At 43.6% G+C, this 72089-nt stretch overlaps 2 protein-coding genes across 5 annotated transcripts; both read right to left on the bottom strand.

Annotated features, from left to right (window-relative positions):
- Positions 1-14148: 14148 nt before the first annotated feature.
- LOC147865013 (protein SULFUR DEFICIENCY-INDUCED 1-like) lies at positions 14149-16696 on the bottom strand. The gene is made up of 5 exons (XM_087317700.1): positions 16437-16696; positions 15694-15906; positions 15376-15531; positions 15146-15207; positions 14149-15062 (listed from the first exon to the last, which is right to left on the bottom strand). The coding sequence occupies exons 1-5, from the start codon at positions 16557-16559 to the stop codon at positions 14381-14383; spliced, it is 1236 nt and encodes a 411-aa protein (XP_087173826.1). The 5' UTR covers positions 16560-16696; the 3' UTR covers positions 14149-14380.
- Positions 16697-19769: 3073 nt separating this feature from the next.
- Positions 19770-48883, bottom strand: LOC147865012 (katanin p80 WD40 repeat-containing subunit B1 homolog KTN80.4-like). 4 transcript variants are annotated; one of them, XM_087317701.1, is made up of 18 exons: positions 48727-48883; positions 48332-48465; positions 47593-47710; positions 47286-47512; positions 46819-46921; positions 35869-35939; positions 35591-35665; positions 35370-35513; positions 35121-35298; positions 33683-33745; positions 33472-33605; positions 33040-33168; positions 21576-21650; positions 21360-21472; positions 21158-21274; positions 20924-20992; positions 20545-20657; positions 19770-20444 (listed from the first exon to the last, which is right to left on the bottom strand). In XM_087317701.1, exons 1-17 carry the CDS (start codon positions 48746-48748, stop codon positions 20597-20599), a joined length of 1833 nt encoding a protein of 610 aa, XP_087173827.1. In that variant the 5' UTR covers positions 48749-48883; the 3' UTR covers positions 19770-20444; positions 20545-20596. The 4 variants fall into 4 exon arrangements, with proteins under 4 accessions (XP_087173827.1, XP_087173830.1, XP_087173828.1 ...); XM_087317704.1 differs by having other exon boundaries at positions 33472-33596; XM_087317702.1 differs by having other exon boundaries at positions 33683-33742.
- Positions 48884-72089: the final 23206 nt, after the last annotated feature.

Here is a 72089-nt window from a genome sequence, read left to right as displayed (position 1 = left end):
CGTATAGAAAGACTTTTACTAATAAGGAAAAAATAAATCTTGTTATGCGAGAAGTTTCCAAACATCATAGCCTTTTAGATGAAACCATTAGTGATCATGAGCCATGTAATTTTTTGCAATTTTTTTAGAGCCTTACTTGAGATCCTTACAATTTCTCGTAAACTCTCGTCAAGCTATCATCCTCAAATTGATGGTCAAATTGAATGCACAAATCAAACTTTAGAGCAGTATCTCCATTGCTTTATCAACTATCAACAAGATGATTGGATTGATTTTCTACATATGACAAGTTTGCTTACAATAATTCAATCCATTCTTACACGAGATACACTCCATCCTTTACAAAAATAGGATGCCTTCCTCTTTGGATAATGCACAAATATCCAAAAGTCTCAAACAATGTTGCCATTCAAGATCATCTAGAACAACTCAAATGCATTCAAACCAAGCTTTTCGATCATTTAGTTTATGGTCAAGCGAAGTACTAGAAGGCAACAAATAAACCTCACTTAGATTTTGCACCTAAGAAACCTAAGTTTAAAGTTGTTGATCGTGTATGACTATCACGACGTCCAAGTCCCTTTGTAATCTCTAATCAAGTCAACAATGTTACATTTCTTTTGGACCTGCCTTCATATATGCATCTTCATCCATTATTTCACGTTTGATTACCAGAGTCATGGACATGAAATTCTATCCACAAATTGGTTGTTCCACCAACACCTTTGTTTCAACTTGTTGGGCCAGAATATGAGGCAAACACTATTTTGGACTCCACAATCATCAACAACAAGCTACATTATGTTCTAGACTAGCTTGGATACACACTTAATGATCAATTGTCGTTAATGCCCCTAAACTTGTATAGGAGTTTCATCTTCGCTACCCCAATAAACCAAATTTTTTTCCATGCATTGACTCGTGAAATTTGTTGTCAAAGGAGATGATGTCACAAAATGTCAATATCAAGAATTGGACATATAATGTTCAAACAAAAGTCGTACACTGCAACCATCACAACATTATATATTTCATATTATTATTAATATGAATAAAGTTACTTGGCATGAACGCCAAATGGCATGCATGCATGCCAAGTGGCACACAACATGCTAAGTGATGATTATGCGTGATCCCATGTATGCTATGTAAGTGCAAGATTTGCTTAGTGTTGAACCATTCTAATCCAACGCAAGTCTTCAACACCCTTGTCGTCGCCGTCTCTAGAAAATAAAAATTATTGTCTTCTTGCTTGTATTATTGTCTTCTTGTTTTGTTATTACCTTCTTATCTTTGAAATTGATATTGTCTTCGACGCTTTCGTTATAACATAAATCTCCTCTTATTTCTCTCTTGTTTTGCTTTTCTCATTTTCTTCTTTAAATCACTTTTTCTCTTGGCTATGAACATGACACGGGGATTGACACCCCCCATGTTAAGAGCCTATTACTCATTGATAGACTAAATTAAAGTATAATCAAGACATAACCAACCTACCATGAACGTCCAATATTGAGGGATATTAGGATGACTAGAACTAGAACCTTGGAATAGGTAACACGATTGCCACAATGAAAGCTTAGCCTGCACCGTTAGTGTCTCAGGTCTTCAACCTTCTGACATAATGTGCGTTATGAAGGTGGCTCGGCCTCATATTTATACTTCTTCCTAGGCCCCTTGAATAGAATCTGTGCTTTTCTAAAAGACTCTCCATTCATTAGTTGTGAAGATCATGATGTACATGCACCTGCCATTCCTTCTATTCAATCACATTAGTTCCTTTCTAACATTAGTGAACATACCCTTCACTTATGTTTTGTAAATATTATAAAGGACTTGTTGAGAATCAAACTCAACTTCCCTAGTATGGGAACACACCTTAGTATACTCACGCGTGTGAACACCCCACCTCCTAGTATATAGTAACTAGTGTGTCATAGAACTTTAAGTTCTATGACACATATTTCCCACCTCTTTCCCAGGAGGCGGTTCTAGTGAGAGAACTTAGAGAGAAGGTGACTACATAAGCACCTTCTCCTTCTCTTTTTAATTGTGGGTTTTATTCTTGCTTCTTGTTAATACAATTTTCTTGTTTTCTGTATACGTTCTCTCTCTCTCTCTCTCTCTCTCTCTCTCTCCCTGACACACACACACACACACACACACACACACACACACACACACACACACACACACACACACACCTCTTCCGTTGCACAAAATCACTCCCGATTCTTTACATGGTATCAGAGAGATTGGTAGCTTGATCCAAGTCCATCCTCACGTGTTGTGTATACGCCGATGCTCATGAAGAACCGGCTGATCGTTGTAGCAGCAACCTGCATAGTTCGTATCAAAGTGAAGCAGAAGAAGAAAACTAGCTCCAAACAAGTCATTTCAACATGAACACTCAAATGGGAAGCACTCTTCCTACCAAGAGACTCGACAGAAACAACTTTGCATCTTGGGAGTACAAGATGCACCAATACCTTGTCAATCAAGGCTATTGGAGCTATGTCGAGGGAGCCCAAGAAAATCAACCCAACCCAGCACATGCCGACCATCCAACTTGGGAGCAAGGCTCGGCGAGTCGCGTGTTATATGACCTTGCATCATGAGTTCATGATCACATGCTCGGTTACATCTGAGAGGCCAGAACGCCAAAAGAGGTGTGGGGGAACCTCAAAAAGATATTCGCGGCCAACAAAACTGTGCAAAAGCTTCAACTCCGCCAAGAGTTGAATAACATACACCAGAGGGATATGTCAATAGACATCTACACCTTGAAGATCAAGGAGCTGTGTGACTCCCTTGGGTCGATCAATGTTAACATTGACGACGATGAAATGGAGGAGATATGCCTAGGAGGCCTAGCATCTCGGTTCGGCGCCATACGGTCGGTAGTCCATGTGAGGGAGAATCCTCCCTCCTTCGACCTCCAGTTAATGCTATTGGTCGAAGAAAACCATGTCTGAACAAGAGGCAATGGATTAGATGGAAAAATACTATACAAAAGCCATATTCCGGCATCTTCATCTTCCCTTTCTCCTTGCGCATAAACCGTCTCCTCGGTTTCTGGCGTGGGGATTGCACAACTGAGTCTCCACTACTCATCATCCGATTGGTCCTTTTGACTTAGTCTCTCATTTGGCCCACTTAGCCGAAATTAAATCGGACTCTCCTCTAGAGTTCTGATTGCTTCCTCTTCGAGGGGCAACTTGGCCTCACTGACCTCATCCTCTGAATTTGGAATGGGGTGGATGGGGGTTGGAGGTGAAGGCAAGTACTATGAAGGCGACTTACTCATACCTCTTTCGTTTGGGGGTTATAACATTTATTATAACCCTTTTGCTCATCTGAGTAACTGACCAAGATACACTTCTCGTCTTTCGCACTTAACTTCCTCTGCTTTTCCTTCGGCACATGCACATATGCAATGCTACCGAATACCCTCAAGTGTGCCAAGTTTGGCTTCCCGAAATATAGCTCATGTGGCGATACTACTCCATTTTCAGAAGTCTGATTCTGCAGGTATATAGCTGTTCTGACGGTTTTGGCCTAGTAGAACTTCGGCATATGCTTCTCCTCGAGCATTGCCATGGCCGCTTCCTCTATCGTCTAATTCTTCGGCTCGCCCACACCGTTCTACTGCGGCATGTATCTGTAGAAGAATTCACGCTGAATTCCTTTCTTTTGCAAATAACTAGAGAACTGGTTGGAAAAGTACTCCTTTCTACCATTAGTCCTAAGGCATTCGATCTTTCGGCTTGTCCCCCGTTCAGCAAGGCTCTTCACCTTTGAGAAGTAGGATAAGACTTCGCTTTTCTTCTTGATTAGGCATGCCCAGGTATGCTGAGTGAAGTCATCGATGAAGGTCACGAAATATCAGCTCCCTCCGATGCTCACATTCTATGCCAGTCCCCACACATCCGAGTGAATCAAATCGAGCTTGTTTTGGCTCCTATTTTGCTCATTGCAAAACGGAAGTCGGTGATGCTTCCCAAATTGGTAGGCTTCGTAGACTTGGCCCTTTCAGCCACTGAATTTCGGCAAGCCGAAAACGATGTTCTTCATTTGCATTTCCCGAAGCCGCGGGAAGTTAACGTGGCCGAACTGCTTGTGCCATAGGTCGATGTCCAACTCGACCTTCCGGCCTTTCGCGAACATAGCAGTCAGTGCCTACGTCATTCCTCTCGAGGATAAACATCCTCCCTTCTCGGCGCCCTTGCGCGATGATCTTGCCTTCCTCCTCTATGAGGCACCCAAGATGAGTGAATCGAACTTGCATGCCTTGGTTGACAAATTTTCCAACTGACACCAAGTTCTTGGTGATTGTCGGCGCATGTAAGACATTCCTCATGATTCCCTTTTGACCAACATGGCTCAGAGGGACATCTCCGATATGTTCGATGGGGTGAGGGGTGTCATCGCCAGTTTCGACAACCCTCGGTTGCTCCTGCTTTTCTAGAGTCAAGAACCACTCCTTCTGATTCATGATGTGGTTCAATGTGCTTGAATCCACATACCACACCTCGTTTGACCTTGAGGTGTTCACTGCCATTGAGTTGGCTTTGTGCTTCATTACGAAGGTTAGGCCCATTTCGACTTGCCCTGAGCCTTTGGCGTAGTGTGATCTTTGGCACCTCTCTGTGTCTCCTCCGAGATGGCATCAACATTCGGCTCATCGGAGATGAGTCTAAGGACGTTCGACGGTTCGAACTTCAATTTCTGGAAGGAACAAATGCAAGACTATCTCATAGTCAAGGGTCAGATAGACCCGATTGAAAATGAAAATCCTCCAAAAGCATACAAGGCAAACGAGTGGCTAAAGCTGGATAGAATCGTCCGTGCCATGATTCGGATGCACTTGTCGGAGTCAGTGTACTTCACAGTGCAATCATGCTCGACAACTTTTGAACTTTGGAAAAAACTATCAGAAACTTATGAAAAGAAGGTCGCTGCAACGAAGATGTATCTGATCCGGCGCCTCTACAACTTGCGGATGAAAGAATCTGATTCGGTTTAGGCACACCTCTACGAGTACAAAAGCCTAAGCTCCCAAATATCATCTCAGGGGACGACAATAGAGGATGAACTCAAAGCAATGATACTCATGAGTAGTCTCCCCTCTTCTTGGGAAACTTTCGTCACAACCATGTGCAACGCTTCAACAACTGCCATTAAGTACTCCGAAATCACGAGCACAATCTTGACTGAAGCAACTCGGAGAAAGTCTTTCTCTAAAGACTTGGCAGATGAAGCTTACGTAGTACAAGGTTCGATCGACTGATTGAACAACCGGGGAAGAAGTTCTTCCCGACTGCCGAACAATCAACGAAGCCGGAGCAAGTCCCGAGACAACCGAATCTGCAACTACTGTAAGAAACCAGGACACATCAAAGCCGACTGTCAGGCACTCAAAGCAAAAACCGATAAAGCTCAGAGAGTAGATCAGAAGAGTTGCCGACATGAGGAGGTAAACTATGCCGGCTCTTCAGCCGAAATTTTGACGACTGACCCGAACATACTATCCATAGAGAACCCAGTCGAATCAGAAGTTCTGCTTACGACTGAGGAATCGAGCACATGGCTCCTGGACTCGGGCGCATCGTATCATGTGACACCTCATCGATCTCAGTTTTGGCAATACTCGAACCGGCACTCTGACTCAGTTTGAGTCGGGAATTGGCAACACTGTGCCATAATCGGAATCGGCACCGTAGAGCTCAACCTTCCGGGTGGCTCTACACTCGTACTACACAACATCCGACACGTTCTTGAGCTTTCAAGACCCTTGATCTCAATCAGACAACTTGACGAAGCCGGCATCCGTGCCGGGTTCTCATTAGGAGGGTGGACACTCCACAAAGGGAACCTCCTACTTGCTCGAGGACCAAAGGTACACTCTTTGTACCCTTTATATGTCAAACTCAAAGAGGGTGACTTATTTTTGGTTGATATCCCCGTGTCATCGTTATGGCACGGACGATTTGGACACCTCAGCAAGGCCAACATAATGCACCTATCCAGAGCCGGTTACATCCCCAAGCTCTCCTTCTCAGATCACCAATTCTGCGAGCATTGCTAGTATGGCAAATAGGTAGCCGCATCACACCCGACATCACCACCAAGAGAATTGAGTCCCCTCAATTTGGTCCACTTGGACGTCTGTGGCCCGATGCCACATCAGTCTCTTGGCAATGCTTCGTACTTCATCAATTTTATTGACGACTCGACTTGGAAGGTGTGGGCTTACCCCATTAGAACCAAAGATCGGGTGTTCTTGATCTTCTCCGAATGGCATGCAATGGTCGAAAACTAAAATGTCTCCGAACCGATAATGGAGGAGAATTCAAGTCTGATGAATTCATCAAATTTTGCCGGGAACGCGGCATTCAACGTAAATATATGGCACCCTATAGTCCGAAGCCGAACGGAATCGTTGAACGCATGAATCAGACGATTCAAGAACGCATAGTATCCATGCTCCAACACTCCGAACTGTCGGATGGCTTCTGGGTAGAGGCTCTACTTACGGCAGTACACATAATAAATATGTCGCCAAGTAGACCTCTAGGACTTAAAATACCTCAGGAAACATGGACTGGCAGTAAGCCGAAATATGACAAGCTGAGGATCTTCGGCTGTGAGGCATATGCGCTCATACCGAAAGACGACTGCCGGAAACTCGAACCAAGATCAAGGAAATGCGTTTTCCTTGGATATGGATCCGACGGCGAGATCGGATACCAACTCTAGGACCCCGAGCACAGACAAATCGCCCGAAGTTCGGACGTTGTGTTCAACGAGTCGGCTATGCATAAAACGGCCGAAAGGCCTATTGAAGTCCGAAGGGTAATATTTTCCGAAGTGCCAACCCTTCATGAAGGCCTAGCCCACAACACAAGATCGGTTTCATGGGTAACCGACACCTCCTGTCCTGAATCCATAGATTCAGCATAGCCGAATGGCTCGGCTTTCGACCATCCGACACCTATACCCGGTGCGACCAATCCAGTCATACCTCGAAGATTCGAGCGACTGTCGCAACCTTCGGAAAGGTACTCTCCCAGAATTTTCTTTACCGATGCCGGTGAACTGACGTCTTACGAAGAAGCATCGGCATCTACTGACTCAGCCACCTGGCATCTGGCGATGGAGTCGGAAATGCACTCCATTCGCGCAAACAAGACTTGGGACTTGGTCGAATTACCGAAGAATCGACGTGCTCTTCCGTGTAAATGGGTCTATCGACTAAAAGAGACGTCCGACTCGACCAACCCAAAGTACAAGGACAGATTAGTTACGAAGGGATTTCGACAAGAATATGGCGTCAACTTCGACGAAATCTTTTCACCAGTGATGAAAATGACAACCCTTCGTTTCATGCTTGGTGTCGTGGCCGCCAAAAACTTGGAGCTGATTCAGCTAGATGTAAAAACGACATTCCTCCACGGTGACCTACAGGAGGAAATCTATATGGAGCAGCCGAAAGGATTTGTGGCATCCGGCCAGGAGCATCTAGTCTACCGACTTAGGAAGAGTTTATACGGCCTGAAACAGGCAACTCGACAGTGGTACAAGAAGTTCGACGACTTCATCCAGTCGACTGGCTTCTCCAAGAGCGATGAGGACCACTGTCTCTTCACCAAAACAACTCAAGATGGGTCTCCCGTCTTCCTCATCATTTACGTGGACAACATGCTACTCTCCGGCCGACATGCCAGAGAGCTCACCGAACTCATTCGGAAACAGTGGTTGAAGTTTGCCATAAAAGGACCTCAGTCCGGCAAGACACATACTTGGTATGAAGATTAGTCGGCATTGCAATAAATGACAACTTTTCTTGTCTCAAACCGACTACATCGGACGTGTCTTGGAACGCTTCAACATGCACTCGACCAAGTCTGCTTCAACCCCGCTCCCCATTAACCTTCGGCTATCTCAGTGAGACTGCCCGACATCCGGTCCGGAGGGGGAAGATATGAAGTCGGTACCATATGCATCGGCAGTCAGCTCCCTTATGTACGCGATGGTTGCGACACGGCTTGATATCTCTCACACCATAGGAGTCGTCAGCAGATTCATGCACTACCCAGGACGATCGCACTGGAACGCAGTCAAGCATGTGTTCAGATATCTAGCTGGCACAAAAGACCACGACATTGTATTTGGCCCGAACTCAACCTCAGCGTAGTTGGTTACACTGACTCGGACTTCGCCGACTGCGTGGACAGTCGGAAATCAACAACCGGATATTGTTTCAAATTCGGCAATGGAGCAATCTCGTGGAAGTCGAAACTTCAGGAGTGCACAACCACCTCAACAACCGAAGCGGAATATGTAGCTGTGTCCGACGTGGCAAAAGAAGCTTTATGGCTCGGTCGGCTGGCGCACACGTTTCGACAAGTCGACTTCAACTCAGCTCTAGTTGTCTACAACGACAGTTAGGGTGTTGTTGCTTTGATATCACTTTGTTCGGGACTGCGTCATTTCAGGGAAAATCGGTCTTGAGAAGATATCCACAACCGATAATGTCGTAGATGGAATGACCAAGTGTCTTTTGGCGGATCGCTTCCGGTCCCTTTGGCACCAGATGGGCGTAACGAAAAATCGGTCCGGTTAAAGTCAGACACACAGCACAGGATGGTTACGGACAACCGACATCGGTTCTTTAAGGATCGGCTTCAACTCTTTCGACTCGACCGGTTCGGTCTTGAACAAAATCGATCTGTCTGATAAACCTTGTATATACCTGTAATTTCAGATAACCCATGTATACACCCATTACGGGGGAGTGTCGAATACGAGTGTATAATGGCCGTATTCACACTGTCCCTTTGGACAACCCAAGTTTGGGCTATTTCTGTAAATAGCATAAAGGGCAGTTGCCCTAGGACAGTCACTATATAAAGTGACTTTGTAACCTTTAGTGGAGGTTGGTTGTCATTTGTAACTGTTGCTATTAAGAAATAAAACATTTCTTTGTGCCTGTGTGTGTGTGTGTGTGTGTATCTTGTTCATTCTCATACACAGGTCCTTCAACATCACAGATGTTGTTTGGTCTTCTACACTGACGACCTTGTCCCCAACACAGACTTTCGGAGTTGCTTCTTACATACAGAGAATTGTCAGATTTTGACATTCGAAAACCAATTTGATGAAGATATTGTGTTATCTTCGAGTGTCAAGCACGTGGTGCTTGCTTAAGGCCGTAGAGGGGCTTCTTGAGTCGGCATATGGCTTTCGGATGAATGTTGGATTCGAAGCCGAGTGGTTGTATCATGTACACCTCTTCTAATTTGCCTTGAAGAAAAGCGTTCTTGACATCCATCTGGTGGAGGTGCCACCCTTTCGTTGATGCAAGCACTATCACGGTTCACACGGTTGTCATCTTTGCCACCGGGGCAAAGGTCTCTTCATAGTTGATGCCTTGTGTTTGTGCGTAGCCCTTTGCTACCAGTCGAGCTTTGTAGTGGTTGACGGAACCGTCGGCATTATACTTCACTTTGTATATCCATCTACAACTAATTGCCTAGTTGTGCGGTGAGTGAGGGACGAGATCCCATGTCTCATTCTTGTTGAGAGCTTGCATCTCCTCGTTCATCACTTCAAACCATCGCGGATCTTTAGCAGCTTCGGCAAAGTTCTCCGGTTCTCGAACTACTGCCACCTTCATCATAAAGGCATAGTGGTATGCCATATAGTTGTTGTAGCTAAATTGGCTAACCGGATTCTTCTCTCGGGTGGAGTGATGGAGTTTCTCAACTCCGAGTAACCTCGTAAGAGACACATCAAAGGCATCGAACTCACTATCGAGTGGATGAGTCGATTCGTTGTCGTCAAAGTGATCATCTTCATATTCCGGCATTTTGGCCTTCCCTTTGTCTATCTTTGGACTTGGCCGAGATGTGCTTTGGTTGCTCGGAGGCTCTTGTGGTCCACTCAATCTGGTTAAGATCGAACTCTCTTCGAGCATTGACCTTTGTTGATCATCGTCCTCGCTGTTGTTGAGGTCTTCGTAGATGGTTTGGGAGGAGTCGGCTCGGGTGTCGATTCGTCAAAGACGACATCCTGACTTACACGAGTCTTCCGAGTAGAGGGGTTTAAGCACTTGTGCCCCTTTTGCTCTAGTGAGTACCCCACGAGGATACAATTCTCTGATTTTGGGTCAAGCTTCTATCGCTTCTCATCGGGAATGTGTACGTATGCAATGGAGCCGAATATCCTTACATGGGATAGATCTGGCTTCTTCCCATAGTAATTATCGTGCGGGGTGACCTCGTGCACTCCGGATGTTGTGCACCAGTTCATGAGGTAGACGGCGGTATTTGTAGCTTCTGCCCAATATGACTTGGGCCTATGCTTCTCATTTAGCATGGCCCTTGCTACTTCAAGGATGTGCCGATTCGTGCGTTCGGCTACACCGTTCTGTTGCGGTGTGTGTCGGCAAATGAATTCTCGCTGAATTCCTTCTTATCGAAGGTATGCCGTGAACGCATCGGAGAAGTATTCCTTTCCTCCATCTGACCGAAGACATCGTACATGGCGGCCATTTGTCTTTTCGACTTCGCTTTTGAATTTTTGGAAGTGTGTAAACACTTCGCCTTTCATCCTCATGGGAAAGATCCATGTGTATCTAGAGAAGTCGTCGATGAAGGTAACATAGTACCGACATCCTCCGAATTTGGCCATCTGTGCCGGTCCCCACACATCTGAGTGGACTACGTCCAATAGGCCTTTGCTCATGTTCCTCTCCTTTGGGAACGGGTGCCGATGTTGTTGCTTGCCGAATTGGCATGCTTCACATACTCCTTCAATCTCTTTCTCTTCGAAGGTCGGGAGCCCGATGACGACTCCTTTCGATTGCATCGCCTTGAGTTTGTTGTGATTGATATGGCCGATTCTTTTATGCCATAGCTCTATGTCGGTGTTGATTTGGAGGTCCTTTGCAAACATGGCTGATTTTACCTCGTTCGCTTTGAGGATAAACATTCGGCCTTCCCTTCGACCACGAGCAATTAGTCGGCCTTCCTTTTTGATGAAGCAACCTCCTTGGTTGAATTGAACTTGCATCCCTTGCTCCACAATTTGGCCGACCGAGACCAAATTCTTCATTATGGTGGGTACATGTAAGACATTTTTTATGCAAGTTTGTTCACCTTCTTTCCCGAATGGGACATTGTCGATGTGTCGAATCAAATGTGTAGTGTCGTCTCCAGTTTCGACATAGCTGGGTCGGTCCAGCTCTAAAAGTTCTCAAAACCATTCTTGATGAGACGTCATATGGTTTGCGGCACCGGAGTCGACGAACCATATGTCTTCCAGACTAGATGTGTTATTCGAAGTAGAAGCCGACATAGAATTTTCTCTATGTCTCATCACGAACATTCCGCCAAGGTCTTCATAATCGGAGTTAGTGACATAATTTGTGAGTTGTCAGCTTGTGGAAGTCGACTCACGCTTCTTCTTTCGGCACTCTTCTTCATGGTGGCCGATTTTTCCACAATAACTGCATTCGATCGAGATTTTTTGGCTCGGAACGGAATGGAAGCTCCCCCTTCTTCCGAAGGTTCCTCGATGGCTTCCGTTTTGTTCCCGAAATTGGGAGTTGTTGTCGTAAGTCGGACCTCGTCCGCCTCGTCCTTAGCCGAATCGCCCTCTTCCTTGGCCGCGTCCTCTTCCTCCATTCGAATGTGTGTAGAGCATGTGAACTTCCGAAGTGTTGCTCTTTGTTCGAACATGGTTTTCTTCAACCAACAACATGTATTGAAGATTGAAGAAAGAGGGAGGATTCTGCCTTGCTAGGGTGGCGGTTCTCATTGCACCGAACCTTGGTGCAAGGTCGTCGAGGCATATTTGCACCATCTCATCCTCATCCACATTGACGCTTATTGAGCCGAGCGAGTCACAAAGCTCCTTGATCCTCAAGGTGTAGCTTGTGATGAACATATCCCATTGTTGGATGTTGTTCAACTCTTGGCGTAGTTGGAGCTTCCTTGCTGTCGTGTTGGCAGCGAAAATCTTTCGTAGATTCTCCCATGCTTCCTTTGGCGTCGTGGCTTCTCGAATGTAGCCGAGCATGTCATCATGAACACATGTCGCCAAGCAATACATTTCTCGACTCACCGTTTGCTCCCATGTTGAGTAGTCGGCGTCTTCCAGGTCGAATCGATTTTCTTGTGCTCCCTTGATGTAACCCCAATAGCCTTGGCCGACAAGGTATTGGTGCATCTTGTACTCCCAAGATGCGAAATTGTTTCGATCCAACTTCTCGCTAGGGAGAGCGCTCCCCATTTGAGTATTCATGGTGTTCGATGTAGATTTTCTTCTTTTTCTTCTCTCTTGAATACGAGCTATGTAGCTGCACTACGATAGCGATGAGCCGGTTCTTCTTGAATGTCAGCGTGAAGCACAACACACGTGGATAGGCTAGATCGAGCTACCAAACCGCTCTGATACCATGTAAAGAATCGATGGTAATTCTTGTGCAGCGGAATAGACTAGAGATATGTGTTGTGAGTGTGTATGAGAGAGTGAGAGAGTGAGAGAGAAACACAAGATAGATTAGAGAGACAATAGAATACTCAAGAAGATGTATATTACAAAGGAGATTAATCGACTTAATTACAAAGTAGGAGGAGAGTGCTTTATACAGTCACTCTCACTCTTCATTAACTACCGAAACTCATGGGTCATGGGGAATGTGAAAACTCATTAGTTATGTGTCGTAGAATATGATTCTATGACACATAGTTAATGTGTAAATAGGAGTGGTGACTTTTGACCTTTGAGTGCACACGCTCAAGGGTGTGTTCACACACTAGATTAGGTTGAGCTTGATTCTCAACAGTCTTGGATGGGCAAGGAATGTGCCAATGCAAGGTCGTGGATAGTAAGATCATTGACAAGGCACACACAAAGCATTCACAATCCAGGGAAAATAAAACAAACTTTTAAAAGCTCACCAATCTAACAAAAAAGCCTAAACTCTAAACCCTAAATCATAAAGGTTGAGTTGTCAGAAGCAAACAATGTACCACTTGCTTGTCAAATTAATACATACTTGTGGAATTACCATGATTCTAGCCCTCTCCATCGCATACACTAACACGGTATGTTAAATCAAGCTCATTGAAATGAGTTTAGCCTCTTCATTCAAATGTTATCTTTCAATCAAGCTAATCTTAGTGTCGAGGCCATCCTCTTCAATCACACAATTTATGCCAACAATCAAACATTAAAGCACTTTTCTAGAGCAATGTCAAGTGTATTTTGCACATTGCCAAAATTCAATGTGAGTTACAACAAGGTACAATGGAAAAGGACTAACAAATTATCAAGAGCAACCAATAATTATATCACCACTTCTCACCTTTATCCTATGTGCTCAACACACTTGCAATCACTGCTCACAAAGCTTCGTTGTTAGAACTGTAAAGCACTCGCAACAATGCAAAATATTTGGATTCATGGTTGTCATTACAAGTGGCATGAGATTTCCCTTCACTTTTCTAACCAAACTTTCAAAGGCAGAAGATTCCATGTTTCCATACCTAAAGATCCACAAATGTTGCCACAATTTGTTTCTCATATAGATTACAACCACGCCCTCAGTAATCTTTTTGTGTTTTCCTTGTATGGTTCACCAAAGTTGAGTCAGCATAGAACATAATATTTGCATTCTTCTACTCGAAACAATCCTTTTCATATGTTTTGCAAACAAATGTGTATGTTATGAAAAAATACTTATATTTTTTTTTAACATTTTTAATTTTCCGTTCTCACTTTTTTACCTTAAAAAAATGTTTTACCTTATAGTAAATAATGAATCCAAAAGTATGGTATTTACCAAACTTCTCGAGGGTGTTTACCATTACTGGAATGATCGAAACATACTCCAATGAGAATGCACATATTGTACGTATGGTTCATTGTACATACCATTCACCAAACACTACACTCTACATGGCACACTGTTTAATGACACCAACTGTCTCTCACCCAAGCTTATGCTTATAGCAACAAGTTGACATGGCTCACAATTCTTAGGGAAGTAATGTGAATGTATTAGTACATGATTAGGTAAATATAATGCATAAGAGAGAGAGAGAGAGAGAGAGAGAGAGAGAGAGAGAGAGTCTCACCTGTACCTATCTGAATATACATTCAACTCATGCAAAAGACCTGAATATCCAAATTCCAATCACAGTAATAACAATGACTAGGTTTAGGTTTAGGTTTAGGTCTTAGGTCTTACACGATAGTGTAAGCAAAAGAGCATATGGACAAGGAAAGAGAGAGAGAGAGAGAGAGAGAGAGCGAAGGCCATTCCATTATTCATCTGGACATGGAAAGTGGGAGAAATATGACACGCCAACTACGCTGCACTTCCAGGAATAGTGAGGTCTTGAAAAACAGGAAGTCTTCTTAATACTAGACTGGGCTCCTGCAGTACTTGAGACTTGAAGTAAGAGATAGGGAATGAAGCATCACCACTCATACACTCTTCATAGCCGGTGTTGGATTCATGGTAACATTGATCTGATCTAATTTCTTCTTCTCCATTTGCGTACTGATCTGAACCATCATCAATAATATTATAATCCCTATATTCCTCATCATTAACTACTCTTTGGGAGCTATTACTGCAAGCAAACATCCAGGCCGCTGCAACCATACTGCTTATATTATGGTTATATTTTACTGCAGAAGCTTTCCCTTCTTCCACATTACTAGTGGCTTCTTTATGATTGCACGTCCCAGTAGAAACTTCCATTTCATCTGTTATAGTGGTTCGATTCATGAAATTGTTAGAATCATTGGAAGAATCAGAAAGGCTATGTTTGATTGGCTTCATTACGGAATTATTGTATGCCTCCATGATCAGCTCTTGAGCTCTTTGGTATGACTTCAAGTGGGATTCAGAGCTCCCCCTACGTTTGTTTGTGTAGGAAACACCTTTCAGAACGGCAATGGCCTCTTCAAACCGACCTTGTTTCATCAAACAAACTCCTAAATTGCAGATTTTGTTGTTGTCAACTTCCAAGGCCATGGCTTTTCTGAGGAAAAACAAAGAAGCTAAAGAAAAGCAATGGAGAAGGAAAATGATCATTGAAAGGAGACAAAAAAATTAATCGATTACCTGTAGACGAATTCAGCAGAAGTGTAATTGCCTTGCTGCATGTATGCCCAACCAAGGTTACCCTGCAGAAGACATTCCGGATAAGCGTAGAAAATGGATGAGCTACGCAGGATATAGTTATATATATATATATATATAAAGAAAGAGAAGGCAGACCAAAAAAAGAAGGAATCGAAAAGAATTTCAATGTAAGGAATAAAGAAAGTGAAACAAAAATGAGAAATTTTTACCAGAAGCCTCGAAGCTTCCTGTTCCACGGAAACCTGGAATTTCCTTCCTTGAGACCGTGCAGTTTTGGTGCGTTTTCCATTAAAAGCTTGTCCGTTCTGGAAGAGCTGGAGCTTTTGAATAAGGAGCGCGATCTGGTCTTCTAAACGACCACAACTCTGAAAGAAATAGGCAATGCAAAATACAGAGTTTTCGGATCATTCAAAGACTAAGAAAATATGATGAATCAAAATCAGTAGTAGAATAAATCATACAATCATATCGAATATTGCTCGGAGATTAGACCATGAATTATTAATGTGATGAACAAAAATGTATACCTTATACAGGTCGAGAAGCACGTTATCAAGAGAGCCTTGAGATTGCTGGGAGCAACGAGAGCGATAGCAAGAAATAGCAAGAATAGCTTCTTCACAGCGATTCTGCTGTTTCAAAACGATGGCCATGTCTTTGAGAGCGCTATCTACACGATCTCCAGCATCGATGGCAGCATAGAAGAGTGCAATTGCCTTCTCTGGATCTCTATCTACAATCTGTAACTCCAAGAAAAAAAATACAGAGATTGTGCAGATCAGTTACAATTAGATTAGCGCGAAAAACAAGATACACATGTTTTATCTCGCTCTTCCCTTTAATTAAATAAACCAATGGAGAAGAAGATTTCCACAAACACCAAAGAAATACAAGAAACACACACGCATCAATTCATAGAGAGAGAAGTACAGACACCATAAAATAGGAGAAGCGGAAAGAGATAGCCACAGAAAGAAGTAGATAAGAGCTTGTTATAACACGCCCATTTCTTCGCAATATGACCAGAACCGATTGTTGAAGACGCAGGAAAACATTATACAAAAGACAACAAGAAAATTTCACAAATATAAAAATGACGTTCAAGGAGTCAGCAATGGATAATCATGCTTCCGACATCCTCTCATGTTGATCGGAAAAAATTGGAAAAGAAGAGAAGGACACAGGAATTCATGGCTAACAGTAAAGAAAAGGAACACACAGATAAAGACATTCACTAAGGATTCAGTCACAGCAAATTCATAGTAAATACCTGTACATGCTTGGCCCGTACGTACAGACTATCTCCCGTAGGAACCTTGTGCAAGACATGGAATGGCATGGTATTGTTATTCATCTCTACTACTTTCCCCATGATTCGTTCAGGAGAAGCCATGGAATGAAGCTTGCTTTCTTGAGCTGACGACCTTCCTTTCTTTTCTTTTCTGTCTTCGTCCGCTTCCAGATGCTTCTCCGTCAGTTTCTTCTTCTTCTTCTTCTTCTTCTTCTTCCGTTCGGTCTGCTTCTTTCTTCTGCTTCTGCTTCTGCTTCTTCAATCTGATGAGAGGAGATGGTGATGGATGATGATAAATCGCTGAAGAAAAGGGGGGGGGGGAGGGGGGGGAGTATATGTATAATGGGAATGAATCTGGACGAGGAGCAGGTCCAGGTTCATCCTCTACGCTTCAGTAGGACCCTACTACTACTACGACGACGAGACAACCAGTCTGTTTTTTTCTCCTTTTTGGATTTACAAACCTATGAGAATGGCTCCACGTCTTCCTTTCTCGTCTTAGACCAAATAATAATAATAACAATAATAAGTAAATTGGTGAGAGAGATTGAGAGAGAAGAGTATCAATCAACCTCCACAAAACATGTTAAAGAAATCTCATGGAGATGGTCTCATTCGGATGCGCTCTCTCTCGTGTGAAGTAAATTTCGGCCCGGCATTAGCGCGAGCCTGGGCTCCGTCCGCCCGTGAGTTCGGCCACGAGATTCCGGGTTTCTTGGACATGGTCTTCCCATCTCGCTCGACTCAGATCTCAATCAAGAGATTCGGGATCCTATGGAACCATTCCATCCATCATTAGACCCTGCGTTCCGTCCGTGAGTTTGGTCACGAGATTCGGGTTTCATGGGCATGGCTGTCCCCCCGTCTCGGTCGACTCGGATCTCATTCGAGAGATTCGGGTTCCGTGGAAGATTCCATCCGTCATCAGAACTTGGGCTCCCTCCGTGAGTTCGGTCACAAGGTTCGGGTTCCCGTGTACTTATTATATGCCTCTATTTCGAGATTCATGTTTCTGTGTATATGTATATAGATTCGGGTTTCCATGAGATTTGGGATAGGCAACTTGAACATACTTGGATGTTCTTGTACTCCACGAGTTTTTAGCCTATCCATATATTGGTTTTTATGAACCCCGATTACGAGGTTAGAGCCAAATTATAATTGTTCGTGTTGGATGTCCTCTAAATTTTTAGAGCTTGCCAGGAGGTTATTTGCATTGAAGTTAACGAGGGTCATAGCTTTAATTATATCAATATACATATAGTGGAGCCGTTTCCCAAGCAAGAAAGTAGGCATTGTGTAAGTGTTCTTTCCATGCCAATGTAATCCTAATTTTGACTTTGTCATATTGTGCACTTTTTATCAAGGGAGGATCAACTTTATGACATTGGACTCCTTAAGACTTGAATTGCGGTTCCTTGAATATTGATAATAACATTAGAAAAACACTTAAAAGCCATGGAGATTTTCATGTTTATTCATTGTCCATTTTTTCCATGTCAAAACATGGATACATAACATGTCTCCACATGTAAGGAAGGGGTCATAGGAATCCGAAATCCTCATAATCAATAAATGGAGGATTCTTTGACATGTCTACTTGAACACATACGAACCACACCCACCCCATATAGAACATACTCAAGAGAACTCTCAATGCCCGCTCATATTTGTAGTTGTATGCTTTCTATATATGATCCTTTAACACGCCATACTATGCAATCCATAACATTTATCCTTATTTTCTGTTCTAAGACACCTTGCACATTTTGTCGATGTGCATGTTTTCACCTCTTACCTTTCTGATTGCTACATTTTTTTCAGCCAAGAGTTCTAGATTTCTAGGTGTTCAACCACATACCCATTTTCAATCATTTGTAGAATGTTTTGTTAAGTCATTTTCAATCCCATGGATTGTTTCTACCTAGTATGACGTTAAATCATCATATGTCAATTCTATTTGTGCTACAATTTTTGAGTTAGGCAAGAGTATGTCAAGTAGGGAGAATGTTTGCAAGGCATGTTTTATTTCATGGATCATGTCTCTTATCTTAAAAACATAATTGTCGTCATATCAACCATCTCTAAACGCAATTATTGTTCAATTAGGTGAGTGCATGTCTTGGTAAATAGTTTCGATTTGCAGTCAGGTGAATGGCAAGGAATCTTGAATTTATAGATGATGGTAGGCTAGTGCAAGCATCGCATCCAATCCCGTGGAGGAGTTTTGTGGGGAACCAAGATGAGAGATGCATATAGAAGCTACTTTAAGGATTGTTGCTCATTACATCATGCCACAATAGGGATATTTTTATACATTTGGAACACATGTTAAAGTTGTTAAATGAAGGTTATTGGACACTCCTTTGTATTGTTAATAGATGCAAGGTATATGCAAACACCTAGGTAGATTAAAGAGCCAATTCATCAAAGAGCCCATTCCTCATTTTATCAATATTTATTACTAGAGATCGAGAGTCATAGGCATTCATTGATACCTACAACCATTCCAAAGAGAAAGGGAATTATATGTCACTACTTTCTTTCAAAGGTCAATTATTGTTTGAAGTTTGCCACCAATATAATTTTCAACTAGTCTCATGCAAATGATCACATATCTTACAAAGCTCATGCATCGCATGTTCACAACACATCCATGCATATTTTTCATCTAACACGTATTAGAAATCATCCATATTCCTTATTCTAGGGGTGTTTCATCATTGTAATGCATTTTACCATATTTGAGCCACAAACGAGCTTAGCAAGCCAATATGACAATGCCTGCATAGGATCTTTTCCTTTCTGCAACGCATAATACAATAAGCTTACTAATGCAATCACCTTTCATATAAGATTACATATAGGATACCATATATGCATTTGTTCTTGTTTGTGCCAAACGAACTCAATGCACACAAACACTCCACAAACACATCAATTTGCAATTAGATTGTGGGAATGTTCAACCTCTATAAAGAAATAATCAAGGATGCCATGTGCCAATCATATTCATTTTCGCATGAGAATAAACCATACATAACAAAAATCCTCATTGCACTACTTGCCAAATACATACATGCAACTATTGTCATGTAAGCCAAAAACAACTCACACACAACAAATACAATCTACATTTTAATTGCAACGACCACATTTAAATTTTGCAAAGAACCTATCAAGGATGATAATCATAGCATCTACTAGTTTATTGTAACAATATATTGAAAATTTTCAAAAAGGCACTCCAAACATTCCTACTACAGAGTTTATTGTTACCAAACATCGAAAAGTTCAAAATGAGGCACCTCAAACATTTTCAAATATTGCAATGTCACATAATTCTCCTGAATAAGGTATCAAATAGTGAAGGCCCTAATGCTTTGCTTTACATTAGCATACCAAATGCTTCTTTAAGTCAACATATGTATGCAAATACTATAAAGATTTATACTAAAACCCTGGAAATCTCAAAAAAATGAGTCTCACATACACAATTATATAACGATTAATATACATATATGCATAAACGCATCAATGTGTCTATGTTGTTTGTATGTACACTTGTATCTTTCAATAGTGAACTATTGGGTGTAACATACAATACTGTTAATTACATTTGTATGTTGCCATGTATAGACTTGTATCTCTGAATCATCAAATATTGGTTGATCCATCACTACAAATATGATGCAGGAAATACCCTTGGTATATCCGAAAAGCATCCTTAAAGATGCAACGGAAATCAGAAGTATAATATTGGTACATGCATGGATATCAAGTATTTCCTCTGGATTCCACAAGCATCCTTACAGGTATCTTGTAAAACATCTCCATTTGGTTTGCTATAAAAGAATTGATAATACAGCAAAACATACAAAGAGTAGGTATTACTGATTCTTCTCCAAATGATGTGAGAACCATGTCAATAACCTGCTTGATTGATTGTAGCAGGTGAAAGCGCTTCTTGAAGGGTTGTCGTCCACTCTGAAACAGAACAGGTAGAAAAGATTACATGATGACTAAAATCATGTAAAACATCCTGAGCTTTGAATTATGCTGCAGTAGCTGAAGCTTGATATCTTACCATTGCTAACATGGTTGAGAGACAATGAATTGGTTGAAAAATGTCAGTAGAGTCACACATCTTGAAGGCGTACATTCAAATCTTGTGCAGCTTTTCCAATATCACCACCTTTTCTATAAAAACGGTTGTATGTGTATGCCATTCAAGGTTTAGAATGCTATTCTATCATTGGGATAAACGCTTAGGAAAACAACACATGTTCTAAGTATTTTGGAGGAAACAACAACTTATTATCAATCTCTGGAGTTTTTAGACAATCTGTTCTGTCTTGAAATAAGAGATACAAAGAACACACAAAGAGCAATCGCAGGTGACTGAACATATCATAGGGTGAAATTGGAAGTTCTAATGAAAACAGAGAGTATACATACACATTTACCTCATAAGGGGAATTAAATTTTTCATGATGATTTGAAGTTCGGCATAGCACGCATTGCAACGCTCAATCCTGAACCATATCCAAAGGCTTACAATAATTAGAATCGTTACCAGTGGAGAAAACTTCAAACAAATTTACTGTGTCATTGTAGAAAATGTTTTATAGTCAATGAGCATACAAGAAATCAATGGCATTCGGAATCCCCTTAATAATCAATTTGCAACAAGTTCCCACCTTTCTTCAGCTTGGAAATCAATACCAAAAGCTAGCGATGTTGTGCGAGTTGTATGAATAACTTGGCCAAAATTCTTTACAATCATTGATAATACAGATAACGCTGTACTTAGATATCTGCATAAAGTAATTATTTAACTGAAAACTTACTATCACCGTATTGAAATAGAATACCCTTTGTAATATTAATTTAAGCAATTACCTTTCCACAGCACTACTCAGTAAACCATTCAATAAGGGAAGAAGTAAACCAGACACTTCAAGTGTAAAGAGCTCACTCCGGTCCATCCAACAACTGAGTACATCGACAACTACCTGCAAAAGACAAATAATGAATTTGTATACAAATACAAATTATACAGCCATTCTTTACCTAAATTCAAGCATTTGATACATAGAAAGGCGTTAATCAACTTACAGATTGATCTGCAATTTTCCCCATGGCCTCCACAGCACCCTTCAAATCATTCCTTATCCAAAATCGCCTTATAGCCTGAAACCATACAAGCAATCACCTTTCTTTTATCATATGATGGCTATAAATTGGTGATTAGCCAAGTTTGTTAGCCCATGCAGGAAAGGTTCCAATCACATGGAGTAAATACAAATGTATTACAATCAATTCCAATTTACCCTGGATTATTCACACTTGAACATTATCATAGTATGAAAGAATAGGGTAACCTGAACTGATATCATAAAATTGGCTGATTTAAGAATATGGATCAGCCACACAATGCCTCATAGTAGGAAGATGAACTATAAGGCCCTCTTTTCATCTTGTCACAAGATGGATTCCCTCTTATATGGATACACATCTCTCGTGCCTCCATAGAATGATAGTGAAGCTCAAGACCTCTTAACATCAGTTAATAAGAGAGAGACACAGATATGCATGCAAATATATGGAAGAATGGATCTGCTAATGCTCATAATTTTGAATGTGCCAGTCAGAGGTACAAGTTTTGGTCCACTACACAACATAATAGAATTCTAAGAAGTATTCTCTTCTATAAGTCAACCAAGGGGTACAAAAGTAGGGACTTGACAAAACCATTCATAAGAGGTTCATCTAAACCATGAACCCATTATCATTAACATATACAAATCAAGACCATTATCAACCAAAACTAATGGTACTTCCTCTGCTTCAGAGAACTTTCCATCTTGGATCAGCTCATGTTAGAGATCTTTCAAAGGTAGAAGTTTCAGTTCATCTAGTAGGTGCAGAATGTCATGCTTAGCTAAGCACTAAACCGGTTCACAAATTTACTCATATTTATTTTGGCTGGGTCGTTTCAAAGATGAGGTGATATCGTAAGATGCAATTCCTCATTATATCTCATTTTAATTTTATGATAGTAAACAACCAAACAGAGAAAGAAAGAAAGATTCATTAACATTCTTAAGAGGTCAAAATGGCCTATGAGTCCAAGCAAGAGATTACATCTCAAGTGTTGTCTTGTCTTTGAGAACAAAAAATCAAAATAAATAAATGCTGCTAAGTAAAAAAAAAAAGGCACCTAAGTTAAAAATAGACTAAAGAATCTTATATCGGCAGATGTAAGACTCTCAAGTCAGATACGTTGTAATTTTGGTCTTCAAAAGGTCTTTAGCATAGGTTGATCCACAATGGAGACGTCTCCGAAGCAAGGGAAGCACATGCGACGGTGGGGGATAACGGCCTTCATTTATCGATGACAAGAGTAGTGAGATCGCAGTCCCATGGGCCAGGGCCTACATGCACAACAAAATGCTATTGCCCGATCTATTGTAATCCCTTTGTTATGTTCTGGTCGGGAGCCCATTTGTGTGGCCCTTAATTGACTTGTAGCATTAGCAGGCGTGATGGGGCTAAAGAAAGTTGTTATTGTTCTTTGTGGATAATCTTGTGTGCTTGTATTGTTGTCCTTTAACAAATTTTCCTTGTGTCTCTTGAGTTCTAGCAAAAAAAGTTTCCAGCACTATTGGTAATCATATTCCATTACCTTGCATAGTGTGTGAAGCCCTGTTCAAAGAGGCAATGGTGTCTCCTTATTTCATAAAAGGCACTACAATGACAAACATAGTGTCCTTGGGATTCCATTCCCTAATGATGCATATCTGCCTACCTCAATCTCTAATTGGTGTGATGAAGTTCATAGATGCGCTATCACACTACGCAGCGCATAGCATAGATGTATATCCATATAAGATGGCCTGACGATGAATCCATCATCCGATGTGTGTAAAAACTGAGTCTTATTGTGGGCCATCTTCCTACCAACTGATATTTGGGGGCTGATCCATATTATCTTGCTTTCCAAGTTAATAATATTAATTGGGATCACTCTATTATTTTCTAATTTAGTTAAGTTTCAATGGGGACGGTCCAAGCTATATTGGAATGGGGTTACTACTCATTTTTGCTTATGCCATGTGACTCAAACCATTGTTGCATTTTAGCATACCAACAATGAATGGCTCCATGTTCAGCAAGTTGCCTTCATTACATAAGTGCCAACCTTGAGTACCTTCCTTTAGGGAGCTCCCAAAGTCCTGGGATAGAGGTCATTGAGAAAAATAATGCCTCGATGATTATAGGCGCTACTCCCATCTCTGGCTGGATTATATCATGGGGCACCGATGCATTGCTCCTTATCATGTGGGCAATCATTGGCACTAAAGCTCTCTCTAAATCTTTTGATAGGCCAAAATGGCCTATAAGACCAAACAAGAGATTACATCTGAATTGTTGTCTCATCTTTGAGAGCAACAAGCCACTACCTATTATGCCAGCGAGAAACTTCTTGCATCTCTAGAGTTTGAGTGAGAAAAGCCATTGTCTAATATTCCATTACCTTGGGTAATGGGCCAACGCCTTGCTTACAGAGGTAATGGTGTTTCCCCTTTGCAATGTCATAGTTGGGAGCCTATTTTGTAGCCACTATTGACTTGTAGCATGAGTAGGAGTTGATCTATTGTGACGCCTTTGCAATATATAGCTCCCTAAGGTTCCCTCTTCTGATTCTTATCCACATATAGTGTGCATCTGCATCATTATGCACGACATGCATTCTATCATGCATCTCCTTTCTGTACAATACAGCCATTCCTCCGGAGCCTCTAGCATTTCCTAGCATCGGTGGTTGGGAACGATATACAAACACTTGGAAACACTAGATATATTAATGTCTGTTGATCGAGCAAGCTCAACCGGATCCGGATCAGCTGAATAAGCCTGAGCCGGATCGGCATCCGGAAGGATGAGCCGGATCGGTATCCGGATGGTATTCGGAAACAACCGGCCGGATCAAGGAGACGGATCGGAGAGCTGGATTCGAGCAGGAACCGGAAGCCTAGTAGTAGCCTAGACTACTAGGTAATCATTGTCTCGTAGTTAGTGTTAGTCACACGTAGGAATATTGAAGTACGTGTCAATACTTCTATCAGTCCTTTATGGACTTGTATAAATAGTGTTGTTTAGCACGTTGCATGTACAGAGTTTTAGTGATATTTTTGAATTGAGTTTATGTTCTGCTCTCTCCCTCTCTCTCTCTCTCTCTCTCTCCCATGTGTATTCTCTGTGTGTTAAGCTACTCCATTAAACCTTCATCTTATTCTCTGTTGCTATCCGACTAAGTTGGTTTTGTCTAACGCTTCTGCACGTTTACAGAGCATGAGGGTTGAGAACCTCTGCAGCCGACACTTGCTTCCATAGACGAACCCTAGAACCCAGTAACAACAGACAGAGAGAGGATGTGGACAGAGGAATGATGAGTTCACTTCCAACAAAGAAGCTCAACCGGAGCAACTACGCGTCCTGGTCATACAAGATGCACCAGTACCTGTTGGGGCATGGATATTGGAGCTTCGTGGAAGGAATGAACGAGGTAGCGCCGGAGCCGGCACACAATGACTTCCCGGTATGGGAGCAAGGAGCAAGCCGAGTATTGTACTACCTTGCATCCTATGTGCACGATCAGATGCTCGGCTACAACAAGGATGCAAAGCCGCTGAAGGAGGCCAGGGGAAAATTTGAGGAAGATTTTCACCGTGAGTACCACAACCCGTAAGTTGCAGCTCCGGCAAGAGCTGAACAACATCTGGCAAAGAAACATGTTGGTTACAGATTACACCACCATGATAAAGGAGATTTGCGACGCACTCGGGTCCATCAACGTGACGGTGGACGAGAATGAGATGGTACAAATCTGCCTTGGTGGTCTAGCGCAAAGGTACGGGCCAATCCGGACAGTGATCTGCACCTGGGAGAAACCATCGTCTTTCTTTGACTTGCAATCGATGCTGATGGTCGAAGAAAACCACACGAGTGGGTCAAGGACCACTCAATTGGACGGCCGTATGCTATACACGGAGACAGATCGGCCCCATGGTCAGGGTGGGTCGGCAAGAGCAGGACCGGAGGCACAAAGGTGGTGCCAACAGCAGTTCCGAACCCTCCACAAGCAGGGGGAGTCAAAGGGGCGCCGGGAACCGGCAAGGAAAGGCCGACACAGAATGCTGGTATTGTGGCAAAAAGGGCCACAGGGAAAGCGAGTGCTGGAAGAAGCACGCCAATTCGGACAAATCCGGATCCAGCAAAACCAGTTGAGAGAACCGGCAAAGCTCGCACTACACGGAAGGATCGGAAGGATCCGGAATCGGGAAAACCAATAAAGGGCCAGCCTTCGTTATGAAGCACAAGGCTAACTCGATGAAGAAGACTACTCCCAAATTGGAGGAAGTATGGTACGTCGATTCCGGAGCATCCAACCACATGACGAGCCATAAAGAGTGGTTCTCTTTTTTGGAGAAGCCGGAACAACCGGGGATTGTTGAAACCGGAGACGACACCCCTCACCCGATTGTGCATGTCGGAGAAGTCCCTTTAAGCCATGTCGGACAAAAGGGGAAGCTGATGAACGTACTACACGTTCCGACCATCACAAAGAACCTAGTGTCAGTTGGACAAATCGTCGACCAGGGGATGCAAGTGCGGTTTACGCACCTAGGGCGCTTCATTGAGGAAGAAGGCCGGATAATTGCGCAAGGGCGCAGAGAAGGGAGGATGTTCATCCTCAACACCAATGACGTTGGCACCGCCATGTTTGCCAAAGGGCAGAAGATCGAGTCGGACATCGACCTGTGGCACAAGCGGATCAGCCACGTCAACTACCGGAGGCTTCAGGACCTACAATCGAAACAACTTGTCTTCGGTTTGCCAAGATTTAGCGGTCGGAAGGCCGAAATTTGTGAAGCTTGCCAACTCGGGAAGCAACACCGGCTTCCATTCCCTACCGAATGAAACCGGAGCCGTAACAAGCTAGATCTAATACATTCGGATGTATGGGAACCGGCACAGAACGTTAGTCTTGGCGGGAGTCGATACTTCGTCTCTTTCATTGACGACTACAGCCGGCACACGAGGATCTACCTCATCGAACGGAAGAGCAAAGTCTTCGAACGTTTCCAGAACTTGCAAAGCTTAGTTGAACGGGAAAGGGAGAGGAAGGTCAAGTGATTTCGGTTGGATGGTGGAAAAGGATACTTTTCCGGCCAATTCAACAGTTATCTGCAGCAGAACGGAATTCGGAGAGAATTCAGTTGCAAATACACGCCGGAGCAAAACGGTGTGGCCGCAAGGAAGAACCGGTCGATTGTCGACGCAGCAAGGGCAATGCTGGAGGAGAAGAGCATGCCCCAATTCTACTGGGTTGAGGCAGTCTAGACGACCGTCTACATCCAAAACCGGATCGGGGATACAGTGTCAGCACATGAGCTGTATTTCGGGCGGAAGCCGAATTTGAGACACCTTCGGATATTAGATAGCATAGCATATGTTCATGTACCGGATGAGAAGCGGAAGAAGTTAGATCCGAAGTCAGAGAAATGCATCCTAGTCGGCTACTCGCATGAGCAGAAGGGGTATAAGTGCTATAACCCTCGGACTAAGCAAGTCCGAGTAAGCCGAGATGTCGAGTTTAATGAGACCGCATCATGGTACTCCTTACCAACTCCAACTCCCGACGAAGTCCCGATTCTGGAAGATGAGGCTAGTGAGCCCAAGGAGGTCCAGGTAGAAGACTTCGACACTCTAGAAGAGAGTCTGATCTCATTCCGGCTCAGTGGACCGAATGAGCAGCTAAGTCGAGATGACCAGTTGGATGAAGAACCGGCGAGTAGTGGAGACTCTGCCGTGCTCTCCTCGCACAAGGGACCGAGGAGACGGTTCACGCGCAAAGAGAAGGGGAAGAAGAAGATGCCGGAATACGAAATCAGCAACATTGAATCGGATCGGAGCAACTCCGACTCCGGAAAGGATGAAGGCGGATCTTTGGGAACGAAGTCCGAACCGGTCACGAAGGGCCCCAAACCGGGTGATGACAAGTTACGCCGGTCTTCCCGCCAGAAGAACCCCATTACGCGGTACGGGTACAATGAGCACATGGCGCATCACTATGCGTATATGACCAAAGTGGCGGAGGTGCGTGAGCCGGAGAGCTATGCAGAATTGGCAAAGGACGCAAATTGGCGTGCCACTATGGAAGAAGAAATGCGGGCACTCGATGCCAACGACACATGGGACCTCGTTCACCCTCCCCGACACTATAAATCGATTGGATGTAAGTGGGTGTACAAGGTAAAGTACAATGCCAACGGTTCGGTTAACCGGTACAAGGCCCGGTTAGTGGCGAAGGGATACGCTCAGACTCACGGAATCGACTACGACGAGACCTTCGCTCCGGTAGCGAAGATGATGACAGTTCATGTGCTACTGGCGGTTGCTACGGCAAGGGGGTGGCATATTCACCAGATGGATGTGAAGAATGCGTTTCTTCAAGGTGACCTTGAAGAACGGGTCTATATGATCCAACCTCCCGGTTTTCAGTCGGAGATGAACAAGTCAGTAGTGTGCCGGCTTAAGAAGTCCCTTTACGGTCTGAAACAAGCCCCCCAAGCTTGGAATGCGAAGATCACGCACCGGTTGCGTAAGATGGGGTTTGTGACCTCTAAATCCGACTCCTCGTTGTTCATCCGGCAAGGTCCGGACGGTCCGGTTTGCATCCTACTTTATGTTGATGATTTAGTCATCACCGGACCCGAACTCAATGAAATCGGTCGAGTAAAGTCCCAACTGTTGGGCGCATTTGAAATGAAGGACCTGGGGGACCTTCATTATTTTCTTGGGATCGAGGTGATCCGAACCCCCGACAGCATATTGCTCTCACAACGACACTATATGTTGAATATGCTGTACAAGTTCGGCATGACGGAATGCCAACCTGTCTCCACACCCCTGGACCGGAACCAGAAGCTCCATCCCAACTCCAGACCGGCTTACGATGAGAAACGGTTCCGACCAATTGTCGGAAGCCTCATACCTGACAATCACTCGACCCGACCTCAGTTACCCGGTCGGAGTGATCAGCAAAAAGCAACCAACAGTGGCTCTGTCGAGCACTAAGGCTGAGTATCGGGGCACTACCGTTGCCACATGTGAAGCCATCTGGCTTCTGCGACTGCTGCAAGACCTACGGATTGAGGTACCAACCCCAATCCTGATCTACTGTGACAACATGAGCAGCATTCAACTCGCCAAGAACCCCGTGTTCCATGCTCAAACGAAGCACATAGAAGTTCACTATCACTTTGTGCGTGAGCGGGTTTTGAGCGGTGAAGTTGAACTTTGGTAAGTCCAGACGGATCGGCAAGTTGCCAATATCTTCACTAAACCGCTCGGATCGGACAAGTTGCAGCACTTCACCGAAATGCTTGGTGTTCAGCATCTCAACGTGCCGCACTTGAGGGGGAGAGAAGGAAAGGGAACGGATGGCACCAGACAAGGAGCCGGAGATGAAGAAAGAACCAACAAAGGGGGCGACAAAGGGAAAAAGGAAGCCGAGTCGACGAAGGAAGTCAGCACATCCGAACAAGTCGGAACAAGCGGCAACGGCAGCAGAGTCAAGAAGGACAGAGCCGACCGGAAGGACAAGGCCAAGACCCGGACATGGTCTGATATGGTGAAAGGCCTAAAACCGGAAGACGAGTTGGAGAACACCGACTCGGACAAGAGCCGGAACAAATCGGGAGCGACTGATTCGGACAAGAGGTGGAACGAATCTGTTGAGAATCAAGCTGAACTTGGTCTAGTGTGTGAACTCACCTTGAGAGTGAATAGACACTCCAACGGTCAAGAGTCACCATTATGTCACCTCTTTGTATTCTAGCATTTAGTATGAGTCATAGAATCATATTCTATGACACATAACTTATGAGCTTTCACATTCCCCATGCTCCATGAGTCTTGTAGTTAATGAAGAGAGAGGGTGACTATATAAAGCACCCTCCTCCCACCTTGTATTTAGTTGTGTCTTTCTTCTTTGTTAATATACTTAACCTTGCGTATACTCTATGTCTCTCTCTCTCTCTCTATCTATCTCATACACACACACACACAGTTCACACCTATTCCGCTTCACAAGAATCCATCTCTTAATTCTTTACATGGTATCAAAGCGATTTGGTAGTTCGATCTAGCTCATTAGGTTGCACTTTGGCATATGCCATCGTAATTATGAGACTTGAGGTTAGGTAACGTACCAACATAGTTTGTGGTAAACGAGAGGGAAATAAGGACTATTGACACATATGTTTCTTTTAAAAAAACATATATGGGCAAATGCCTCGCATATCTCTTATGTGCATAAAACGTTAAACATTCAACAAGAGCAACCTATTTGGTTAGCTCAAGTGTTTAATGCATTTGTTCTCGAGGTCTCGAGTTCAAATATGACCAAGACCATACAACATTGCTGATACATATGACTATAATACATGTTTAGACTTTACGTCTAAGTGCACTTCGAGGTCCTCGTAATAGGACTTAAAGAGCTGAAACCACATACATCGGCACAGAAACATAGTTGATTGTTAACATTTTTTTCGTGTATAAACTATTCATGACGCAAACATACATGGTTGAGCCTCAGGGAGCCGCCATGAAAAAATCGATATAAAGATCATAGAAAGACATTTATTTGTCACCCCCATGGTTTTTAAAACACCTTTTTGTTACCATAGTAACCTGATCATCTCATACATCTAGAGGGGTATTGACGTGAGACCATGATATCGATTAATGTTGGCACATGATATGTTTACATCACGATATGATGTTATGACTATTTGTCTGACCTTATCCTATTTCTTTGCCAGAAATTATCATTCAATGGCTCATAATAACGACCCGATATCATCCGCTCAAGCGGAAGGAACTCAAGGAAATCCTCCAAGGCCAATCTCCATTGAGTCGTATTTCTTATAAATACAAAATTTCCTTAGTTCAACCACTCATTAGATGTCTGAACTTCGGCAATCTCAAAGTACTCTCGAGGCATGTGTCATTAGTTTACAACGTGACACTAATAGACCCGATGAGCGTCAAGGTGAACCATCATTTGTCGTAAACCCATTTACGGGAGAAAAAAAGGAAAGAAACGAAGAAGCAATCTGCATGTGGCTGGGCCGATGGGACGAAAATAGTACAAAGATTGCATATGTCAACCGAGAACTAGGGGGGCCTGGTGGCGTGGGCTCTGAACTTTGGGGAAATTGCCCGATACTTGGACAGATTTTGTCACAGTTTTCAAGGGCCAATTTCTGCAACCTCCCTCTCGAACCGAGGCAGCACAAGCTTTAATGAACCTCTCTAGCAGGAAGTTTTCCTCGCTAGAAGACTATGTCCACCATGCTAGAACCCAAATCCAAAAATTGGGTCTAGAAGGGGACAATTGGTTAATAGCTTGTTTTGTCAATGGCATCCCCAATTCGGACTTTCACTGGATAGTGCACGATAAGGATCCGAAATCCTTCGAAGAGGCCGTTAAAATAGTTCTTCGCTATCAACGCACTTTGAAGGACCACAACAAACCCAACGAAGCGCCCGGGACTAAGCAGTCGCAGTTCGCTGGGAAACGCAAGACACCCAACGAATTCATGGATCGCGATTGTAAGCGACAACATTTGCGTATTCTGCAAAAAGAAGGGTCATACAAAAGAGCAATGTCTAAAGAGCACGACAACAAAACAAAAGGTGCAGACCATAAAGGTTAGATTCCTAATGTCCTTCAGGTCTATACAAATCATTTAAGTAATTGTCAATGTTCTCTCCCTCACTATGTATTGGGACCCAATGATTTACTACGTGCAAACGGGTTTTAAGAATGAAGTGCATAGGTTACGTAGTGTTGGTTGGTTGGTGCAGTGGAACAAATATTGGTGAGTTCATGTCATCCATATTAAAACAAAAATAAAAGCTCTACGTTTGCTAAGTTCCATCATCATGATCTTAATACATGTTGTAAAATAATTTTGGAAAGGGTTTCAAGAAGAAGTGCATAACTTCATGTATGGTGAGTACTTGTGATTCTACAGCATATCTAAGGTTGGTTAGTTGGTGCACATGGAACAAGGCTATGATGAACTTCAACAAGAGCATCTCGGTTTCCTGAAACAGAACTAAAATGGAGAGCAATGATGTTATGACCCATGTGCCTTGTATCCTAATAGTCATGGTCCACATTATCATCAACATTCCTCTACTTGCTCTATCGCGAGAGACAGAGAGAGGGAACCCAACTTTGATCCTCATCATGGGCCGCCCTATCCTACAAATTGTGCATTGGTCTCCTCTGGATGTTAAAAAACAACTACTTGTCTCTCTACCCTAGTGATGAGCCCTATTTTTAAGGACCTTTATTTGGGATAAAATCTACCCATTTACCAGATGATTGCACGGGGATTGAACAAGTTGATAACTCACTTTAGGTCAAAGCTTGTCATTAATTCGTAGAGGTGGACACTTCATCAATTATAGATGTTAATATTGTTAGAAATATTGAGAATCAATTGGATAAGTATATAGAGTTACAACTACAGAGATGGGATATATGAAAACAAAACTTCGATTACATATGAGAGTAGCTCACAATGGTAGTTTTCCCATGCACTCACACCTTAGAGCTTAGATAGGATATGGACCAGCTCACTACAAAATTAGTGGGGACTGATAATCAAGCCGACCACTGTGAAAAGAAAGTGGATTGCTTTCTATGTTTGGTCTAAGTATAACATTAAATGTGCAAGTCAGTTAATAGTAGTGAAGATATTCCTTTTCTGTCAACTGACTTGTCATTTAATATGACCAACGCCCTAGGTACAGGCTAGTGCTAGATAGTACTTATCTTGAAGTCAATGACGCATACTTCAAGACTAAGTACATCATAACTTGCCCACAAAATATTCTATTTGACTTGATTAGCCAATCCTATTACCTATTTCTCTCTTTCCTAAATACATTGTGTCCTACGCATCTACGGTTTCCTAGATTAAACACCTTATCGACCCATATGATCGAGTTGCACACTAGCCGCTCCTCATTTGGGGCGCTATCACAAAATGTGCACTCTAAGAGCAAATATGGGGATAGATTTACAACTTGGGGCTGATCATTAATTATATCTAACAAATATAACCCTTAGTTATGGGTTATATAAGATTTTACAGGAGTCAGTTATGGGATATAAGATTTTACAGGAGTCAGTTATGGGCGCTATCACAAAATGTGCACTCTAAGAGCAAATATGGGGATAGATTTACAACTTGGGGCTGATCATTAATTATATCTAACAAATATAACCCTTAGTTATGGGTTATATAAGATTTTACAGGAGTCAGTTATGGGATATATGCAATTTATCTATTAGACAATCAGTTACGGGTTATATACAGCTAGACAATTGCAGTATTCCCCTCAGTTATGGGTTATATACAGTATGATCTTACTAGAGTGATGAGAAAACTAGAAACTCAATTCATGGATATGAATGCACTGTATTCACCTGCAAGTTTGTCAATCTTGACTGCATGGAACTCGTAAATGAGTTGTGATCCTCCATCAACTTGTCTATAATCTTGGCATCATCGATTGTTAATGATGAAGCCTTCTCCATTGATCCCTGATTCCTTCTCTGATTCAGGAAGCATAAGAAGTTCTGTATCTTAGCATGAACCACACAGCCAAATGGAATTATAAAGCAATAACAATTCTTAGGTACATGCTGAAACAACTTTCATTTAATCAGCCAAAGAACTGCCAGTTGCAGACTGTTAGTTAGTTTTATCTACACCTAAAAGTGTTCCTACTCGGTCTCAATTATAAACGGGAAGTTATAAGTAATATATCATTCCTTAAATGATTAAACAACTTCCTCACGGGAATCCTTAAGGCTAATGTTTCACTTGGTGTCAAAGATTAACTAGAGGTCACATACCAAAATAAAGGAATGTGCATCAACACCAGATGCTCTCAATCCATGCTCTCGCATGCTCACCATACCTCTTTCTGCGATGGAGTCCTTATTGTTTACATTTGCTACATAATGTCCCTGCCTGATCTCTACACCACCTGCATTTGAGATCCCCAAGAATGACTTATAGACCTAATGTGAACATGTTTAGAGACACAGGAAAGAGAACATTTACCGATGCATGAAGTTTCTATTGCTTTCACATATTGATCTTCATCCCTGACTGCAGCATTATCTGCTTTGTAATGAAAATAAAAGCACAAACTTGTCAATGGTTGAAAGCCACATCAAAGAAAACTGATCTTTTCTCTCTCAAAAATCACTGTTCATACTAGTAAAAGTTCCCAACATGAAGGCATCTAAGGATAGTCTTGCCTGCATAATTGTATGCAGTTCTGCACAAATTAACACCCAATCTTCTATGATTTCTCTTTGAACCAAGCTACATGATTGGTAGTAAACCAAATTCACGTAAAAATTGTCCAAAGGGTATTTGGTTCACTACCAAGTAGTATAAGCTTTCATAATGGCATATTGAAAGTTCTCCGAAACTAACATGATAATGGACTATACTAGCATATCTGAAGTAACAACTTTATAACAGACAGGAAGGACAATGGAACGGCAAAATTCCAATGCTTTATGTGCTATCTATCGAGTAAAATGATTCATGCAAAATTAATTTGACATACAACAAACACTTTGAAGCCCTGGAGCATCATCAAACATTAGTTTGAGACGCAAAATACAAGCTCCAAAAACTGGAGGCTGGGTAAAGAGGTTAAAGATTGGAAAATGTATACAGGAATAAATAACCTCCAAGTTTAGATAATTATATCTTACAGACACGTGAGGAGTTTGCAAAATGTCCGTCTTATAAGGTTCAATGGAATCATAAAAGCTCCAACAACATGGCTTAGAAATTCACTATCAACATTTGAGGAGTTGTGCCTCATTTTTAGATCAGGAATGTGAATTGGCATTACGAATAAAAACACGTCAGATTTCACAGTCACAGAAATAGTAAATTGAAGATGTTCATTATGAAGTGCCAGTACTACAAAAGAAAATGCTAGTAAACATGTCATAGGACTGTTGGACAAAGTAGAAGAACCAAATAGGAGCTTCTTCATCTAAGTTGAAAAGTTTGCATAACAAAGACGTGTATGTATAGGTCTAGATGTTCCAGTATCCAAAACATGTGAATGAGGAAAATACATTCTGATGCAAGATATTATTCCTCGGTTCAACATCAGGTGTAATTGTCAAGGCTTCTGGTTGATTAAATAATAGTGCTCAATGGAGCCTTTTCCACAATTACCAATGTGCCTTGCAGTCACAGACATCCAAATACACATGCATACGTATTTAATACAAACATCCATACATGTATACATACATACATACAAACGGAAATATGAATAGACTAATACATTCAAACATGCATGCATACATAAATACATACACGTACACATACATACATACATTATAGCTATAGGTGCATACATTAAAAAGCGACTGTTTCCTACTGAAAAAGAAATTAACACTTATAAGACATACATAGCAACTAATGCTATGCATAGTGTAGCAGGTGCCATAATTCTTAGACATACATTTCTTTGTAGTATTTAGCTTGATGTCTCCCACAGGTGACTCTACATCACAAGGTGAGATATTTCGTGCTAAATTGCTACTCTTTAATCTCCCATTCATCATTTGTTGAGAAGATTGTTCGATAATTGGTATGCCTTTGAAAGGACCATGGCTGCCAAAAGCATAGGGGTCTATGCGCTGTAATATAAAAAGGCCCATTTGAGTTACCAGTCCAAGTCTACAGAAATATTTACATGGCTAACACTTACTGATAAATCGACCACCCAGATGCCTACACTACTCTTATTATACGAGCAACCAAGTAGCTTCCCTTCCTGGATAGTAAGGTCTGCTATTTTCGACCAACCAACATCTACAACATCATGGCATCTCAAAGGCTCCCATGAGAAGACCTGATTGATTCTATCCAGTTTAGCAAAAGAATGCTGAAAAAAACAGTTAACCATCATAATATAGCTTAAAAACTCACCTTCATGTGTTCTTGTAAACCCGCCAACAATGTCCGTCCATCAGAGTTGAATACCAAAGAATGCACACCAGTCATCTGCTTAGAAATAGGTAAATCACACACTTATATGATTGTGAAACATGGCCTGGTTTTTCAGCAGCATCCCATTATTTGGGAAAATAATGAGGATGTAAGATACTTGGGGAAATAAAAACGGCAGTATTTCAGAGTTTTCCTGCATTTAAATGACACAATATGCAAAAACCTTGGCTACAGATCAATTTGAATTTTGAACACACCTCTGGTCCAGCAGATCCAATCAACTCAAAGGTCTCGAGATCCCAAAACTTCACGGTTTTATCAGCGGATCCTGCATATTCGATTTGTTTTTCTTTTGTGCATTAACATGTAAAATTTAAGCTTGCACACAGTTTCTAAACTTTCTCTATTTTAGCTTAATTGATCGATAGGAAACATAAACATTTTTCTAGACTAGAATCTTTGATAGTGTAAACTAATTCATAATATACTGCTCAAGGAATAACTTGAGAAAATTAAAATGCTTAGTAAACTAAGAAAGAGAGGTATATTAAAGGGAAAAGTACCAGGATACCCCTGGAAGTTTGTCTATTTACCAGAATGCCCCTGAAAGTTCTAAATTTACCAAACTACCCCTATGTCTAAAAAAATACACTCTATAAAGTAAATATACACTCAAATGTACAAGCCATATTTACCAAACTACCCTTCAAACAGAAAATTCTTTACTTAGTGATTATTTGGGTAGTTTTCTCTCCTTTCTTGTTCATCATCAATCGTCTTCATAAGGTCAGTACTCTCTCTCTCTCTCTCTCTCTCTCTCTCTCTCTCTCTCTCTCTCTCTCTCTCTCTGTGTTTGTGTTTATATGTAGTCATTTTTAGATCTTCTCAGGCGAGGTTCATAACCAATTGTCTGTGGTGAGAAGCTATGTATAGCTAGATCAACATAAGAATCTAAGTACTCTTAAATCTTATCCCTTGGATTAAATTATTTTTGGTCCATGACTACATATTTCTATTTACAAGCTATTTTTGTTTCCTAGAGTATTTTTGGGAGATTCTGCAGCCATATAGAATTGTGGATCATGATGAGAAGAATAGGAGGCTTTGCTAATGACATTCAAAATGTGAGTATCTCCTCCTACATATGGGAGCTTCCCATCCATTGGCCGAGACATGATCTTTCCACCGAAGCTACACATTAACTTGATTTGATCATTGGTCGAAGCCTTAATCCGAGTAAAATCAGGATCCACCCCACCGATAGAGTTTATCCGAGTGGAAGACAGGTCCGAATCAGAAAGGTAATCCAAAGTCGATACTTTGGATAGATCACCATGTTGCTTCCCCTTTACTGCGGCATGATGGTTCTGATGCGTAGGGTCTAAGGGATACCCCATTTGATGGCCGTATCTTCGTGCTCGTGGTGATGATCAAAGGAATTAGAGCTAGGGTTAAAGCTTCCCTCAGAAAGACGATGTGGTGGCCACGATGTTTTTTGGCTATCCTTACCACAATTTTCTTCTTCTCCGATGCAATAATATCCTGCACCGCCATGGATACGAAGCTTCGAAAAGGTCGATGGAGATGTCTAGGTTAGCAGAGAGCTGCTGTCGTGTGAAGAGATGGTAAATTGGGGGAGGAAATTCCTAATGATGATGGTGGTGGTGGTGGTGATGAGGCAGATGTCGAAGAGGAAGATGAGTATGGTGAAGATGATGATGAGGACGATGGATATGGTTCGAGGGGGATATGATGGGGATGTGGAGGGTTTGAGGGGGATATGATTTATGAGCCAAATTTACCAAACTAGCCCTATGGTAAAAAAGTCTAGGTTTAAGGGTAGTTTGGTAAATATGGCTTGTACATTTGAGTGTATATTTACTTTATAGAATGTATTTTTTTGGATATAGGGGTAGTTTGGTAAATTTAGAACTTTCAGGGGTATTCTGGTAAATAGACAAACTTCCAGGGGTATCCTGGTACTTTTCCCTATATTAAACCAACAAACCAAACAAATGTAACTTTTTTTCCAAAAACTAAAAATAACTAAATCAATAAAAATAAAATAAATGGCTAAACAAATGTAACTAATTGAAAGTTTAAATAAAAATAAAAATGGCTAAACAAATTTAACTAATTAAAACTTTCAATAATAAAAAAATGGCTAAAGATTTCTGTTATCTTTACGTTCAAGATTCTCAAATTAGATAGTTTCTAATTTTTGTCTTCAGATGAGTCCATCCAGAATGACGAGATCTTCGAAGTGAGGAAGCATCTGCGATGGAAAGAGATAATGGCCTTTTAACTATCGATGACAAGCGTGGTCAGATCATGGTTCATGAAGGCATGGGGTTTGCCACTTATGGTGGGATTCGGGTCTTGTTCTAGATCTATCTTAAGTGTATACTTTCGGAATCCCGATGTTATTTCGTGCCGCTTTTTTGGCCTTCCTGAAGCCTATCCGATTTTCTTTATCGTGAGCACGGGGGGCTTACATGCAAGACAAATTGCTATCGTCCAATCTCATGTAACCCCTTTGCAATGTCTGGGGCCCATTCTTAGTTAAGTATTTATTCAATAGTTTGCTTGCTTGCTTGCCTTAAGTAACTTCCTTTGCTTTATTATCATTAAGAGCATTGGAAGAAGAAGAAAGATATATTACTATATTTTAAGATATGATGTAGAAGTTCTCCAAAGAAAACTACTCACTTTATTGACAACCTCCAAGACATTTGACAATGGTCCTTGTCGAATACATGTGTATAATGGACGTATTCACACTATCCCGTTTTGGCCATTTATGTAATTAGCATAAAGGGTAGTTGCCCTAAGTCGGTCACTATATATAGTGACCTTGTAACCTTTTTGTAAGGTTGGTTGTTGTATTATTGCTTTGGGAAATAAGAAAGTCTTTCGTGCCTCTCTGTCTCTCTCTCTCTCTCTCTCTCTCTCTGTGCAACGACATAGAAACTGTCATACGCAGGTACTCAACAGCAATCGAATGCTTCTTGATCTTCCGCACAGACGACTTTCTCTACAACATCTGGTATCAGAGCCTGCACAGTAGTCGGTCCTTCAATCCGCTGTCGGCCGTCGTCTCAGCATTCGGTTTCCTGCGTCATTCGAAAAAGAGAGAAGAAGAACAAAAAAAAAAAAACGAGGTTTTGCACCTCATCGCGTTAGATCCTCTTGCTTGGAGTAAGCCATCAGGTTGTACTCTGTTCCTTGTGATCGTAACCGCTCGAGGTGAAATCCCCTTGTGTATCATTGACACGATCGTGCTCCATTCGGTTAAACGGCATCCGAAGTAGTCAACAAACGCTGCTCGCCGCTCGTTGTAACCACTCGGTGCAGATCGGTCTCAAGACAACAACCCCAATTCGTGCTTCATCCGGCTGATCGACATTCGAGAGGATCAGTTGGATCTGTCTCTCTCGTCGCTGCAGCCACCCGAAGCAGAATCGGTCCAGATAATCGGTTTCAATAATCGGTATTCGGCATATATATCCGAAGCGAACCGGGCTCACTTCGACTCGGAACCATTCGGGAAGACCAGTCGGTTCTGTCCCTCAAGTTACCGGAGTCAATTCGAGCAAGTTCAACAATACATATATTCGAAGCCGAACCGACTCAGGTTCAAATCCGACTAGAACGATATCGGGTGAGCCAACCGGCTGCACTCCAACAAGGTTCGTAGTCAACTCCGAACCGAGCTTCGTTAACCGACACCAAATTTGATGGCATCAACATCCGGCTCGTCAGAAATGAGTCTACGAAAGTTCGATGGATCGAACTTCAACTTCTGGAAGGAGCAAATGCAGGACTATCTCATAGTCAAGGGGCAAATCGATCCCATCGAAAATGAAGAACCTCCAGAAGGATACAAACCGATTGAGTGGCAGAAGCTGGACAGAATTGTCCGCGCCACGATTCGGATGCACCTATCGGAATCGGTATACTTTACGGTGCAATCGTGTACGACAGCATTCGAACTGTGGAAAACACTGTCGGACACTTACGAAAAGAAGGTCGCCGCAACGAAGATGTTTCTGATCCGGCGCCTCTACAACTTGCGGATGAAAGAATCCGATTCGGTTCAAGCACACCTCAATGAGTACGAAAGCATAAGCTCCCAAATCTCGTCACAGGGGACGGCAATTGAGGATGAACTCAGAGCAATGATACTCATGAGCAGCCTTCCCTCATCATGGGAAACTTTCGTCACAACCGTGTGCAACGCGTCAACCACGGCTGTTAAATACTCCGAAGTCACGAGCGCAATCCTGACCGAAGCAGCTCGGAGAAAGTCTTTCGCCAAAGACTCAACAGACGACGCTTACGTAGTACAAGGTTCGACAGACCGATCGAACATACGAGGAAGAGATTCCTCACGGCCGCCGAACAATCAGCGAAGACGGAGCCAGTCACGGGATAACCGAATCTGCAACTATTGCAAGAAACCCGGACACATCAAAGCCGACTGCCGCGCACTCAAGAACAAGAACTACAAGAAGAGTGGCCGGCATGAGGAGATCAATTACGTCAGCTCCTCAGCTGATGTGCTACCAGACGACCCGAATATACTATCAATCGAAAATCCAGTCGGATCAGAAGTTCTACTCACAACTGAAGAATCGAGCACATGGCTCTTAGATTCGGGCGCATCATTTCACGTGACTCCTCATCGATCCCAATTTCGGCAATATACGATCCGTCACTCCGACTCAGTTCGAGTCGGCAACTCACAACACTGTGACATCATCGGAATCGGCACAGTAGAGCTCAACCTTGCAGGTGGCTCTACACTTGTACTCCACAATGTCCGACATGTACCCGAGCTCTCAAGGCCATTGATCTCAGTCGGACAACTAGATGAAGACGGCATTCGTGCCGGTTTTTCTTCGGGAGGGTGGACACTCCACAGGGGGAACCTCCTGCTTGCTAGAGGACCCAAGATACACTCCCTGTATCCGTTACATGTTACGCTCAGAGAGGGTAACCTGTTTTTGGTGGATATTCCTGTGTCATCACTATGGCACCGAAGATTAGGACACCTAAGCAAGGCCGGCATCACGCACCTATCTAGAGCCGGATACATCCCCAAACTCTCCTTCTCCGACCATCAATTCTGCGAGCATTGCCAGTATGGCAAACAAGTAGCCGCATCACACCCGACATCAGCACCAAGAGAAACGAGACCTCTCGATCTGGTCCACTCGGACGTCTGTGGCCCAATGCCGCATCAGTCTCTCGGCGGTGCCTCTTACTTCGTCACTTTTATTGACGATTCGACTCGAAAGGTGTGGGCTTATCCAATTCGCACCAAAGATCGGGTCTTCTCGATCTTCACCGATTGGCTCGCTATGGTAGAAAATCAAACCGACCGAAAGCTGAAATGCTTTCGGACAGACAATGGGGGAGAGTTCAAATCCGAAGAATTCGTCAAATTCTGCCGACAACGCGGCATCCGACGTGAATTTACGGCACCACACAGTCCGGAGCAAAACGGGATTGCCGAACGCATGAATCGGACAATCCAAGAACGGATAGTTTCCATGCTCCAACACTCCGGACTGTCGGATGGCTTCTGGGCAGAGGCTCTACTCACGGCAGTACACATAATCAATATGTCGCCAAGTAGACCTCTAGGACTTCAAATTCCTCAGGAACTATGGATCGGCAGCAAGCCGAATTACGACAAGCTGAGGATCTTCGGATGCGAGGCGTACGCCCTTATTCCGAAAGATGATCGCCGAAAACTTGCACCGCGGTCCAGGAAATGCATTTTCCTTGGATATGGATCCGACGGCGAAATGGGATACCGACTCTGGGACCCCGAACGCAGGCAAATCGTTCGAAGTTCGGACGTTGTGTTCAACGAGTCGGCTATGAATCCATCAGTCGAAAAATCGATCGAAGTCCGAAGGGTAACGTTTTCCGATGTGCCGACCCTTCAAGAAGGCCCTGCTCTCAACACACGGTCAGCTTCACGGGTAGCTGAACCTTACACCACCGACTCGGACAACTCCGACTCGGCACAGCAGAACAATCCGCTTTCGGACCATCCGACCTTGATACCCGATGCGACCAGTCCAATCTTACCTCGACGATCCGAGAGACTGTCGCAACCTCCGGAGAGGTACTCTCCTGGAGTTTTCTTCACCGACGCCGGCGAACCGACGTCTTACGAAGAAGCATCGACATCTGTCGATTCAGCCACCTGGCATCTGGCGATGGAGTCGGAAATGCACTCCATTCGGGCAAACAAGACTTGGGATCTGGTCGAATTACCTAGGAACCGACGTGCTCTTCCTTGCAAGTGGGTTTATCGACTAAAAGAGACGTCTGATTCGACCACCCCAAAGTACAAGGCCAGATTAGTTGCGAAGGGCTTCCGACAAGAATATGGCGTCGACTTCGACGAGATTTTTTCACCAGTGGTGAAAATGACAACCCTTCGTTTTCTACTCGGCGTAGTGGCAGCCGACAACCTGGAGCTGATTCAGCTAGATGTCAAAACAGCATTCCTCCATGGTGATCTTGAAGAGGAAATTTATATGGAGCAGCCAAAAGGCTTCGTTGCTACTGGCCAAGAACATCTAGTCTGCCGACTCAGGAAGAGTCTATACGGCCTCAAACAGGCACCACGACAATGGTACAAGAAGTTCGACGACTTCATCCAATCGATCGGCTTCTCAAAAAGCGATGAGGACCATTGTCTCTTCACCAACACAGCTCAAGATGGATCACCCATCTTCCTCATCATTTACGTGGACGACATGCTAATTTCTGGACGCCACGCGGGCGAACTTGCCGATCTCATTCGGCAACTGCGGTTGAAGTTTGCCATGAAGGACCTCGGTCCGGCACGACACATACTCGGCATGAAGATTAGTCGGCATCGCGACAAACGACATCTTTTTTTGTCTCAGACCGACTATATCGGACGTGTCTTGGAACGCTTCAACATGCAATCAGCCAAATCTGCCTCAACCCCGCTCCCAATGAATCTTCGGCTCTCTCAGCGAGACTGCCCGACATCCGGCCCAGAGGGGGAAGATATGAAGTCGGTACCGTATGCACCGGCAGTCGGCTCCCTTATGTACCTGATGGTCGCGACACGGCCTGATATTTCTCACGCCGTAGGAGTCGTTAGCAGATTTATGCACAATCCTGGCCGATCGCATTGGAACGCAGTCAAGCATGTGTTCAGATATCTGGCTGGCACAAAAGACCATGGCATTCTTTTCGGTCCGAACCGAACCTCAGGCGTAGTCGGTTACACCGACTCGGACTTCGCCGGTTGTATAGACAGTCGGAAATCAACAACCGAATACTGCTTCAAATTCGGCAATGGAGCAATTTCGTGGAAGTCGAAACTTCAGGAGTGCACAGCGACCTCAACGACCGAAGCAGAATATGTAGCTGCGTCCGACGCAGCAAAAGAAGCTTTGTGGCTCAGTCGGCTGGCGCACACGTTTCGACAAGTCGACCATGACTCGGCTCCAGTTGTCTACAGCGACAGTCAAGGTGCTGTTGCCTTGTCGAAACGTGTGCGCCAGCCGACCGAGCCACAAAGCTTCTTTTGCTGCGTCGGACGCAGCTACATATTCTGCTTCGGTCGTTGAGGTCGCTGTGCACTCCTGAAGTTTCGACTTCCACGAAATTGCTCCATTGCCGAATTTGAAGCAGTATCTGGTTGTTGTATTATTGCTTTGGGAAATAAGAAAGTCTTTCGTGCCTCTCTGTCTCTGTCTCTCTCTCTCTCTCTCTGTGCAACGACATAGAAACTGTCATACGCAGGTACTCAACAACAATCGAATGCTTCTTGATCTTCCGCACAGAGAGGCACGAAAGACTTTCTTATTTCCCAAAGCAATAATACAACAGTCCTCACTCACCTTGCGAGAATTAGGGTAGCTACCACTATTAAGGATTCCTCTAATGCAAGTATGAAAGAAAGAAAGAAATATTATTGTGACTTTAAGAGGCCAAAATGCCCTATAAGACCAAACAAGAGATTACAACTTAACTGTAATTGGCTCAGTTTTGAGAACAACAAATCGAATAAATAAATGTCACCAAGTAACACAAAGTAAATAAGATAAAAAGAGATTTAAAGAATCTTGTTATCATCAAAGTAAGATTCTCAAGTAAGATATATTGTAATTTTTGTCTTCAAAATATCTCTAGCATAAGTCGACCCAAAATGGAGATGTCTCTGAAGCAAGGGAAGCACCTGCTATGGCAGGAGATAATTCCCTTTATTTTCTAATGACAAGGGTGGGGAGATCGTGATCCATGGGGCTAGGACTTACATGCATGACAAATTGCTATTACCCGATCTATATGTAACCCCTTTGTTATATCCTGGTCAAGTACCCATGCCTTGATTCACTTGTAGTATTAGTAGGAGCAATGGAGCTAAAGAAAATTGCAATTGTTTTTTGTGGATGATTTTCTATGGTTGTATTGTTGTCCTTGAACAACTTTTCTTTGTGTCTTTTGAGTTCTAGCAAGAAAGGTCCCAAGCATTGTTGGTTTTCATATTCCATTACCTTATGTAGTGGGCCTTTGTGGATGGTCTCGTGTGGCTATATTGTTGTTCTTCAACTTTTCCTATGTCTCTTAAGTTCTAGCAAGGAAAGTTTCAAGCACATTGGTCCTCATATTCCATTACCTTGCTTGGTGGGCCACACCTTGTTTAACGCCTCTTATTTCATAAAAAACATTACAATGAGATAGTGTTCCTCAAATTCCACTCCCTAATGGCACAATTGGTAAATTCTTTGTTCTCGAGGTAGCCATGCATATCTACCTACCTCAATCTCTAACCGATGTGATGGATTTTACAGTTGACCTATTACGCTATCCAATGCCTACAATAATGTATGTCAATATATTAAGATGGCTTGATGATAAATCCACCTTCTAAATTTGTAAAAAGAGTGTCTTATAGTGGGCCATCTTGAAAACAATAGGGATCGCTCTATTATTTTCCACTTTGGTATGTGTAGATGGGGATAGTCCAAGCTATACTGGAATGGCAGTAGTGCATTTATGTTATGCCATGTCACTCAAACCATTGTTGCATTTCAGCACCCCAACAATGAATATCTCCATGTTTAGCAAGTTTTATGACGTAAGTGCCAACCTTGACTACTTTCCTTTAGGGAGATCCCAAAGTCGTTGGATAGAGGTCACCGATCAAAATAATACCTTGATGATTATAGAGGCCGCTCCAACCTTTGCCCCAATTATATCATGGGGCACCAATGCTTTGCTCCTTATTATGCGGGCAATCGTTGACACTAAAGGTCTCTCTAAATCTTTCAAGTTATTTGCCTTGTTAAGATTCAATCCCCATGTTTCTACTCTCAAGAGAAGAGTTGGCGTTAGAAGTGTATGACATACCCACAATTTAGATCATGCCTCTTGGAGAGGCAAATGTGCGCATTGTCTTTTGCGAACCATTGGTTGCATATCCACAAGAAAGTCTAACACAAGTAGCCTCCCATAAGGAGAACCTAGACCCTATAAATGTTACTCCTAGGGATGTGTAGAAGTGTGTGTATGCCACCTTTTCCTCTCCCAAGAAGTAAATAGATAAAAAATGAAAGAGCAAACAGAAAGAAAAATATATTAACGTCTTTTACGAGGCCAAAATGGCCGATAAGACTAAACAAGAGACTACATCTTAAGTGTTGTCTCATCTTTGAGAACAACAAATCAAAATAAAATAAATATTACTCAATAAATATAAAAGTAAATAAGATAAAAAGAGACGAAAGAATTTGGTTTTTGGCACATGTGAGATTCTCAAGTTAGATATATTACAACTTTTGTCTTCGAAAGATCTTTAGCATAGGTTGAACAAAAATGGAGAGGCCTCCAAAGCAAGCGAAGCACCTACAATGGCAGGGATTAATGGCCTTTATCTATCGATGACACGGGTGTTAGGGTCATGGTTCGTGGGGCCAGGGCCTATGTGCACAACAATTTGAGAAAGAAGGATACAAATCCACCCAAGCAGCCCCAACGAAGGAATTGGGACAAGCCCAAGATCTAAATGGCATTCCATGCCACCTCATATGGGCTTTGAGTTGTACTCGGCACCATGTGTGCTTGACACAAGAGTCTATTCACCACACGATCACAAACTCGACGTAGACAAATCCCTCTAGCCATGACACACACAACTTACTTACACTCTTTCATATCTACACACATGCACATTTGTGTGCATGTGTTCATACACATACGAACATACTCACACTCACTCTTGTGCACATGTGCACATACTTTTACAACAAGACTTCATACAAAAACTCACACACTTATGCACCCATCCACATACAATCGTATGGCTAACATACGTCGGATGATGTCCTTTTTAAAGGTTTTTGGATCGTGGTATCCATCTCCATATATTGGTGGGAAAGACATTACCACCATCCTTCCATAAAAAAGTTTTGTTTTTACCCTTGGTCGCCCTGATTGTGTCATATGTCATGGCTAAATAACTACAACCATGATGATTTTGGTGCAAGATGCCTTAGACTGTTGTATGAGGTTATTTAGGTCTCATATTTAAAACAAGAACCAAGGCCCATGTCCAGTTCACACTAGGCCCTTGAAGGTTCTCCCAACCCTCAAGATTAAAAGTAATCCTCCTTTCTTTATATTCTCAATTTAACCCTCAAATTTGTCATCCACGCATGTACAAAACTACACTAAAAACAATCCTGCGATAAGTTATGGTCATGCCTATAACACCTACTCCAACCCTTAGCACGGAAGCAATGACAAGATAGTTGCCACTAATGACTAGATTGGGCACAAAATTCTAGAAAGTCATAGTAATCCACAAATTTTCATCACTTGTTTCCTAGTCAGCCATAGCCCATATTTGGATTCAAAAGCTCAAATATGGCATACATTAATATCCTTGGCTCTAACACTTAATCTTCATTGTGATCTAATTTCTTGAACGTGGTTATTTACGTTGCCTTTGGTTTGACAGCTTGTCGCTTTAGTTAGGATTAACAATCTCCAATGATATGCAAATACTTTTCTAGGATTCAATAACACATTCACAAAAGTCCATATTGAAAATGTATACTTTAATTACAATAACAATAAAATATTTTCAATATATGCTTGTTAAAAAGAATATATTATTACTCAAGATGAAATTATAAAATCACCTGTAGCCAATAGAAATTCATGTGGATGAAACTCTACACACAAAATTTGACCTTGATGACACGTGAAGTCATGCATTAGCTTGCCAGCTGTTAAATCCCATACCTATAAAACACTCCAAATCAAACAAAGAATTAAATCATACCACATAAGAAGATAGAACACTATCCTTGATGTTTATCCGAAAATGCCAATATGTAGCTTTTATTGAAAACCTATGAACCGAAGAAAGAAAGAAAGAAAGAAGTGACATCTTTAAAAGATCATTTGAGAAGATTTCTCAGCTTCCTGAGATTAAAAAGCAAAAAATCGGAGCACTAAGAGATATCAAGATCGCAATTATCACATGATTGCATAAAGGGTGAAAGATATTACCAAGGTGCAAGTACAAAGCAAAGAAATAATGTGCATCATAATATGTATTAGACATGGACATGCGGACACAAAAGGTGAGAGAGCGTGTGCACACTTTTGCCACATTGTCCTCTCCCCCTGAGACCACCCAACGACCATCAGGACTAAACTTGACTGCATTAATACCACGATCATGTCCTTTGTAAGTATGGATGCAGCGTTTGCGCCTAATATCCCATATCTTAAGATTGGTATCACGCGAACCAGATGCGAAAAATTCTCCGAATGGATGAAAGTCCATCGCAATACAATTCAAACGGTGTCCACTTAGGGTTCTGACAACTGCAATGATTGCCAAAATTAAAGTAAACTGTTACATTTTGGAAATGTCATTGGGCTATGTTTATAATTAGCTAGCTTACTTTTTGCTTCTTCCAAATCCCATAACTTGATTGCTCCACTTGCAGATCCAGCAGCAACCAGTGCTTCTTCATTATCAAAGGTAACCGAATTCACAGTACTTGAGTGTCCAGATAAGCTCTGAGAAGAACATTAACCAATATATATGGCTTACATATTGTACGAAAATTGATGCAAATTATAATAATTAGTGCTTTATGCAAACCCCAATTCTGCGCTTTGAAATCCTCCCTCAAATGTTTCAAAGGTTACCAAAAACTGAAAGATATACACAAACTGGCAAAACTATAAACAAAATGTTCATAACATGTACACAACTTATAGAGTAATTAGAAAAATATGAGGGGAGTCCATATTCAAATCAATAACTTCACGACTCATGAATACAATATGTCATCTAAAAACAGAGGAGCTAACCTTAGGTTTAAGGTTATTAAGGCATAGGTTCATATTTATTTGAATTTGAAATTGCATGATTCATGGAGGAAAATTTTGACATAAAAATATTACCTTGATCTTACGATTTTACGCATGGGGTTCATTAACGTTAATTCATATTTTAAACTCCGTGATTTGTGAGTGCAAATGTCCGTGAGAAGATAAAACTTTACCTTGGGTTTTCAGATTGAAAGCATGGAATGGATTACACAATAATATGTCAAGAAAAATCAGAAAATACTTGAATTTCATACAATTGTACACACATTACAGCGAAGATTTTCCAAAAATTGATAGAATTACCATGACACGATCAGGTCTAGCAACAGCCCACGTGTTTACTTTATGATCCTCCCCTCCTGTAACAATCATTCTCGATGTCTTCTTACCTATTTTCAAACAAGTCACATTCGAGCCACCATGGGCAACAAATTCCTCTAGCACAATATTTCGTTAAGGAAGGGGGAAAAAAATTTAAAAGATCTATACATGACTAATCAAATTCTCTTGTTCTTTTTTTTTTCTTTTGCACTCGCATCAAATTCTCTTTAGTGTACAGGACTTGTAAGCAATTTAGCAAAATGACAACAGAAGGAAGAATTTGATGCCAGAGATATGGCACGATCATATTCTACACATAAATAGAAACAAAATATGAGAAGAAAAAAACCCAAAACGGAAGAAATTAGGAAGGATACGGAGTTTGTAGGAACGATCCATCGTATCCGAGGATCTGTTGAACTGTTGAAAATATTGGTAGGGGGATGCTTTACGAATTAATTGTGGTTCATTTTCGGAGAAGAAGGAACCCTAACAGTGAGCATTGGAGAAGCCGATTGAGCGACTGGCGGAGAAGGAAATGATTTATTTCATGCCTCCGCAGTGAACATCAGAGAGAAATGGAATAAGAGAAACTGGAGACCAACCCTAACCCTAACCCTAACCCTAACCCTAGAAATGATGAGGGAAGAGATGGAAGGAGGGGTGGGGTGCAAAACTTTGCACCAAAGTTTTGCATGACACAAAGGCGACGAAGGTAATAATAAATAAATAAATAAAGCAAGAAAAGGGTAGTAATAAAGAAATAAATCCTTATTTTACTCGTCTCCCATTGGCTGCCATGCTCCACGTCATCCACCACCCTCCCGGCCTCTCTCTCTCTCTCCCACTCAACTTGGGCAATCTATTTAGACTCACACATACATACATCATTATCATTATTATTGTTTTTATTATTATTACTATTATTATTACTACTACTATGTTCAAAAGCCACCCTTCGACCTAATAATATTGTTTGTCTCTATGCCAAACATTAGATTGTGCCTATTGGTCTCATAAATCCTCATCGTTATTCGGTCACAATTTGTCGTTCTCCTCCCTACACTATTTACTATTCATTCTGCTTGATCCTTGGTTGGATCACCAATCTGTTGTTCTCGGTCCACTTGGTTGATCAGAATTGTTTTCTCAAGAGAAACCATTCCAACCAATCATTTTGCCGATCAACCCGATATCATTGTAGTAAGAATGGAGAGACAGAATTGATAGAAAAGGGATCAGCATTTGCATCAAAAGTGAAGATGGAGGAGAGTCAATTCAATTCCCTACCGTTAGTATCCCAACCACAAAATAAAAAGCACCTTCATGACCATCAAGTGCATAGGAATTAGAAGGCTTGGGGTTGTGATGGGCCAAAGAGCAATCAAAAGCCCAAGTTAGGAGTAGTAAAGGCGATGTGTGTGCAACATTACCTAGTTGCACTACTATAATAATTACTGATAACAATAAGGTAGTAATTAATTTACGGAGTATTGAAGATCAAAAGAGTGAACTTGCATACTTGTATGTTAGAGTGGGTGGGTGTGGTGAAGCAATTGCTACAAAATATGAAAACAAATTCAAATAGTATTACAAGTGTCATGAGGCTTACCTATAACATTATATACCAATCACAAAGTGAGGCCCATTAGGATAACATTCTTTATAAATTTAAGTTCAAGAAACGGTTTCTTCTTATTCCAAAAAAACAGGAAACGACTTTAGGCATACTAAATACACGATGACTTAATAAGCATAAAAAATGTGTTATATTGTCAATCATTTGTTGTGATGTATTGTTGTAGCATATCAAATCTATCGTGAAGGTTGTATGTTTGAGACCTAACTCAACAAAACATCTTTCCAATTTATTTTTTAACTCCTCAATCTCATCTTGGGAGAGAGGCTCAATGCTTGTCTATGCCCTATCTGTGCATGAGGGACACATGTTTTGCACCATTGTCACTAGCTTTTGATTAGGATTTTTGGTAATACCGTAGATGTGTCGATATTTTTTGTGTTCAATTGACCTCACCTTTCCATCACAATGTCGACCAATCCAAAGCAGAACCCACCTCATGGGCAAAGGTTTTTCAACAAGATCAAAGTCAATCAAGTTGGAGTTTGGCTAAGATAAAGTGTCATCTTCACGGTGGAATATTGTAACTTTGGTAAATAAAATCTTGTATTCCCAATTTAATAGAATATATTTAGATTCTTTAATCCTACACCATCTCCATCTCTTGTTTGACATGCTCATCTTTGTCCTTGTTTCTTACAAACTTTCCTCTTCATAACTTCAGTGGGTGTTTATTCACTTATGAGAAACTCCACAATATTCTTGAATCCTTGTTCAGTGGGTGTTTATTCGTCTCCATCGACCTCAAGGACATCTTCAATTCCATGAATTTCCAGAACATGTAAAAGTATAGGAGTAAAAAATGTAATTAAGAGAGAATGAAATAATAATTATTAGGATTATGTAAAATGAAATGTTTTGTAAAATGCATTTACCATCGGATTCGGTGGAGGATACGTGGTTGTCAAATTTTTATACCCTTTGTATGCGACTTTTTTATTCTCATCCATGATAGGTGAGTGCCATAAACTTTTATCTACAAAAAAAAACATTAAGTAGGTCTACTTAAAATTTTATGTTTTCACAAAAGAAAATCTTGAAACACAAATTTACACTTACGAAATGGGCCTTAAACCCTTGTATGTCGCCTCTTCCCAAGTGGGAAACATGGCCCATGTGTACATGAACTACAACAACTTTCTATTAGAGAACACAAAATCACAGACTCAACGATACAATATACTAGAATATAATATACAAGAAAGTATACTGACTAACATGATAAAAATCGAGGAGACATACCTTTTTTGTGGGGCTTGCATATTTAAACACACTTCTTTACAAAAAAGTGCCCAAGTGGTCTTGTTCATAAAGAGTGGCTTCGTGACACCATATTCCGATTCTGCAATCCTCTTGCTACACAAGTGAAAAATGATGTTTGATTGATTCTAATTAGTTTTTTTATCCTATACACAATATGAATTTAGATTCAAGTGCACGAAAATTGTCTCCACCTCCTTGTGATATACCACCCCTAATCATCTTCAGGCAAGATAACTTACTGACGATGGATGTGTCACGTTCAAATGTGCGAGAGATGCAAGATTACCTAAAGTAGATGATAATATGCTGATGTTCTTCAATGTCAAGATACAATCACCCAATCACAAATCCAAGTTTGTGGCCACGACCAGTGTTGGGCAAAGTCCCAGGAACAGTGTCAGCCTTCCGGTTGCATTGGGACTTTTGCCGGCCAAGGTGGGGGAATGCCGGAATTGATTCCGGCCAGGTTATCCTACCAACAGGAATCTAGCCGGTTGATATTTTTTCAACCGGCTAGTTATATAGTTTTTTAAAAATATAGGTATGTATATATAACAAATATATAGATTTAACTTTCCCCCTCTTTCCCCCTCTTTCCCCCTTTCTTCCCTCTCGACTCTGCAAATAGTCACGTTTCTTGATCCCTGTTCATTATTTGCTTTCGTCTTCGTCTTCTGCTCCTTCTTCTTCTTCTTCTGCTTCATCTACCCCTCCTGGAACAGACTACGTCACTCTCTTTCAACCTTCATATGGAAATGCTCTAACTGGACTTGGTGCTTACACTCCAGGTATTCTCCATCATTCCCTTACAGAACTTTCTGCGGGAAATTTCCTTTGTTTTCTCTTCATCAGGTCGATTTTTTTTACTTCTCTTCTCGAATTTCTGTGTATAATTTTGTTTGTGACGTAGAACTGTGGTGACTCAGATGTGCATATCCATGCATTACATATAAGGTATATACAAAACCATCATAAAAAAAAAAGCATGCAACATAGCTAAATATAGTTCAAACTATAACCCAAGGTCCTTTGCAAACTTCAATATAGAGAGGTAATTCAGTTGTTGAGATCTCGCTAGACTTAGTGATGACCAACTAATGGAATTGTATGATTGATTGGGTTTTGGAGGGCTTTAATTGATCTTTCAATGTTGGTTAATGACATTAAGGAAAGTAATTCCCCAAACTTTATGTATGATAGGTTCTGGCAAATGTTTCTCCCTTAGCCAGTGGAATGATGGCCAGATTCATTGACATGAAAAGACAATAAACCCTCGCATTACATAGTCTTGTACAGAGATTAGATACACTAAATGATGCAAGAATGAATCCAATGGACAATTTGGAGGCATATTTAGAATAGTGGTGGTGATTAGTGAGGATCATAAGCATATATATGTTGAGATACATTACCCAATGCCCATAGGCATATATGACATGTTACTCCCATTAATCATGGTTTCATTATATCTGAATTACCCAATGATAGATGGATCATCCAAACTTCCATCCACAGATTACCAAACTACCCATTAATCACTAACCATTACCCATTAGAGCTAGATAATGGAGTTCCTTTATACAAACCATTGGATACTAATCATTGATAGTAAAGGGGGAGGGAGGAGGGGAGAGGGACTTCTTTTCTCTTCATTTCTTGGGCTTACTGCTGAATGTCTTCTTGAACCACTTGAGGAGGCGAGTCGCGCCGTTGCGAGACGGCGGCTTGGGGCTAATAACATGGTGGTTATGCATCGGCACATTCGAAGATAAGATAGACACGCTTCCGACGCTCTTGCTCCTAGCAAAGTGTCCACCAAGGGGTGAAGGTGGGCATTGAACTTGAGTAGTAGTAGTAGTAACTGTAGTAGTACCTATGAGTAGATGGATGCCTTTGTGATCTTCTCCCACGGAATGATCATTAGCATCACCAATTCCATTGCCATTGATGTGGGCATTACCATAGCCATTGCCATTGCCAATACCATTGCCATTGTAATCCAATGCCCTCTATACAGTCCATTTCCCTTTTTTATCTTTTACTTCCTAATAGCCTAATCCTAATCTATACATTAGTCATTACCTAATCTCTTTCAAAGCATCAAGCGTGACCCAATGGATTACTATCATGATTTAGAATGCCGATCATTAGATAACCTCCCATGATTTGTCACATAAGATTTGTTATATGTCGGTTTATGCTCGTTGTCGTGAAGAGATGAAATGCAGGATGAAGTGCAAAAGGCCCCTTTGTGAGGCTTATGCAAGCATGTTGATGCCCCATAGGACAAAGTGATTGAAGTACACGCATGGATAAGGCTAATCATTTGTATGTTGTTGGTAACTTCAGGACATGACCCTATTGCAGTTCCATTTAGAGACTAATGAGGGGATCCCTTAACTTCACTAAATTGGATAGTAGATGACAAAGAGTACTACTACATGCGAAAAAATTATAGTTAGCTCCAATTAATCAAATTGCTTGTCCACTAAGAAGAGAATACCTAAAGTGATCATTAAGATGACATGGGTCACATATGTTCAATTAATCGAATTGCCTGCCCATTGAGAAGAGATATACCAAAACTCATCACCAAGATGACAAGGGTTTAGGGGATGCATGTCTCTATGTATGTATAATTTTAGAAACACATGTTGTCCTTGGGGAGTTCTTCTTTGAACAAAGTAAAAGGGGATGTTATCGAGACAATAAACATGTTGGATGTTTTTACCTATCTCATCAACTGACCTTGAACTTTCAAGTATAAGGGTAAGTTACCTTGTGTAAGTTATCTTTATGTGCATGAATTAACACTTCATACCATTGCAAATCAATTTCTGTCCATTCCTCCCATTTGTAAATCTCTATTGAAGGACCTGAACTATTGAAGGACCTGAACTAGAAGAACATGACTTCAATGCTAGCATTTTGTTGTGGCGAGAAAGCAAGGCATATCGTCATATTTTTACAGGAACATCTCAGGAGCATGATGATGAGATCGAGGACTTCATAGAAGATATAGATTAAAACTTTATAAATGTGATCGATTTTGTTTTGGAACTTTCTATATATTACATCTAATTTGATCTAATGTTGTTAATGCTACTTTATAAAGGTTTGAAAAGTGAATTATGTTTATAGAGTTAGAATATTTTTTGGTAAATATATATCTTTAGTTTTTGGGTTCCAAAATTTTGTGATTGATTTGATTTTGTATTGCATTAGATTTTTTTTTGGTTATGTGGCCAAAAAAAATTTCAACATGTTCCGGTTGACATTGTCGTTGGTAGGAACGTGGCCGGCCAAAATTTTAAAATTCCGGTTAGGTTCATGAGAAGCAGGAAAATTTCCGGTAGGGGCTACAAACTTTGCCCAACACTGGCCACGACTATCAAAGTAGAGTGGACCCAAATACACCACCACTTCCTCTCAAAATTAATGAGTTGATATTCCATGAATGCCAATATAGTCAATGTTATGTTAATTTCGGTCAATTGTCCAACATTTAAACATGTAGATACTAGGTGACCAGATTTCAAGGCTAAGCCAAGAAACATAAAACGAGGTCTACAAAATTAATGTTTTGTGGTAGGAGATGGTTTAATTATTTTGTTTAGAGAGTTCATAAGATTATATAAGAGAGAATGTTTTATATGGTAATTGAGATATTCGACTAATATTAGTATAATTAAGATATATTTTTTAGTTTAGAAAGATATCAAGATTGTGCAAACAATATTAGGTTAGGTAGACTCAATCTAAGTTGTATTGGTAGTGCAATGGTATTAAAAGAGAATTTTTTGAATTTATAAGATTGGTAAATAGCAACCAAATGAAAAAAAACCTTTCCTCAAATGCATCATAGTTCCCTTTAATATAGGTTTGTTTTGTGCTTTATTTTATTAAGCTTTATTAGCTTATCTCATGTTTTTTATATGTACAGTCAAGTGCACACTTTGATCTCAAGGAAAACGTGTGCACTTAGGGCTTTTTACATGAATTTTTTTCCTCTACACATTTTGAGAAAGCGTAGCCCCAACAACCACTCTGATAACTCAATATTATGATCAAACGCATCTTGTTGCTATAATCGCCCCTACGTTGTTGCTCAGCATGTTGTTGCATACATTATTCATAGATTCTTCCCCATGTATGATGACTTTGTGTACATGCCCAAAAATGGGTTTTGATTGCCAAACTATGAAAATGGAGGCATAGGCCTATTTCATAATCAAATGGGTTGTCCACTTGACATCTTAAGGAACTATGAAAGAATGGCCTCTAACATTGTACTCCTTTTTTTATTGCTTAAACCATGCATAAAGAAACAACTAGATCTTAAAGATTATACCAATGAGTTTTTTATGGCATAGTTATCTTCTACATGAATTGGAGTCCATATGTTGAATTCAGTTTATGTAATGTTTTAATTTTGTTTGATGTAATTTTGTCATATTGTGGTATTACCATGAACCTTAACCAAGGCCCCACCTAACCAGGGTCACATTGACCGTACCTAAATCAGGGCTCAATCAACTCCCCGTAATTAGGGCAACTCCCCATAACTTATGGGGCAAGAAAACCCCTGTCAGGCTACATGCCTATAAGATGTAACTCCAACTTAATGGAAAGGGGGAGGTTTATTCTATTATTCAGAGCACTTTAGATCCTGGTGGAGAAGACGGGCAGAGCAGCCCCAACAACACATGCCACAATGCAGCACGACAACAACAACGACAACACAAACTCCATGAGTCCAGAATTCTTGCAGCAACAAACTCAAGAACATCACCACTCATCGCCAATTGACCAACTGGTTTCGACAATGTCTAGTATTATTTTACAAGTTAACCATACTAACCAAGCCATGTTGTCATTCCTCTCAGCACGATCCAAGCCACAACAGAATCTCCTAGACCCCCGAGTTTGCCCAAAACCATTTTCCGGCCTACCATCAAAGGGCATCCTCTCTTGGCTAGATTATTTCGACATGGTGGCCAATTACCACCAGTGGCCACACCCACGGAAGGCAATGGAAATGAAGACACTTCTCGAGAATATCACAACAACATGGCTCATGCAACAACCCGAGGAGACATGCAACCAATGGAACCTGTTATGGGCAGCCATGATTCGGAATTTCGCACATCAAGATTCCCATCAGACAGCCCTACAACAACTTGAATCAATCGCCCAACAACCACGTGAACCCATCACCCAGTTCGCGGTTCGGTTTTTGTAGATCCTACGACGGGCTGACCCCAACATGTCAGAAGACATGAAGTTGTTTTTCTTCTGGCCACGCATCCAACAAGACCTCCGCCACCGGGTACGCGATCAAGGCCCGAAAACACTACACGAAGCCACCCTCACCGCCCAACGTACAGAAGCTGCAGATGCACACGACCTACACACACCAGGTAATCTCATTCACGATCATACAAACACTACGCCAACGGCCACTCCCATGGACATTGACGTCTAGAACATGCAATTACGCACAAAGCGTGCCTTGCCCGAACGAGACACCCAAGGACACCCCAAATGTTTCTACTACAACAACTACGACCACATCCTGCTCCACTACAGGAAGTGGCAAAACCAACAATAGAAGCAGAACGTCCAATTAGCCGATGATGCCTCTCTCTCTGAGTCGCCGAAAAACTAATCTACGGGGTGCCGCAGGGAGAGCCGCCCCTGCATGTTCATGCCACCACGTCATCAACTTCTCTCGTACCATGATCTCCCACCTCCAACACACAACCCAAGAAGTGCTCCTTGACTCTGGTACTAGCATCTCTTCCATTATCGCAGACATAGTAGCCCAACTGCAACTTCCCACGAACCATGCACCACCCATTAAAATCCTCTTCGGCGACCGGCAACAACTATACCACTCACATACACAAGTCACATGCACGCTCACCATTAGTTCCGCCAAGATCCAACACTGTTTCTATGTCCTCCCGCGACAACTGTTCCCAATCACTCTAGGCTGTGATTGGTTCCCCAGTAGTGGATCATGTCTCAATTTCTCCTCACGGCAGCTCGTCCTCCCAAATCACCTTCCAATCGTGCTCTTCACCAACCTGCGAGATACCACCCACACCAACCTGTGAGATACCACCCACCTCCAAGTCCTTCAAGAGGTCCTAACTCGTGTTCAGCGCAATCGATTGCAGCTGCAATTGAAGAAGTGTCGTTGGGGTAGTACACGCCTTTGCTTCCTCGGGTACGTCATCTCCTCTGATGGAATACAAATGGACCCAGAGAAGACGGAAGCAGTCCAAAAATTCCCATGCCCCACCATAGTCAAGCATCTTCAACGCTTCCTCGGCCTCCTCATGTTCTCTCTCCGCTTCATCCCACGGCTAGCTGACCTGTCAGCCCCACTGTGCACACTCTTAAAAAAAGACAAGCCTTTTCTATGGACCAACGCCTGCGAATCCAACTTGCTCCAGCTCAAATGAACGCTCCAAGCCTCTGACCTTTTGGCACACCCTAATTTCATGAAGCCTTTTAATCTGCAAACAGATGCCTCCAACGTCGGCCTCGGTGCCGTCCTGCTACAATCCGATGACAACAACCAACTATGCCCAATTGCCTACATACTCGGTCACTTACCAAAACCGAGGAGAATTACTCGACAACCAAAAAAGAGTTGCTTGCCATCGTCTGGGCATTCCACCGTTTCCACCCGTATCTGCATGGATCAACCACATCAGTTGAAACCGACCATCAATCATTACTCTCCCTCATTCGGAAGGCTCACCCACCCGGTTGCTTACTCCGATGGGTTTTGGCGTTGCAGGATTACACGTTCACTTTGCAGTATCGTCGCAATTCCTAGAACATCGTCGCCGATGGATTATCACGCATATCACTTTAGGCGAACCAGGTCACCTCCTGCACAACCGATTTCCTTGTATCCTCATCCCAAATGGCGAGCACGCAACAGCACGACAAGAAGATTCAAGACATCTGTCACCGCCTACGCGCCGAGCCCACATCATCCCTCACCAAGAAATTCATGATCCAAGATAATGTCGTACTTTTTTGCCAAGAAGGCAAGGAACCCTGAGTCTACGTGCCTGAGCAATTGTGCCTATCTTACCTTCATTTCTTCCATGACCACCCACTATCCCGCCACTTGGGCTTCCACAAGATGCTAGAAAAAATCCGTTGCAAATTCTACTGCCCGGGGCTACGCCACGAGGTCGCCTCCTACATCAAAGCATGCAACTCATGTCAGACCATCAAATCACCTCAAGTGGCTCAAGGCCTCTTACATCCGATACAGGTTCAGGCTCCATTTGAAATTGTCAGATGGGACATTTTGGGCCCCTTTCCCGAATCACAAGAAGGGAACAAGTTCATCCTCGTAATAACTGAGTATTTGACACGTTGGGCTGAGACAATCGCCATCCCAAATGCCAAGGCTACAACCATTGTCACCAAACTCCTGGAGAAAATTATCTTTCCCCACGGTTGCCCACTCCAAATCTTGCCCGATCAGGGACCCCAGTTCAATAGTGAGCTCCTAAGTCTCGTTTGTGCACAATTAGGAATCCAACAATTATTTACGTCACCCTACCATCCCTAGACAAATGGATTGATAGAGTGCCTCAATCAAACCTTAAAGCAACAAATCTCAGCCTACATTGATCCTTTGCACTCGACTTGGGACCGGATCTTGCCCTTCGTTACACATGCCTACAACACAGTTGTGTAGGCCTCCACCCGCATTAGCCCCTTCTGCACCCTCTACAACAGAGATCCGCGGTTACCCCCAGAAGCGGCAATCCCCCAACTGACCACACCACTCCACTCAAACGTAGCAGTGTCTTGGTGGTCCCACTTGCAACAACTCCAACCCCTCCTCCACAAAGCCATTGCGAGCAACCTGCACCAAGCCCAACTACGCCAAAAATGACAACACGACGCAAGCCACATTGACCATCAATACCACGCCGGTGACAAAGTCATCATCTATTTCCCAATCCGTCGTCGTGGCCTGAGCGAGTCACGCATGCATCGATGGATCGGCCCCTTCAAAGTTCAAAAATAGATACGCAACACTACCTACCTACTCCGCCGCACCTCCAACAACCGCTACACCTTAGCCCAGTAGTCCCGCATGAAGCCCTTCCATCCGCTACCACCACCCACACCCACGCCCATGTCGTCCTTCCGCTCGGAACCACCGTCCACACCCCAGCTCACTCCGACCGCATAGTAACTTCTTTTTACAAGGGGAACTGTGGTATTACCATGAACCTTAACCAAGGCCCCACCTAACCAGGGTCACATTGACCGTACCTAAATCAGGGCTCAATCAACTCCTCGTAATTAGGGTAACTCCCCATAACTGATGGGAGTGGGAAAACACCCGCCAGGCTACATGCCTATAAGATGTAACTCCAACTTAATGGAAAGGGGGGGATTATTCTATTATTCAAAGCACTTCACAATATGAAACAACGTAAAAAAAAGTTTATCTAGATTTTGACATCTATAAAAAAACACTTAATAGAATGACACACTTGTGGACACACACTTAACCAAATGGTTAATGTATGTGGAAAAAGCTATGTATGCATAAACTGGGTGAGATTTTTATTTGTTTGAAATAGCTACATGATGCAATGGAACAATCACTATGGACTAACTTTATGAATTGAGGGTTGCTCAACGAAATGACTCCTATTTTGGCTAGACTTAATTTGTTTAATACATCATCTACTTGGCTAAGAACTTCAAACGTATCGAGTGGTGCAAGGCTACTAGCTTTACTAGGATGTCTAGATGTAACTTGAGAATCAACACAACTTTAGCACTTACTTGATTACATTGTCCTTTAGGTCGATGAGAACATTTTATCACTATGTGTTCTAGGCCACCACAATATAAACAAACTATTTGCTCAACATCCTTTCTTTTCAACTTTGGTTAATGGCCCTCAATGACGTGGTACATCAATCTCCATTAGAGTGGGGTCACCTTTAATAATTGTGTTAGGTGCTTGAGTAAGGCTTAACAATGGGACAATGACCACAAATGCATAACTTTGCTCTATCCTTGAGCTCATAATATTTGTTTTCATTTAGAATGTCATTCAACTGGTTGATTATCACATTGTACTACCAAACTAATAGCATTCGTAAGTGCTATTGGATCTTTATCAAGAGTGTTGACTCAATCCTTCACATCATTGCATAGCCCATGATGGAAATGATCCATTAAGGCTTCTTTATCCCTGGAAATGAATATTAGATACAACAATGGGAAAATATATTGCATACGTTGAGGTAGGGTAATCTCCTTATCTCAATTGTCCAATCTTATTGAGTGTTGTTCTTACACTATCAATTTCCCCAAAAAATTGCTTGAAATTGCTTGATGAAACCATCAAAATCATCTAACAAGGGAGTGCCATTTTCTTAATAATGGTGCAAACTGTGTGATGTTTTGTACCTATTAATAGTATTCCTACCAATGCAACTTGAGTGGCATCCATCCAAGATATTATGGCATGCATTTGATAATAACGTACACTTCGTTTACAAATCCTCAAAATTGAGATTGAGTACCATCAAGCTTTCTTGGTAGGTGTTGAGAATCAAGCTCAACATAGTGCAACGTGTGAACACACCTTTTGAGAATATATGATTACTCAAAGGTCAAGAGTCACACCACTACTCTCTACACATTAACTATGTGTCATAGAATATGATTCTATGACACATAACTAATGAGTTACATATTGCCCATGACTATGACTCTTCACATTCCCCAAGAGAGAGTAGTTGTTGTAGTTAGTTGTTATTCGCTTAGCCGGACAAGGCCTAACACAAGGTGTCACGGAGACACTTCACCAAAGGGTGATTACGGCATAGGATTAAGATTCAATGATTACACCGACTTACGTAGGTTACACGATTAGATTGCTTGGTTAATTACACGCGTAAGATATAACAGTGATTACAGAACGGAAATCAAGACAGAAGTACAAACATCATAAGCTCTATTAATTATCCGCTCATTACAATAGGGTCCGGGCCTTTAAATAGGTTTCCGGCCCGTAGTACAAAACGGTGCCCCTCGCACCTATTCGGGATCCGTCCGGATCTAGAACGGCATACCGTTTCCAGTCCGTCCGTCCACACTATCCTCATTTACAACCATATATAATTAATTCCGTATTTTGGACTCCTTGCCGGCCGGTAACACATGGCACGCCCGTGGGACAGTACCTTGTACGTCGAACCCTTCTCGGCCCTTTCATTGTTCACCTAAATTGTCCAAATTACTTTGTTCAAGAATTTCCACTTGTTCTTCCGGTTGTGGTTGTTGCGGCTGTGCTTGCTGCTGCTGCTGTGGTTGCGGTTGGGACTGAAGCTGCTCCGGCTGCTCTGCTTGCTGCTGCTGCTCCATTTGTTTCGCTGCCTCCGGCTGCTCCGTTTGTCTCTCTGGCTCCGGCATCTCCGATTGACTGCTTCCGGTCCGGTCTTCTTCCAGTAACGGTTCCTCATCACTGAGGTTGACCGTAACTGGTTCTCGTTCTTTCTCTCCCCGGATCCGGGACCTCTCGTAACTTTCAAACTGGATCTGCGCCTCCAGCCTGTCGTCGTCCAGCTGAGCTACAAGTTGCCGGACTTGCTCTAGTTGGTCCTCTGCCAAGGCTTGAAAGTCTTCGGCAAGCTCATCTCTTATGCCGGTGAAGTCCTCGGAAGTCAGCATATAGCAATCATCTCCCTCCTTTCGCCGGTTCTCTACGTCGGCCCGGAGCAATTGGAGTTCCGCCGCGTCCGTGGCCCACTTGGTCCACCATTTGACGGAGCCGTTGTCGATCAAGCTCTTGGTCTGGTTCAACCAGGCCCGCATGATATCCTGGATGCGACTTGCTCCCATTTGTGCTCTGCTTTCCACCACTTGTCGCTCCTCCTTCAACTGCTTGATGAGGTTTGCCGTATCCTCCGCCTGCTCCCTGTAGCGCGTCAGCTGCCCTTGATATGTCGTTTGCAGCCTCTGCAGTACCTCCGCCGCTCTTTCTTTTTCCGCCTGCTGTTGCCTGAGGAGCTCTGTCCGAACCTTCTCCGCCTCTTCCAACCGTCTTCTGTTTTCCGCTTGTTCCTTGGCGAATGCGGTTGCGGTCCGATCAACTGCTTGCCGGAGCTCATCCATCCGTTCCTTGTGCTCCGTTTGCAACCGTTTATGCTCCCGGTGCAAGTTCTCAAATTCCTCTGTTTTTAGTTTGAGCTTGCCGTTGATCTGGCGATGGTTCCGGTCCTCCCGGTCCTTTACCTGCCGGAGTTCCTCTTTCAGGCGCTCTACTTCTGTTTCGGCGTTCCTCCGGAGTCTCTCCTTCTCTTGCAGCATTTTCTCCTTCTCCTCCTTGAGCCGGTCGTACGCTTGGTGGCCTTTCCGTAAGCTCTCCTCGGCCCGGCGTAGATTCTCAGCAGTCTTTCTGAGTTCTGCCTCCGCTGCCGTCTTCAGTTCTCTTTCGCGGCTCCTCAGCGCTTCTTGGGCAGCAAGCTCATCCTTTAAATCCGCAAGCTCTTGGGCTTGTGCCGCATTTCTCTCCGGAACGGTTTCCGTTGCCGGGGTCTGATTGCTATGTACAGGTTGATCCGACACTTTATTCTGTACATTGCCCGGAGTCACCGGTGCTTGGACTTGTGTTTCCCTTGTGACCCTGTCCAAGTCTTCTTCAAGGCTCCGGATTCTGGACCGGGCCGTCTCTAGATCTACGGTTGTGACGAGCAACCGTTCCTGGTGCGTTCTCTCTTCCGCCTCTATATACTCGACCACTCCGGCGATTTGTTCGCCTACCCACCGTAGCCACATGCTACTGGTGCCTTGTTGCTGTACTGGTCGGGTCGGCTCATTCACCGTGGAATTGTCTGGCCTGATTGCCTGCATATGCCGTTCTGGTTCTACTCCTTGGCCGCCGTGTGCTCTGGCTGGGCTCGCCGGCTGTTGAGTTCCGGTTCTCTCCGTCTCCGGAGCCGTTGGACTGACTTCTTCTATAGAAGTCGACAAGACCGGTTCTCTAGGCACCGGTTCCGGTTCTTCCCTTGTGGTTTGCTCAGGTTGAGTTGGGGGCGTTTCTGCCTCTCGCGGGTACGACCGCTCCCCTCCTGTCTCGGCGGTCCTACTTCTTGACCGTCGTTGGAGGTGCTCTTCTGGCTCCTCCGTTTCCTCTTCCTGTGTCACGGCATGTTTCTGTGCCGTCAAGGGTTCCGGTTCCTTCTGTCCTGGTCTCCGTAAGGTTATTTTGACGGGTCGGACCGGTGACACCTCCTCCGGTTCTGGGGCCCGTTTCTTCCCTTTCGTCGCCTTCGACGCCAGCAGCTGCTGTCGTTTGGACGCCGGCTTCGAGGTGCTTCCTTCCGATACTCTTGGCCGCTTCTTTGGCTGGACGGTCTCGACCGGCGGCACGAGCAATGTTATCCATTGAGCTACGGCGTGCCACAGCTTCCGGCCCTCCTTGCCGTCCTTCCCTCGTACCATGTCGATTGCCATGCACAACCCGTCTGCAATCAACACCGGCCAGTCCACCTTGACCCCTTCATATGTGGCTATGATCATCCCTGCCCGATTTTTTGGCATGACAGGGGGTCGGGGGTACACGTGACCGTACTCATGCAGCACTCGAGCTATCTCCCTGAATAGCGGATCTTCGCCGCCCTGCGTCCGATAGCCTTTGCCGGCAACAGAGTACTCACCGAAATATCGGGTGAGTTGCTCCGAGGTTGGGTTATCGATCTGAAAGATTCCTCCCTCCGGAAGGCCTGTTAGCGCGTGGATCGCTTCCTCGGTGATGACCTCTGTGGCGAGCTCCTTGATGACCCGGTCGGCTTCTCTGTGCGGCGGTGCCTCCATGATGGCCAAGAACCCCTCCAGTCCGTTTTGCCTGAACCATTTCCTGGCCGCTTCCGACAGCGTTTGGGGTTCCATGTCTGCTTCAAGGTCGAGGGAAGATGGCGAGGTAGAGTGGTGATGAGAGTGAGAGCGAGAGAGAGAGCGTTCTGAGCGCGGAGGTTCTCTGCGTGCAGGTTCGCGTTTGCTCAGCTTCCACTGTCTTGGTGCTTCTGTGCTTCTTGGCTCGCGAAATGAAAAGGTCTCCATGCGTTCTGCTTCTTCTTTGTGCGTTTTGGCGCCTTTTTCGAGCATGCACACGTCGTGTACCCATTTAGTATTAAGTAGCGTGGCGTCTCTTAAATGCCCACTACGTACCTTTTCGCGCCTCGCTTTCACACCCGTTCATACCTCGATTTTTAATGATGTTTTTTTTTTTTTTTTTTTTTTTTTTTTTTTTTTTTTCAATCTTTAATGACGGTGTGTGACCTTACACATCCGTAGGTCCCTTCGGACCCTGACCGTTTTCCTTACGGGTTGCCATGTCTTCCTTTGTCTCTGCTACGGGTTCCCCGTCGTCTTTTTCTTCCGGATCGATCCGTACCGATCCCGGACAGGTTCCTGGTGTAGTGCCGGTGAGCTGCATAAACGGGTTCTTTGGCATCGGTCCTTTATAGGGTTTTAGTCGAAATCCGTTTACCCACTTGCCTAGTACTTCACCGGCAAGTGTCCCTATCTGATAGGACCCGTTGTATTCCCGTGTCAGCCAATACGGGCCTGTCCATCTGAACCGGAGTTTACCCGGCATTTTGCCCATCCTCGTTTGGAAGACTAGAACCGGCTTTCCGATTTCGAACATCTTTTCGTTACCTTTTCGGTGACGGTCAACGAACGCTTTCCGTCGTCGTTGCTCCAGTTCCATGTGGAGGATGCTGGCCAGCCGTTGCTCCTCCAGTTCGCATAGTGCTGCTAGCCGCATTTCCTCCGACTTCTTTTCATTCAGCCGTTCCCGTAGTTGGATCCGTAAGCTTGGTACCTGGAACTCGACCGGCATGACCGCTTCCAAGCCGAATGCTAACCGGAACGGTGTTGTCCGGATACTCGTTTTGTATGCCGTTCTGTACGCCCATAGCGCGCTATTGAGCTTTGTATCCCAGTCCGTCCGGTTTTCGTTGACGATTTTGCGGAGAATGTTCTGCAGCGTTTTGTTGGTGGATTCCGCTAACCCGTTCGCCTGTGGGTAGTACGGTGTGCTTCTTTTATGCACCACGGCATAGAACGTTGTTAAGCTTTCCACTACCTGGCCGAGGAAATGCCCTCCTTGGTCGCTGATCAGTTCAATCGGACATCCATATCGGCACCAAATGTTTTCGTACAGGAATTTTGCTGTGGATGACGCGGTGTTGTCTCTCAGGGCCTTAGCTTCCACCCATTTCGTGCAATAATCCGTTGCCACGATGACATAACGATTACCCGTTCTCATTGCCGGTGGCTTGAACGGTCCGACAAAATCCAACCCCCACTTCTGGAATGGCTCTAGTGGAAGTACCGGTTGGTGTGGCATTCGTGCTTGCTCCGTAGGCTGGCCCATTCGTTGGCATAGGTCACATTCCTTAGCATACTTGACGGCGTCTTTTAACGTCGTGGGCCACCACAAGCCGCTCTGCCATACTTTCCTCGCCGTCGCTTCCCCGGCATAGTGTCCTCCGGCAACCCCACAGTGTGCTTCCCGTAAAATTACTTCTTTCTCGTCACTACGGACTGCCCGTCGCCATATTCCATCTGCTCCTTTGTGGTAGAGAGTGTCCCGTAACAGACAGAAATTGCGGCTCTGCACCGCCAGTCGTTTCCTCTCGTCCCGGTTCATTTCCTCCGGTGGCAGGCCCGTGCTTAGGAACTGGTGCATGTTTGTCAGCCATTTATCTTCTGATGCCACCGTGTCGTCCGCTGCCGTTTCCGGGGTGATACGGAATAACTCCGCGTCCGGGAATTCATCCGCTACTCCGTCGCCTGGTTCTCCGGACTCTAACCGGCTCAGGTAGTCTGCTACGGCATGCTGGATACCGGGCCGGTGGAAAATCTCGAATTCGAACTCCTGCAACAGCAAGGTCCAACGGGCCAACTTACCGGTCAGGGACGCCTTGGAAACTAAGTAGAGGAGCGCCGAGTGATCCACATGGAAGGAGAACTTCCTTCCCAATAGGTAGTGACGAAACTTTGTGACACTGTAGATCATGCCGAGGGCCTCCCGTTCCGTCGTTGAATAGTTCTTCTCCGCTTGGGACAGCTTCCGGCTGGCGTAATATACCGGCCGGTACCATTTGGGCTCCGTAAGCTGCATTAAGGCGCTGCCAATCGCGATGTCGGACGCGTCCACGAACACGTGAAATTCCTTGCTCCAATCCGGAGGCTGTACGACGGGTGCTTGCGATAAAAGTACCTTCAGGGCATTGTATGCCTTATCCTCCGTCTCCGTCCATTGGAACGGTGTCCGATGTACCGCGGTGTGTAATGGTGTCGCCAAGTCCGCCAAGTGGCGGAGCATCCGGCTATGCCACCGGATTTGTCCTAAAAATCGGCTTAGTGCTTTGGCCGTTTTCGGCGCCGGTGCCCCTAGTATGGCGTTTACTTTGTCCGGGTCGACCGCAATGCCCTCCTTACTTACGATGTGTCCCAGCAATATTCCACTTGAAACCCCAAAGATGCATTTTGCTGGGTTTAAGCTTAGCCGGTATAACCTGCACTTTTCAAGGCATAACCGTAGGTGCTGCAAATGGTCTTTTCCCCGGCTATAGACTGCAAAATCATCTAGGAAAACTTGCATGAAGGCAGGAATGTATTCGCCGAAGATCTCCATGATGATTCGCTGGAACGTTGCTGGTGCCGTTTTTAGGCCGAACATCATGACTTCGGCCACAAACACCCCCCATTCGGTGACGAACGCTGTCTTTTCCTGGTCGTCCGGGTGCATCCGGATTTGATTGTACCCGCTGAACCCGTCTAAAAAGCTATAAACTTCATGACCGGCGACGGCATCCAGTACTCCGTCCGTGAACGGAAGAGGGAATGCATCCGTAATTGTGGCGGCATTTAGTTTCCTGTAATCAACACACACACGGATTTTACCGTTTTTCTTGGGGACGACGACGATGGGGCTCAGCCACGTCGCTTTCTTTACCGGCCGGATGAAGCCCACTCTTAGGAGTTTGTCGATTTCCTCTTTTACTTTGGCGGCGTAGTTGGGGTTCATTCGGTATCGTCGTTGCGCCACTGGTTTCGCGTCCTTGCCTAAGTGGATTTGATGCTGATATAATTGAGGGTCCAGCCCTCGCATGTCTTCGTATGACCAGGCGAATACGTCGCGAAACTCCGTAAGCAGTTTGATCATCGCCGCTTTATCTTCCGGCTTCATTTCTTTGGCGATGTGAACCGGCTTTGATTCGCCCTTGCTTCCTAGGTTCACTTCGTCGAGCTGGGATGCTTTTACCCGTTGGGAAACGGCCATTTCCCGTTCCAATGCTTCCTGTGCTTGCCGTAATTCCCGAATCGCATCTTTGTCTGGTTCGGCTTCGGTGTCGTCGTCCCGCTGCGGCAAGTATGCGGCTACGGCTTCAGCTACATCAATCTCGAAGAGTGGTACGATCCTCGGATGTTCCTCCAAGTACTGGGCTTCTTCGTCGTCTGCCAATCCTTCAAGCATGTTCACACATTCCGCATACAGCGGTGTGCATTCCTTACCGTTGCTCGTCCGTGGTTGTGTCGGTACCCGGACCTTGGCTTTTCCGCGCCGGAAGGTAATCATATTTTTTCGCCAATTTTGCTTGATGTGTGCTGTTTTCAACCATGGTCTGCCCAGCAATAGTGGGTACGCGCCTTGCGCCTGTAGCTGCAGCACGACAGCCGAGATGTGAAATGTGTGGCCTCCTATGGTGACTTCCAATTTCCGTATTAAGCCCGTCGGCCGTACAGAGCTCGTATCCGCCATCCGTAGCCAGAACGGGCATGGCTCCCATTCATGTATACCCAAGGCATCACACGTACGGAGGCTTATTACGTTCACCCCGGAACCTCCATCGATTACGGTGCCGGGAAGTTCGTGCCCTTTGACAATAGCTGTAATCACCGGACTGCTAGTGTCCACTACCGTTGGTCCCTCCTCCGGGTTTGAGAAGAGGACTGGTGCCGGTGGGGCTATGCCGTCTGACATGCCCGTTTTTAGCCCTTCCGTAAATCGCGGCACGAGCTGTAAGAGTCTTCCTAGCGGCAACGTGATCTGACATTCTTGCAGTGCTTGCCATGTCTCGTTTTCTGGGTGGCTACCGCCGGCACTCCCTATGCTATTTGCCTTTTGCCGTTCCGCGTCAGCGACGTTCTTTTCATTGGCTTCCTTCACCCATTCCGTCGCTTGTTTTCGTATGACCTCTTGTGTTTCCCACTCTTTGGCCATGCCCCTCGACCGTGTGGTTACTTGCTGTAAATCCGCCACTTCTGGAACCACCATATTAACTGCTGGTCGTTTCTCGTAGCTCTTTACCGGGCACTGGTTACTGTAGTGGCCTTCCTGCCTGCAGTAGTAGCAGTACTCTTTACGGGTATTGCTGGATTCAGCATTGCTGGTAGCCGGCGTCGGTCCCGTAGCGAGCGGTGCGTTCTGTGCCGGTTGGCTCCTTGGTGTTCCATGTTCCGGGTCCCTGGGGTGACCACCTTTCTTGAAATTACGTTTCTTATTATTCTTATTCTTATTTCGGTAGTCCGGTCGTGGTGGATCGTAAAATCGGCCATAGTCCTCCTGGTGCCGTCGGTAACTAGGCGAATGGTCTCTGTCGTATTGCTCGTGTCGCCTGTTGGGCTCTCGATAACGGTCCGACCGCTCATACCGGTCGTAGTTATCACGCCGATTCCCGTACCGGCCATCATTCTCTTGCCTGTCTCCGTACCGGACATCCTGTGCCGGTGGGTACCGGTTCCCTCTTTGCCAACGATCGTCATCTTCGTCTCGGCTGCTTCTTGGCTCGATCCGTCGGACGGGTGCTTGTCTATTTAACAGGTTGTACTCGCACCGGTCCGTTGTATGACTCTTGGATTGACAAATCACACACTGAGTGCGCATGGTGCACTCTACTGCCGAGTGCCCGGCATTCAAGCAGATTGTGCATTGAATTGCCTGCCGGAACCGGAGATCTTCCTCGGTGGGTAACGCCCGTTGCAGTGTTCCCAGCGTAAGCCATGAGCTTGTCTTTTCCATTTCTCTGACCCGGTCAATGACCTGATCGATGGTGCATCCTCGAAAGTCGATTACCGTACACACCGTGCGTAACGGTTCCCGGAGTGCGTTTAAAAATATCGTCCGTAATTCCTCCTCCGGGGGTGCACGGGCAAGCTGGCTATGCATTCGTTGGAAACGGATGACGAATTGGGGAATGCTTTCCCCTGCCTCCTGCCGGATCGTATAAAACAGGCCCACCATAGTCGTCTGGTCGACTTCCTTGTGGAAAAAATGCAAGAATTTTGCTTTTAATTCCGCAAATGTTGTGATGGTCGCCGGGTCCTGCGACCGCCGCCATCGTGTCGCTGGTCCCTCCAACGTGACTCCGAATTCCGCTATCTTCGAGCGTTCTTCTTCCTCCGGGGTCATTCGCTGGGACGTGTGATTTGCTTCCCATGTCTGCTCGAAGTCATCCACATGCGCTTCCGCATCCGGATCATCGCGGTACTTTGAGTATTGGAACGGCATGTCGTCGTCCAGTATTAAGCCGCGGTTTAGTGGCGTTTGTTGATATTTTTCCGGTTCTTTCTCCGGTTCCACTTCCGGTTCTTCTGCCGGTACCGTTGGTGTTGGTGGCTTTGCTTCTTCCACTTCCGGTGTTGGTGGGTTGACGGCTTCCGTTTGCGGTTCCGGGTAGCCCTGGTTGAGCGGTTCCGGTTCTGGAGTCGGCACGGTATCCGACCCGTCGTCTTCCGGGCCGCCGGGGGTATCGTTGCTGCTCCGGTAGTTCGTGTGCACGCTGTATCCCCCTTCGGAATCTGATTCGTAGGCTGAAAAGGCTTCTGCCTCGTTTTCTCCGCTTGCCAGCGCCTCCAGGAGTCGTTCGGTTTCCCGGAGACTACTTAGACTGCTTCCGTCGTCCTGGTTGCGAGTTTGCCGTAACCGGAGAGATTCCTCCGCGACTCTCCGGATCTCGTTGGAGAACGAACGATCCGAGCGAATTTCCTGCGCTGCTTGCTGGAAAGTCTCACGCCGTCTTTGCCGTTCGGCGATGCGTCGAGCTCGGTCTGTAACCAAGTCGTGCGTTGGTCTAGTCATCCATTACCGTCGTTCGCTGCGAGAAAGCAGGAATCGTGGTCGCCAAAACTGTGTTATTCGCTTAGCCGGACAAGGCCTAACACAAGGTGTCACGGAGACACTTCACCAAAGGGTGATTACGGCATAGGATTAAGATTCAACGATTACACCGACTTACGTAGGTTACACGATTAGATTGCTTGGTTAATTACACGCGTAAGATATAACAGTGATTACAGAACGGAAATCAAGACAGAAGTACAAACATCATAAGCTCTATTAATTATCCGCTCATTACAATAGGGTCCGGGCCTTTAAATAGGTTTCCGGCCCGTAGTACAAAACGGTGCCCCTCGCACCTATTCGGGATCCGTCCGGATCTAGAACGGCATACCGTTTCCAGTCCGTCCGTCCACACTATCCTCATTTACAACCATATATAATTAATTCCGTATTTTGGACTCCTTGCCGGCCGGTAACATTAGTTAATGAAGAGAGAGGGTGACTACATATAAAGCACCCTTCTACTACTTCATACTAAGTTGGTTGTGACTCCTTGTAATGCTACATTTTTGTATTTCATATTCTCCTTGCGAATATACATCTTCTTCTTCTTGAGCATAGTATGAACCATACGTACCAGACGTGCATTTGCATTCGTGAATGTTTCAATCATTCGCATAAGAAAAACACCCTCAAAGAATGATAAATACCATACTTTTGGATTAACTATTTATTATGAGGTAAATAAGCCTAAAAAATGGAAAAAAACATTAAAAAAATGGGAAAAAAACACAAGAATGTTTGAATAACATTCGCATTCGTTTTCCAACGTAGGAAAAGGAATGTTATGCCAGACGAACACGAATTTTACATACTATGTGAATCTTGAGTATATTCTATTTCCATTCTATCTAATCTACCTTGTGTTTTCTCTCCGATTCTTTACATTGTATCAGAGCGGTTTGGTAGCTCGATCTAGCCCATCTGCGTGTGTTGTGCTCTACGCCAACATTCGAGAAGAACCGGTCCATCGCTATCGTAGTGCGACTACATAGCTCGTATTCGAGAGAGAAGGAAAAGAAAAGAAGGAAGAAATCTTTATCGACAATGAATACTCAAATAGGGAGCACTCTCCCTAGCGAGAAGTTAGATCGAAACAACTTCGCATCTTGGGAGTACAAGTTCCACCAATACCTTGTTTGCCAAGGCTATTGGGGTTACATCAAAGGAGCACAAGAAGACTGACCCGACCCGAAAGACGTCGACTATGCAACATGGAAGCAAGCGGTAAGCCCAGTGATGTATTGCTTGGAGACACGTGTGCATGACCACATGCTCAGCTACATTCGAGAAGCCGAGACGCCAAAGGAAGCGTGGGAGAATCTACGAAAGATTTTCGCCGCGAACACAACCGGGAGAAAGCTTCAACTCCGCCAAGAGTTGAACAACATCCAACAAAGGGATATGTCCATCACGAGCTACACCTTGAAGCTTAAGGAGCTTTGCGACTCGCTCGGCTTGATAAACATCAATGTGGACGATGATGAGTAATATGCCTCGACGGCCTTGCACCACGGTTCGGCACGATGAGGACCGTCGTACTAGCACAGGAGAATCCGCCCTCCTTCTTCGATCATCAATCCATATTGTTTGTCGAAGAAAACCATGTTCGAACAAGGAGCAACGCCTCG

The sequence above is a fragment of the Azolla caroliniana genome, unplaced genomic scaffold (genome assembly GCF_043228905.1).
Source record: "Azolla caroliniana isolate FFs.n. ecotype wild unplaced genomic scaffold, voAzoCaro1.0.p SCAF_4, whole genome shotgun sequence".
Classification (NCBI taxonomy): Eukaryota; Viridiplantae; Streptophyta; class Polypodiopsida; order Salviniales; family Salviniaceae; genus Azolla; species Azolla caroliniana.
Note: the sequence above shows the minus strand (reverse complement) of the source record. Positions and strands in the feature narration are given on the sequence as shown.

What these genes read in the sequence shown, in the direction of transcription:
- LOC147865013 (XM_087317700.1), bottom strand. Translation starts at nt 16,559, where the DNA reads ATGGCTTCTCCTGAACGAATCATGGGGAAAGTAGTAGAGATGAATAAC. An exon ending in TGCTTCTCGACCTGTATAAG is followed by an intron (nt 15,532 to 15,693) that starts GTATACATTTTT and finishes TATTTCTTTCAG; the next exon opens with AGTTGTGGTCGTTTAGAAGA. An exon ending in TCTGCTGAATTCGTCTACAG is followed by an intron (nt 15,063 to 15,145) that starts GTAATCGATTAA and finishes GTTTTTCCTCAG; the next exon opens with AAAAGCCATGGCCTTGGAAG.
- LOC147865012 (XM_087317701.1), bottom strand. Translation starts at nt 48,748, where the DNA reads ATGGATCGTTCCTACAAACTCC. An exon ending in CTAGACCTGATCGTGTCATG is followed by an intron (nt 47,711 to 48,331) that starts GTAATTCTATCA and finishes TGTTCTTCTCAG; the next exon opens with AGCTTATCTGGACACTCAAG. An exon ending in GATTTCCAAGCTGAAGAAAG is followed by an intron (nt 20,993 to 21,157) that starts GTGGGAACTTGT and finishes GATATGGTTCAG; the next exon opens with GATTGAGCGTTGCAATGCGT.